Source organism: Micromys minutus (assembly GCF_963924665.1).
Source record: "Micromys minutus genome assembly, chromosome: 21".
NCBI lineage: Eukaryota > Metazoa > Chordata > Mammalia > Rodentia > Muridae > Micromys > Micromys minutus.
The window spans coordinates 24,316,573-24,388,661 of NC_137956.1; the positions used below are offsets into that span (position 1 = coordinate 24,316,573).

The 72,089-nt window shown below is 38.9% G+C and overlaps 2 protein-coding genes across 2 annotated transcripts in view; both read left to right on the forward strand.

The window, feature by feature from the left end:
• Nucleotides 1-6,536: 6,536 nt before the first annotated feature.
• LOC308434366 (phospholipid scramblase family member 5-like) lies at nt 6,537-23,067 on the forward strand (the record flags this gene model as incomplete). Its single annotated transcript, XM_080934660.1, has 7 exons — nt 6,537-6,549; nt 12,672-12,856; nt 17,047-17,089; nt 17,972-18,192; nt 19,119-19,280; nt 21,137-21,298; nt 23,029-23,067. The coding sequence occupies 7 exons, from the start codon at nt 6,537-6,539 to the stop codon at nt 23,065-23,067; spliced, it is 825 nt and encodes a 274-aa protein (XP_080790786.1).
• A 43,759-nt stretch (nt 23,068-66,826) lies between these two features.
• The window catches only part of LOC308434561 (phospholipid scramblase 1), a 17,968-nt gene continuing 12,705 nt past the window's right edge, over nt 66,827-72,089 (forward strand). The window contains exons 1-2 of the mRNA XM_080934870.1: nt 66,827-66,886; nt 72,054-72,079. Of these exons, the coding sequence (XP_080790996.1) occupies nt 72,067-72,079 (13 nt within the window). The 5' untranslated portion in view covers nt 66,827-66,886; nt 72,054-72,066. The remainder of the gene's footprint in view (nt 66,887-72,053; nt 72,080-72,089) is intronic.

A 72,089-nucleotide genomic window follows, 5' to 3' on the forward strand; every position in this document is an offset into this window, starting at 1 on the left:
TCCCAGACTTGCTGAGATACCATAGTTCCACAGCCTACACTCATCTGCCCAGGGATGGCGCTGCTCACAGAAGGCTGAGCCCTCATCCATCAATTATCCATTAAGGATGTCCCCCCACAGACATGCCCATAGGACACTTTGATGATGGGAATTCTTTAACTGAGATTCCTCTTCCCAGGGATGTCTAGGTTTGGGTCAACTTAGCAAAAACTACCCAGCACTGTGGTTTACAGGGATTCAGCTTTTCTTAGGTATTGCTTAACAAAGCATGCTTTCAAGGGTGCTTTTCTCAACCACTTAACACATAAACAGTACAAGAAGTTTAACAAAATCCATATACCATTAGTTAGTGTAAATTAACTCTAATGTGTTTTGCCCATATTTAATGTATATTTATTACAATAATTACCTTATTTTCATGGGAGCTTTGCTCCTGGGGAATTGAAGCTGTTTTAATGCTAGAAAGGAGAAGGAAGTGGGCTGCACGAAACCACTGGTCTAGCTAGCTGCCTCAGAACTGCAGCTTCCCTGGCTCTACGCGGTACAGCTTCAGTCAGTGAAGACAATTCTATGCAGAGATGCTGGGCTGAAGGCTGCAGTGACCGAAGGGCTCATTGCAGTATTTTGGTGAAATGTATGAAGATGCAGGAGGACCTTGAGGGGGAAACGCAGCCACAGTGACCAAGGTAAAAGGTAAATATAACTCAAATAATGACCAAAAGAAAAACTTTTAATAGGGCAAAGGAGTTCTGTTGGGTTAAGATGAGGTCTCTGAAGATTGTAAATATCTTGCTAATCTCTCTGTTGGTTTGATTCGTAGCTCCAGGACTACCATCCCCACTCTTACTCTTCCTGGAAAATTCATATTAAGCCAGAAGGTCTCAAAATGTTCTTTTTCCTCCGAGGCTCTCAGTAAAACAGCATCAGAGATTCACATTTTTGTTGTTCATAACAGATAGTGGCAGAGGGAGGCCATGCAGACAGATTGATGTCTAAACACCATTCCACTGGAGTCTCTCTGAGGTAAATGTGTGAGAGAGACTAAAACAACGGGAAGAACAATAGGCCAGGTAAATGTTTGCTTTTTCTGTGGGCTTTGCAATCTACTGCCTGGAGATGATTTATCCACATGGACAGATGGAGCGACTGAGCACCCAGCTTCCAATCCAGTCTTTTCCACTTCCAGGTCAATGAGGGCTCTAGATAAATGTGCTGAGGTATCAAGTCAGGTATGTTCTGCTAGCTGTCTAGGGCTCTTTTCCTTTCTTTCCAGTCCTCTAAATTATTATCATTTTTTTTCTGCTAGAAAGAAAGCAGATTGAAACATTTCTTACTGCCAGCAGACAAGCATGATACGATTTACTATGCTCATTTCTCACAAATGAATATTGCAGTAGCCATAACTCTCCTGTAGGAAAGTAACAGAAACAGGAAAAATTTAACATGCACTTGTGAGACAATTTATTGTCCGTATCGTCTGAAGACCCATCGTTGATTCTAATTAAATTGTTTTTTTTTTTCCCAAAAGAGAATGTGTCCTGTCATATTACTTTCAGAAGGAAGAAATTGACATTTAATTTTCAAAAATGAGCAGATTGTTGAGTTCTGTTGCGATACTGCATTGAAGTGCACGTTCCCCAGGGTGGAGCCATGTCATGGGATGTGGGTGTGCTCCAGGATGCTCTGAACACTGAAAAGTGAATGAATGCTTTCAGATGCATACATTCAGGAAACACCACCTCCAAAGAGCAGGTTTGAGTAGATAGTAAATAAGCATACTTAGGTGTCGTGTTATTCACAACTGTCTGAGCGAATGGGAGTATTAACGATACGAACACATCAGTTCACATTAAAAAGGTTTTTTTTTTTCATATTTCTCACATAACTATATATCTCACAGCTCTGGCAAACAGCAACATACCTGACTGGTTCCAGAATGTGTTTGTTGACATGGGAAGACCTTTAAGACTGAACTTACCAGTGGAAATGCATGCTTCAGGTCCTGCTGATGAAATGCTTACATGGCTTCATATTCTAGAAAATCATGCTGTGTGCAAAATTAAAACGAGATTTTCTATTGATAACTTGTAAGTTCTTCTACATAGAGACTCTTGTGTCTCCTCATTACTCTTAAAATAAGAAAGTCATAAAATTAGTCATTAATTATTATTGCATGACAATGTGGTCAGAGACGATCAAAGAAGAGATGCATATGAAAATGCTTACACTTCTTAGCTGCTGTAGCTAAAATTTTTGGGTGCTATGTGCTCATAGGTTTACATTTATAAACCTGCTAGTGAATTCCCCCACTACACTGACCAGGTATGTATTGAAAAGAATATGTGGAAAAAGCCACTCTTAAAGTGCTTATTTAAAAGATCTGGATTTTAATACTCCATACGAGAAATTCCATTTCTGCATATGATAACACATAATAATGACACATGCATAGAACCACTGTTTGCATAATAGAGACATTACTACTTATGAAAATGGCAACAGCCAAAATATAATTCGTTCAAAAACTACAGAGAAAATAATATTTCTAAAATGAAGAAAAATAAGTGACTCTTTCCTGATAGAAATTTAAATCATGTGTATGTGAGTTTATAAGTATATGTATAGAGGTATACATACATACATATATATATACATATATATATATACCTATAGGTATCTTTTTATCTGTATATGCATAGTCTTTAAGAGCACATGCATTTCACATTAAAACCAAAGACAGAAAATCAACCTGGTGGTGAATTAACAAAAGCCATCTCTTCCAGGCCTTATTTCTGTTCCAAGCCTGTAGTCTTTTATAAGTCTATTTTTCATTTTTTCCCTATAATATGATTTGGAGAACATTAGGGCATTTTCTTCTTGTTGTTTTATTTGGTAACGCCTATTTATTTTTCCTTGTTATTATGTACATTTAAATGAATTACCTCCCCTGCTGTAAAAAGAGACATTTTTGATGAGTCTCTCTACCATGAAAATGGATTCCAAGTATCTCACCATTAAATAACAAGCAATGTTTCATGCGAGGGTTTATTATTGAATAAACAGAATTGTGGCTGTTTTTGTTTTTTTTTTTTCTACATGGTGGGTTCTTCATTCTTCCACCCTCCTCTACTATTTTTCTTCCACCCTCTCAACTGTGTAACACAAGATAAGAGATAAAGAAAGATGGAGCCACAGCCATGGTGACACGCTTACTCCAACATGACCACACCTTCTAATGCTTGCCACTCCTGGGCCAAGAATATACAAAGCATCACTATTACCTTCTGAAAATCTCACTCCTGACAGACCACATGGCAAAGCATAGTCAGTTGCTACAGACAATGTGAAGCAGACAGGTATCCTACAGCAGGGATTAAGATGAAAACATATTCTTATAATATTTCTGTGCCTTTTGAGGAAACCAAAATTCCAACATTGTCACTACACAGACTGACAAAGCATCTATGATATATCCTATGAAAAGGTCATGGGCAGAAAATAATAGTGCAGGAGACATTTTTTTTCTGTTCTCCTTCAGCTGGAAGAGAGGACATGGGAACAGACAGTAAGAACAGGTAAAGGCCAAGGGTCATGAGTAGGGAACAATTTCACACAAGAAGAGTTGCAAACCAAAGGCTCAGGGGAGAAACTATAATGGATGCTCAGGGTCTGGGCTATTGTTTCCCAGTCTTAGATTCTTATTAAAACAAGTATCCTCACAGATTTTCAGAAGTAGCAAAAAAAATTGAGAGTAATTGACCTGACAAGATGGCTTAGTAGATAAAGGTGCTTGCCACCACCCCCACAATGTGTCCTGTGACTTTCATTTGTGCCCTAATATTTACACATGTGTGCTTCACACACACACACACACACACACACACACACACACACACACACACACACTAAATAAACAAGTCAGTAAAAAGAATATCTCTAAAGTTTGACAGAAGACCACATGAGTGAAGGTATTAAAGGGGCCCCATTACTGTTTGGAACTTTTTGATATGGAGTTTGAGGAGAGGGATATTTGGTTGCTAAGGAATGGGATATTTGGTTGCTAAGCAATATGGTTGGTATGGATCTCTATACTGGCTTAGGTTATATAAGCTTTAGCCCAGTGCAAATGGCCATTTTCACAATACATCTGATTTTGATCATAGTTACATGCAGTATACAAATGTATAATGTGGTAAATAAGAGAATTATCTTCAAATAACACCTGAGGACACACAGTTTTGCCTCATGGTGTCTTCTTAAAAAAATAACAACAACAAAAAAACAAAACAAAAAAACAAAACAAACAAAAAAAAAAAAAACAGTTCAGACAGGACTGGCCCTTCTAGGAAGTACTGGAAGTAATCTTTGAAGAGAAATTCCAAGTTTGATCATCAACAAGAGAAGCAGAAAGTTACTCTCTTGTTTGTAATGTGGTGTGTGTGCATGTGAGAGGCTTGTTAGTAATGGGTGTGCAGAAATGCAGATTGTGTGCATAATGGGCTCAAATGAGAGTCTGGAACGCCTGAGTGCATCATTATTATTGACGGCTATGAGTGTGGTCCAACTTGAGTGGAGGTTAAGGTTGCTAAGATATTCTTTACATTTGCTGTCCTTGAAGAAGCCAGTCAAGAGTTAACAGGGAAGGAGCAAGACCCGTACCCTTTGCTTTCTAGGATTTGTTTTTAAGGTTCCTTTCTTTTCTTAATTTCTTTCTTTTAAGTTCACTCTTTGATTTTCCAATTTGGCAGATTTTTATTGTTATTGCTTGTTTTGTTTTTATTGCTATTTTGGTTAGACCAACCTACCTTGTATTATCTCTACTTTGGATATCAAAATTGAGGATAAGAGAAACGGAATCAAAATTGAGGATCAGAAAAATGCATCACCCATAGCAAGAGAAGCCATTGCCCCTGGTGGAGGGTGTGGCCGTCTTGTGCAATATTGTGGCCCTAAGTTCTACTATAAACAGTACTATTAGGGCTGGTAGCATTGAAGACGAAGTTGGACAGCAGCTCCTACAGCTGCTGGCAAAGTGACAGACTAGCTGCAAAACACAAACCAATAGTTATCAATTATTAGGACACTTGGAAGCATTAGCAAAAAGAAGGGGGATTTGAGACAGGTCAATGAGAAGTATCTGAAAAGAAAAAAAAAAAAAAACATTGGCACTGTGGCTGGCCACGTAGACAAAGAATGTACAAAAGATAAAAGGGCAATAACATCCTTCCAAAGTAACCTAACCACGGTAGAGCAAGGTTGCAGAGCATCTTATAGAGTTCAGCTCCCAGTCACATCACCATATGCAATTACAGGGATGGTGTGCCCTCTACAGAGCAAATATATCTATTCATGGTTCTTTGTATGTTTATTTCCAGCTGGTACTCTACAGAGTCAAAATTACAACCCACTCATAATCACGATCTAAAACACTCCATTGGACAGTGTAGCTTAACTTCTTTAGGTTAATTTCTTTTTCCTGCGAATGCCCATAAAGTTTATGAAATTTAACTTAAAAATGAAAATGTAAATGTGGTTTTTCTGTGGATTGATAATTTAAATACCTTAGCTGTGTTCGGGCCTAAACTTATGAAGCAAAATAAAACAACAACAAGATTCCTGTCAAATATGAAAATCCATACTTTAAATAAGTACCATGTTGAACTTTAGAATTTTTTTTTTCTTTTTTGTCCCCTTCCTTCGTGAGGCAAGTTCACTATTTTTAGAGTAAACAATGCTGGAATACGTCCTGTATTACAGGCTCAGAGCAGATGGGTTGGGTGATCGAAGCCCATGTTCTCATAGGAAGCTGTGCCCCCAACCAAAGGCCGACACTTTAAGGCCAAAATTCCATTTTCAGTACATGATGAGTTAAATATCTACAGGCTTTAATTAGCTTTGTGAAGCTACCGAGTCTTTGTGCTTTCCAATTTCCGGGTTGAACCACATTCAAGTCACACATGAAAATAAAGAATTATTTGTGTGTATAAATGGTTGGGAATGCACCCTCTTTTGTTTTTTGTTTGTTTGCTTGCTTACTTGCTTGTTTTGTGGAGTATAGGTTAGACAGAAATCACAAGATAACATGAGGAAGATCGTTTCAAACATTTGAACATATAAAAAATTGAATTTACCACTATGGCACTCTCTTTAGTGATAGGTTGATTCACACAGCCTCTGAGAACTTAATAATCCCTATCAAATTCCAGAACATATCACACATCGAAGTGGCAATAGGACAACATAAATGCTGTGCTTACCTTGCTCTGTGTTGTTTTGAAGGAGCTCTCTCAGCCACCAAGATATGTGACTCTTTCCAAGTAGGTGTTTAACTTTCACGACGGCTTTATCTCCCCCTGTTGTCCAAACAGATAAAAATCAAACACTCTAGAACCAGCGAGGCACTGTGTTTCTGCTGTCTGTAAGCTGACATGAGGCGGGCGGCGAGCATCCGGAGTTTTTCTTCACTGTGGTCTCTTCGTGTTGAAACAGGAAAAGCCTGTTCACCTGGCTGCCTTTGAAGAAGTGCTCAGACTGCCATGGCCACTAAAGGTAAGGGCAAGCAGCAATGAAATCGGCCCTCGTTTATACTATATAGAACTGCATGATGAACGGGGTCCAAGCAGTGAGGATGGTTCTTTAAAAGTGCTAAGTGTTGCTCTTGAACACTGAAATTTAAATTATTTCATGCCAAGGTTTACTTTGCCCTGACTTAAAACACACACACACACACACACACACACACACACACACACACGCACACACACACACACACACACACACGCACACACGCACACACGCACACATATACATGTTAGTCCAAAAGGGGAAAAAAAGGTAAAGGTTCAGGAGATAAACGTGTTCATTGCAGTGAATTTAAACTTATGAGAAATGCTGATGAAGCAGAATTAGAGTGAGGACATTTAGTTTAAACATAGCAATAAGATTAAATTCTGCATGAACACTTAAAAATGTTATTTAAGCATTTTAATTGTCCACTTGTCGTACAAAGCCACGTGGCACACAGCCCAGTGAGGAGAAGAACATCTTAGAGCAGCCTCCACTTGATACACTAGAACCAAATGTCTTGCTTACAGACTTAAAATATTCCAAAAACTGCTTCAGTAATGAATTCAATATTAAAAATCAATCAAAATGGTCACAATACACAATTTAAGTAGGCAGATGAACTAGGGGTTTTTTGGGGAGAGTAAAACCTTACTCAGAACCCTAAAAGTATTGAAATATCTGTTTTAATTAAGCAGTTTTCAAAAGACATTTTTTTAAAAGCAGTTTTAAGAGATGTAGTTTTGTCTGGGATAATAAGTTACGATCGCAGTCAAATATTTCCAAAAACTGAAATTACAACCTGTTTTACTCAGTTATCAAAAAAAAAAAAATCATTAATCTCTGCACTATAAGAAAACGTTTCAGAATAAAGAAGCTTGACTGACGAACAGAGGGAAGGCTTTAAAACTAGTCACACACAAAAAGATGGCGCTACAAATGGATATTGCCCTAAGTGATTAGAAGAGATGAGTTAATCCAAGTGAGGTATACACACTCCTCCTTGTTCCGTACGACACATCTCTGACACCTAGTAAACAAATTAAGCAAGCTTTGTGTTTTGCATGCCTATTTAATGTAAGCAAGTCTAGAATATATCAGAGAGAGAAAAATACTGGATATTAATGTATGTGTGCATATGGTCTCTGTCTGAAGACAAATGCACCCAAGCCTTGTCAAACACGTCTCGAACACTGGCTCTGTCCAAACGCCTCTCGGTTTAGAAATTGAGAACTGCTGCAGTGTGGCCTGTGAGGGGAAGAGTTGCAGTGTCTGTAAAATATTTATGGTTAGTTATACATTTTTAAAAGAGTAGATAGAAATTCAAAGCCACATAGCAATTCAAAGGCGTTTCTTATTCATCTGGTGGTCTGGGTCTTTGAAGAAAATGTGACTGGAAAGCTTTATTATGATTAATCTGCTAAAAAGAAGTGATGTACTGTAATGAAAAGAAAAAAAAAGTCATACTAAACCCAGAGATAAACTTCAGGATAAAAACAAACAGCCATGTGACCAGCTAAAAAAATTAAGCCCATGACTTGTATAGGACATTTATCACAAACTCAAAATGATAAGAAGGTATCATTTAAACAGGAGATTTTGTTTGGGCAATTGTCTTGTTCTTGTTTTTTACTTAAAATATATCTGAGGATATGTTTTTCAAAAATATTTGGTGATGTGACCATGACCTAATGATATCTGGCCTATGAAACTGAATTATCCGGTAGCATCACCTCAGAGACTACAGGGTAAATGGCATTTTAGAGACAAGTCCAAGACAGTCTGACCTGGAGGACGGCAGATTCAAAGCTATGTGTATCATCTGGAACCTCTTCACTTGGTAAAGATACGTATATTGAAAGGCATTCGATGGGCCCGCTGTCAGGTCGGAAGCCTTGTAGCTCGGGTCAGGGATACACAGCCCACTTCCAGACAGCGAGTCATGCGCTGTGCTGTGTTAAAGCAGCATCGTTTCCAAGACAAACATGGAGTTATTTACTGATCTTTTATAAGAGAGTCAGTAAGAGATACTGTATTTCAGTAACTTTGGTTATTAATTTACCATACATAATTGTAGGATTTTGCATGTTCACAAGAAATACCAAACATGGATCCCATGATTTTGTTTTTGTTTCTGTTTTTCTTTTAATGAGAATACGCTTATGTAACCACCACCAAGACCAAGACAGAGAATGCTGTCAGTAGCTGGCAATGCTCCTTTTCTGGCTAATTATAGTGTATCTGTCTTTATCCCCACATGACCTTTTCTGGGGTATTGTGTTTGTGAACTCGACTTTTTCTAGATCAGGATTTTATCACTAGTTTGTTTCTGGTTTTGTTTTCTGCAGAATGATGACAGTTGCTATTGGCACTGATGCTGGACAAGGTGTTTGTTCCAAAACCTTTTTTTCCAGCTGTTGCTATTGTGACCATTAGCTCCCTTATAACTTTAAAAAAAAAAAAAAACAACTTCATGAAATTCTTAGGCAAATGACTGGAACTAGAAGCTATCATGCTGAGTGAGGTAACCCAGTAACAAAAGAACACACATGGTATGCACTCACCGATAAGCGTAAACTAGCCCCCAAAGCTTGGATAACCCAAGAAAAAAATCCGCAGACCTTATGAAACTCAAAATGAAGGAAAGCCAGAATGTGGATGCCTCAGTCCATCTTAGAAGAGAGAACAAAACACTCTTGGGAGGAAATACATAGACAAATAGAGGAGCAGGGATTGAAGAAAAGATCATCCAGAGACTGCCTCACCTGGGGATCCATCCTACATGCAACCAGCAAACCCAAGCACTGTTGTTGATGCCAAGAAGTGCTTACTGGCAGGAGCCTGATATGGATGCCTCATCAAAGACTCTGCCAGAACCATACTGACACAGAGGAGGATGCTAGCAGCTAACCACCAGACTGAACACAGGGACCCCAATGAAGTAGCTAGAGAAAAGACTGAAGGAGCTGAAAGGGTTTGTAACCCCATGGGAAGAACATTATCAGCTAACCAAACACCCAGAACTCCAGGGACTAAAATACCAACCAATGAGTACACATGGAGAGACCCATGGTTCCAGTTGCATATGCAGCAGAAGATAACATTGTCTGGCATCAATGGGAGGAGAGGCCTTTGGTCCAGTAAAGACTTATCTTTCCAGTATAGGGGAACACCAAGGTGCTAAGGTAGGAGAGGGAGGTTGGGAGAGGGAGAACCTTCATGGAAGCAATGGGAGAGGGAGAATGGCAGTGGGGGGAATAACATTTGAAATGTAAATACAGAAAATATCCATTAAAAATGTTGTTTATTGACAGTTCAGTTCTTGCCACCTCTCCTGGATCATCCTCTCACATTTTCCTATCCTATTTCTCCTTCCCCTTGCCTCTGAAAGTGTGTTTCCTCCCACCATCAGGCCTCCCTCTTCACTGGGGCCTGATCTTTTTCCCACTGAATCTAGACCAGGAAACCCTCTGTTATACATGTGCTGGGGGCCTTAAACCAGCCAGTGCGCTCCCTGATTGGTGACTCGGTCTCTGGGAGCTCCCTGGAGTCCTGGTTAGTTGAAACTGCTGGTTTTCCTATGGGTTCTCTCTCCCTTTCAGCTTCTTCAGTCCTTTCCCTAATTCAACCATAGGGTTCCCTGACTTCAGTCCAATGGTTGGGTGTGGGTATCTGCATCTGTCTCAGTCAGCTGCTGATAGGGCCTCTAAGAGAACATCTATCCTAGGCTCCTGTCTGTAAGCAAATCATAGCATCAATGATAGTGTCAGGCCTTGGTTCCCCCTGCTCGCGCCCCCCCACCCCTACCACCATGAGATCAATACACATCCTACAACCTCCCAGCCTCTCAGAAGGTCTGCAGTAACCAGGGACACAGGCGAGACTCCTGCCCAAATACCCAAAATCCCCCTCTACTTTTAGAATAGTTTCCTGTAATCTTTCTAGTCTTGGGGTCCCCCCTTGGAATTCCCTCCCCGGGAGTCTTTTCTCTAAGAATAAGATGTGTTATCTTCTTCCTCTGTGTCTGTCCCAGAGATCAGGGAAGTTCTGGACGGATCCTCGTGGGAAGCCCACTGCTGCAGTCTTATAACTCACAAGCTCTATTACAGTGGAACCAAAGGACCAGTTTCTTCATTTGTTTAATCCTCAAGCAAGACTCTACTGATGCCACAGATAAAGGCGAACTTAGCAACCCGACATCAATATTAATATAAACCCAGTCCGTTCCTGCAACCTTAGGGGTAAATAAATAAATGAGTCATCTGGCAAGTGCCCCTCATTAACACTTCCTGTATGCACAAACTTAACAAGCTTGTCATTACTAGAATCAATTTATTCCTTTGTCCAAAGGGCCATTCATCTGGTGTCTCTGTTCCTTCATCCCTGTACAGACTATGCTTGTGTTTTCTTAATGACAGGAATTTATTATCTCCAAAAGAATCCCAGTACATTTTAAAACTGTATTTGTGATTTAAAGATGCACAAAAATACCTCAGACACAGAAAATTTCATAAGTCTGGTATCATTGCAGAAATAAGACTATTATGATTTATTACTGTGTATTTATATAGCACCCCAATTTTACTATCTGTTCAACAGAAACACTTAATGAAATCTGATACAGCTGTTATAAATTTATCCTTTGTATCCAGAACTAATTCCTTTACCTCATTCTTGTACATGTCACCTAATGTTCTTTTTCTATCAGTGATGAACCACATAGAACACAGTTCCTAAGATCCTGTTGCCTAATAAAATTTCAGAGTCTGTTTAGTTTTTAGACACATTCCATGACCTTCCCACAGCAGTGAAATCTAATGTTTGATATGTTCTCAAAATTTTTCTACTGTTAAGCAATGTGATATTTAACTGTGCTTACTTTCATAACGAACCCTGTTATATTTGAAAAAAGGAAAGAAAAACTTGGTCATTCACTTTGTTGTGAACCAATGGCTAAGTTAAAACACCACAATGTTGACAAATCACTTACGTTTATAAAACTTTGACACTCTGTGAAGATGAGAACTGAAAACACTGGTAGTCTATGGGGAAAAGTATAGTCTCTAATGAGGGAGATAACACAATGATATTCATGAGGACCGAATAAGGAAACAGTAGTAGAATGCCATCCTTTATATTTTTAGATATAGATTCTGCTACTTAGGGCTTATGCATAATATCACCTATGATGAATGCACAATAAATAGGAAACTACAGGTTTCAATGTGAAATGACTGAAATTGAAGCATATCTACGGGCAGGAATATTAATATACATTGATATTTCTAAACTAATAACCTTCACATAGTTCTGTAGCTATGCTAAAACACTCGTAGAGAATTTGTGAGCTTCCTCAAACTTTATCAGCTTAGTGGTGAGTTTTCCAAGGACACCCTCATACCTTTAGGACTATTAGCTTTTCCTTATCAAAATGCAGCTTTGCAAACCTCCCACCCTAGTCTCTGAATCAATAACTGGAGAGAGGCCAGGGCCCATTTGCTAGGTCCTTCAGGCAGTTCTGATGAAAGCTGGAGTGTGGGATTCAGAGTTAGACAAAAAAAAAAAAAAAAAAAAAAAAAATTGATGTGCCTTTATAAAATAAAAGACAGCCCCATAATATCCAAAGAAAAGGAACTGTGGCTTAATAGTTTAAGGAAGTCAAAATGGAAAGGAAAGTCTAAGGCTAGGTTTTGATGAGTAGAGGCTAGCAAAGCTCTGCTGCTATTTATTTTACTTTTGTGAGTTATGATTCTTCATAATCTTTTAAAGAAATGCTACTTGTACAATGTATCTACAGTCAATTATTTAAGCCAAGTTATTCAACTTTGTTTCCTAAAGTCACAGCATTTTCCTATGTTCCTTCTTCCCTGACTGAGAGCCTTGAATAGTGAAAATAGAGGGAATTGCACCAAAACAAGAGAAATGTCAATCAAGGGACAAACTGACATCTAAATCAAAATGAGGAGAGAGAGAGAGAGAGAGAGAGAGAGAGAGAGAGAGAGAGAGAGAGAGAGAGAGAGAGAGAGAGAGAGAGAGAGAGAGAGAGAAACATAAAAGCAAAAGCAACTTAAACTTTAAACGCACATCAAGGTATTTTTCTCCTGCAGGTTCCCAGAACCAAAAGCCTAAAAGTCTGCCTGGTTTTCTTCCTCGAGCTACAAACACAGATCAAAACTCCCAAGAGGCTTCATCCAATCCCAGGAAACAAGCAAGGCAGCAGCCAGATGTCTCTCAGCCAAGCAGTTTCCTGCCAACCGCCACTCTCCCTCCTGGTCTAGAGTATTTAAGCCAGGTTTGCCTGCTTTCCGTTTCTACGAGAGTGCTCTCTTTGAAAGCAAATCAAAATCAGTTTCTTGTTTTTCAACCAACAGCTTAGTGGAGTACAGAATGCATGACAAATCATAAAACTATAAAATACTGATTTTAATTGATTTTGATTATTTACAAAGAATTTTATTCCACTTTATTGCCACCTATCCTTGTTTACTTGACTGAGTGACAAGAATAGACAGTCTTGACTTTGCCATGTAACACGTTTATCAGCCTTCTGTTCATGGCTCAAGGTGTGGAGACAGATATTCTCAAGGAATTATCCGACAAACCACACACAACTATTAAATTGAACATATTTATTGAGCACCTGCTATATTCAAAATACATAGAATGCATACTATCTATCCCGTCATTCAAACCTTCTGTAAGTTAATGATCGAACAAAAAACAATGCTGATTTTCAATATTCGAAGCAGTGTACAAAAGCCAGGAAAACACACATCTCTAAAGGAGAAGGCAGTTGTGGAGGGTTCCGCAAAGAGTTGAGACCTTTCAACAATCTCAAAGGTAGTGTGAAAGTCGAAGGGAAAGTGAGTGACTGTCTTCTGATGCTCGTGAATCTCCAGGCTAACTTGCTTTAATGATCAATAGTTGGTACAGTTGCTGTTGTAGCCTTAGCAGAATGGACAGTGCTTCAAGCCTTGTAATATCTCTGTCACATGGTAAATAAGTAGTCACTGCCACTCATATATGGGTATGCCGTTGTTTTTAGCAGCTTATCCTACATAAGACTGAAATGACTCTTACACTAATATTGAAATGCCAGCACATATGTACCACACTTGCCTGTTTGGCATTCCTTCAAACGTAAAGTCTATCTCTTTTATCAAAATCAAATCTCTGTGTTAATTCCCTTAAGATACAAGAGATTTCTGCTATGCCTGATAGGGTTTAAGCTGCATGCAGCATATGTTGCTGGGAAAATGTTTATAATTGCAGATGCCTTCTCCAGAAACCCACTGGCAGACAAATGTTCTATAGAGACTGGAGAGCACGGGAAGCTAGAAAGAGGAGCCGGAGAAGCTAACCTACCATCTTCCATCTGCAAAAAGGATCAGCTGTAATAGCTGACTAGAGTTGATTAACTGCTGCAAGCTGTTTGGGACTGTTGTCAGACAAGGTTTTGCCAAATATAAAAGTGATATACCAGCGCCAGAGGGCTGGGGTTTGATGATCACATATGGCCACCACATATTCTTCATCCACCCATGAATGATGACACAATGTGGCCAGATGCTTGACATGAATATGTGTCCTAACGTTGGATAAATAGACTTAAGACCCCCTGTGCTTCTGTTTTAAATGCAGTACATTTTTTTTTAAAAAAACACACTCTTGTTAATATTTTTCAGAAAACAAAACATGCCATGGATTGTGTCAATATTTTACTTCTAATCGGTATAACTTACTCATTTTGTACTAAAAAAATATGGACTGACTTCAAGCCTATACATATAAGATGAGGGAGAATTTTCAAAATCAGATACCATCTGTTAGATGACTTTTTATTGGAAATATAATTTTCTTCAAAAAATATAGTCTAGTTATGGTTTTCCCAGCCTCTACTCCTCCAAGTTCCATTCCATTCCCCCCTTCTGTATCCACCCCTTTTATATCCTTCATTGGAAAACTAACAGCATTCTAAGGGATTATAACATAATATGATGTTATATGATATGAAAAATACATAGGAATTTAAAATAACAAACAAAAGCAAAAGAGCCTAAGAGAAACCACAAGAACCAGACCTACTCATCTGCACAGTTGGAAATCCCATAAAAAACATTAAACTGGAAGCCATATCATATACACAAAGTGTGTGTGTGTGTGTGTGTGTGTGTGTGTGTGTGTGTGTGTGTTTAAAAGGGGAAATCTCTGATATGACATGTTAGAAAAGGAACCTCCAAAGATGCCACTGAGTTCATTTTCTGTTGGACATCTGGCCACACAGCCTACCCTTAAGTGTAGTATGTTTCTTCGGTGAGACTCCCTTGGAGGAAACTAGATTTTCATTTGCAAGTGGTTAGCAATTGGAGAATGCTTCTAGGTTAGGTTAGGGATGGGGACATGTGTGTAAGTTTTCTTTGAGCTCTAGGGCGGCACCTGTGTCGGCCTAGGCAGGTCCCGTGCACACAGTCTCTGAGTTCATATGTGCGTCAACCTGTTTATTTGGAAGCCTTGTTTCTTGGTGTTGTCTATCTCCTCAGGTTTTTACACTCTTTCTGCTTCCTCCTGCATTGAGATCCATGAGTCATGGGCAGAGGGATGTGATGGTGATACCCCATATCCCATTTAGGGCTGAGTATTTTAAGGTTTCTTACTCTCTGTGTATCTGACTGTGGGTCTCTTCTGTATTAGTTCCCACTTGCTGCAGGAGAAAACATCTCTGATAATGGCTGATTAGAGAACTGATCTGAACAAAACAGAATCACAATATGAGTCACTTTACTACTATGAATTTTTTAACTTAAGAGTAGTAGTATTTGGTTTTACCTTAGGTCCCTGGGGTATATAGTCTCAGGTTCTTGCTCACCCAAGCTGTGACCAAGTTAGTTCTTACCTTAAACTCAGACACTGTAACCCTGATCTAAGGGTTCCACTGCTAGTTTGATTCTTCCTAGAGCTAATAACCACATTCTTTCTGAAGTTTCTTCTTTGGTCACATCGGTAACGTTTTCTGCGAGAAAACAGAACTCCTGCCATACAGTCAAATTTTACTCCACTTAAAGATGCTTTGTTGTTATTGTCCATGTGATTTTAGAGCATCTCATGTCATAAAAAACTTCTATAGGAAAAATTTGCCTTTTAAAGAGAGGCCACATTGTATTCTTTCTTAAGTAATAAGACAATAAGAGGAAATATTCTACCTTGCCTCAGGATATACACAGAAAATGAAAGAAAAATAACAACCTCAAATTTCCTGGAGTTGTGAACTGACAATCAACACCGTACTTGCCTTGTCTTAAAGATTCCTGCCAAGTTTACATATATGATTAGTGAATACAGTAAAAACAACTTCAAGATGAGATTTAAAGTGAGTCATTAGAAATGCAGTGATCAGCAATTCAGTAAAGGCTCCCATTTTGGCTTTTGTGGGGCCAGGAGTGGGGAGGATTAAACTATAAATACAAACAAACGAGGTTTCTCTAAAACAAATATTTTGTACTTCATTTACAAAGGTAATAGATGGGCTGGTAAGATGGCTTGTGGGTAATGGTCATCCACTGTAAGCTTAGCAACATGAGCCCCCTCCCCCTCCCCAGAGTCCACATGAGGTAGAACAGAAACAACCCCTAAAATGTGTCCTCTACCTATGATGTGGCCACTGTGGTATCCACAACTTACACTGTGTGCACAAACACACACAATAATAGCCAATAAGTTCCTGAACAGCAAAGTGAGTTGCATACTTTATTTTTAATTACCTAGGCCACAGGCTGTAGCTGATATTTAATCAAAAGACCACTTTCTCTGCTTCAGTTGACTTTCTGTTGGTGTCTGAAAGTTTTCTGTTTTCCCTGGTCTGAGGAAAGTAAGAATCAGAACTATTTAAAAACATCATCTTTTATCTTAACAAGGAATAAATAACAGGTATTTGTTCCTTGAAAGCACAGTGCCACCTGAAATACAGGGACTGGAAGAAGCTGGAGGTCTAAAACTCATCCTATGGCTCGTTTCCTCAGAGGAGATGTGAGGACACTTTAAAATGTCTACAATGTTGTCCACACATTATTTTAAAATCTCCTCCAGTTTGTAGTCTCATCGCCTTTCTCATTATCACACAGCATAAACACTGTCACTCTTCTTACTCTTGGCACTGTAAGAGTTCTGTAAATTATCAGTTGAGCAATAACATTTGGTGAAGACAGCTCACAGATCCTATAAACAAGACATAGAAGAATTATAGGGTTATGATTTGAGTAATGAATTCTTTCTTACCTAATTTGTACTTACGTTGAAACATGGTACGTCTATTTTCATTGATCTAGAAAAAAGGGTAAGTTGATTTTGTTCTCAGATTTTGCTTTGGTTTCTGTGGCAATGTCTTTGTCCTACACGTAGTGAGTGTTCGAAATGTTTTAATAAAAATGCCAGGCTTCATGTCGCATCGTGAAATGGTTTTCACTCCCTTTGTGTCCTCCTTTGCAGCTGGACCTGATAATCATCCATCAGCAGGTGGAACTTCTTGGGAGTAAGTACATCAGATTCTGCATTTATTAAAACATCTGAAAAGGCTTTAGTGTTCAGAAGTTTCCTTACATCTCAAATATTATAAACAATGTATAGGACTAGATCAAGTGATTGCTTGACCTATTTTTAAACCAAAACTAAATTTATTAATTTTAAAGAAAGTTTAAGTGTGAAAATAAGTCTTTGATAATGGTGACATTTAAACTCTAATAAATTTAATCTTAAAGTGGCAATCAATAATTGATATCCCATGGATATTAATCACTAAAATGTCCTTACACTCCAATAAGGAAAATCACAGTTGAGGGCATATTAAAATTTTGACACAAATGTTATTGTTTTATTGTTACCCAATTGACTCAACAACATATGCACACAATTTATCAATAGAAAAGAATATGTAAGGGTGATTGATTTAATTTCAAACTGCTTGAGTGCCCTCTGTTTATAAGATCCTATATTACCTCAGTATATAACAGAATTAAACTGGTTGTCCATTACTACCACCGTGGATGTGAAGAGAATTGTAGATACAGTAACAAATGCTACTGTAAATTGTCTCAATAATTTGCAGAAAATAATAGGGTTATTATCTGAGTGATGAGTCTATCCGTATACAACTTGCTCTTTGGTTGAAAGGCGGTGGAACATGCTTGTTCATAGTCCTGGAATAAAATTAGTTAAGTCGCTAGATTTGTTCTCAGACTTCGCTTTGGTTCCTGAGGCTATGCCGTCAGCATTTAGAACATGGAAACAGATGGGTCTGAAGCTGAGACTATCAGCTCGGTAACTCCACCATGAGCGTATGTTCTATTACTACTTGATTTTTGACAAGTGGTGGTGCCAATCAAAGCATGTCTTCATAAGATGTGTTTCGCGATAGTGATCCTCGGCACTGAGACCTCCAACAAATATGAGATCAAAAACAGCCTGGGACAAAGAATTTACTTTGCGGTGGAAGAAAGCATCTGTTTTAATCGTAATGTGTGTTCCACGCTGCGAGCCTGCACCCTGAGGATCACAGACAACTCGGGTCGAGAGGTGATTACAGTGAACAGGCCCCTAAGGTGTAACAGCTGCTGGTGCCCTTGCTACCTACAAGAGGTTGGTCACTGGCCCTCAGATTTCCTTTCTTTTTAAGATTATTCCTTTAAGTGGCACTCATCTGGAACTACAAGACAGTAAACCTTACAGTTGTTTGAATTTATATCTTCCTTTTTAGGATAAGGAAAACATGAAGATTTGGTGAGGCACTTTTTCCATTTGTAACCTGAAACTATCATAGCTACTGGGGAATTAAATGGTAAAAGCAGCTTGTGCACCCTATAAATGAGACTTAGCCTCCTGGCTTGTGTATGACCCAAATAATTGTAACATCTACAGTTCTCACCACTACACAAATACAGTCATCTTAAACAGTAGCAGTAGCAGAAGAGGCCGTGACACAACCTTGTCCACTGTGTACTCCTCCCTCGGTATTATTATGCTCAGAATTATACCGAACGTCTGCACATTTAATAAAACCATGTATGCAACAGAGTGACATTACTCAATTATTTTATTTTAAAACAAAATTGTTAGTAGAATTGTAAGAATAATTCTCATTGATGTAGACATCTACTCAATTTGATCTGAGGTCTCTGTGAGCTAGAAAATATGTGATTTCATTCTCCATTATGCAGAACACACACACACACACACACACACACACAGAAACTATCAATGAAATGAATTTTATCATTTCCACGATAAAATGCAAAATCTAAAAGGAAAACATCACTTTGCACCTTTATAAAAAAATTCAGAAAAAAAAAACCAATATACTTTGCATCCTAGAAATGGAGATAGATAGATAGAGAGATAGATAGATAGATAGATAGATAGATAGATAGATAGATAGATAGAGATAGGTTTTTATAATACAACAGTTATTTAATAACAAATATTGAATAGATGTATGTTGATATTCTTCTGTGATTAATAAATTATAACTGTAGAAAATCTGATTTTATTACTATTTTCTCTTAAAGCTAGAAATCCAAGCCCCTCCAGGAACTATAGTTGGTTATGTTGCACAGAAGTGGGACCCTTTTCAGCCCAAATTCACAATCCAAAATGCAAACAAAGAAGATATTTTGAAAATCGTTGGTCCTTGTGCAACCTGTGGCTGTTTTGGTGATGTGGACTTTGAGGTATGAATGATGAAGAATGTTTTGCTTAGGTCCTGAGTTCTTGCAATGTAATTCAATTTGTAATTTATGAAGATCACAATATACCCCTTAAATATATTTTAAGAATTAGATATTAATATAATACTCTAATAAATCATGTTTTCATGCTTATAATAACAGCCATTACACCAGAGATTCTAAGTCCATAGTGCTTAGCAAAACTAATGCTATGAAAATGTATAGTTCTTAGCAACTTTGTTTGTCTTAGATCGCTGCATATATTACTAAGAGAAGCATTAGTGAATTAAAATGAGAGTTATAAAATTAAAATTCTTGTCATATTTGCTAAATACAGTGATAAACTGCTATATCTCCTTACATAAAACAGTAAATTTTTTATTATTTTTGACTTAAGCCTTTAAGCATCAGGCATATGTTTGTGTGTGTGTGTGTGTGTTCTGCAGAATGGAGAATGAATATCATTGTTTTATATAACTTACATATTATGTTTGTTAAAAATCGTGGTAGCTCTATGTTTGATGAAGTTGATTCATAGGGAATTAACTTCATAATTACACTGTCCATATGGGACAGTGTAAATATGATGTTATCTTTGCCCTTTCTGTTGGCCTGCTGGGATGGACATTTGACTCCACTCAGGTCTCATTTTAGAAGCATACTCCACTAGAGTGCCACTATATAAAGCTACGTCTGTAAGACTCACTACGTTTGTTTCATAAAATAACGCACTCATAAGTTTAGGGAACTGAATGTTAACATGAGCAATTTCAACATTTAGCCTGCAAGAGCATATGCTCTTGCTACAGATTATCCTGAATGTACATCAAAGGCAGGGAGAATTTACATGTAAAGCGTCTGTTTTCACTATTCAAACACACCCCACCTATGTCTGTTTTCAAGACTTCTGAAGGAGTCTCCAGACAACGAGAATACAGACTCTGTTAAGTGACTTGTCCCAGGCTCAGTATTCCGGAAGGATATCACACAGCTTCTCAGTACTATGACTGAGTAGATTTTAACATTAGGGTTTTGTATTCATGCTCTAGCTATGTCCAAGGAAACCTTCCCGATTTTCTGTTTTCTATCACCATATAGAAGGTGAATCTCCATATCAAATAATTGTCAGAACTATAAACACGATAAAGAAATAAATTGTTGATAAGTCAGATTGATGTAGATCTCCCATTAAATTGGCAAGGTAGACTTCAACATCAGACTTACCTCAGTCTCCTGTTTCTACACTAGCTCAAAGTGATTTACAATACTCAGGATTGCTTAGAAGGTCTGAGTATAACATAAAAATGTACTTTGACAATGTATTATTTTTAAAAGTTTTAATAATTACATAATTGATACATTTTTAAAGCTTATTAATTATACCCAAAAGTAATTCGTTCAAATAATTTTTAAAATATCTTTGTGCTTGTGAGCACATGTACACATACAGTATGTGTGTTCTCAATACATATTTTACAATGGCAATTCTGGTTCAAAATCTGAATATAGGTAAAAACAGATGGTGCTTGGTGCTTTAGCTACAGAACTAAGAGATGCAGGTGCTGCCATCTTGTGGCTGTAGGGCCTTAATTATTCACTCCATCTGCATAGAAAATGAAAATAAAAACAGGTTATAATGGTCCAGAAACTGTGATAGCCTGAAGTTTTTGACTACTGTGGAGTTAACTATCCACACACAGGAGCAAACAACGTAAAGCTGCCACTTGGCAATGGTGAATAATACAGTAGTCACCATGAGAAATACTTACCAAGAAATGTCCACCATCTTTTTATCTGCATATATCATGCTTATTGTTATTATTATTAATTATTATTATTATTATATTATTATTACAAAGGTAAAAACCGTTGATGAAAAGGTTACAGTTGGGAAGATCTCCAAGTACTGGTCGGGATTTGTCAATGACGTGTTCACAAATGCTGACAACTTTGGGATCCATGTTCCTGCAGATCTCGACGTGACACTCAAAGCAGCAATGATTGGTGCTTGCTTTCTCTTTGTAAGTTTGATCTAAGCTGCATGGATGAGTTTTGCCCTTACAAGCCAGACTGTATAAAGCAGATCCTGCCCCACACAGTCTTGACCTGCAGAGGCTCCTTTATGCACAGAGGCATTTTAAAATATGATCATCTGCCTTTGGAAATGAGAATTTAGTTGTTTATATTTTACTCATGCTAGGAATACAGGAGTCAAGTGACATCTTTGCCAAAAGGCTTTAGTAATTCCTAACTAAGTCTTCCCCCATCATGAACGTTTTTGAACTCCACAGAACCCTGTGGGGTGTTTGTTTGTTTGTTTGTGTTGTTTTCTCAAGCAAACCAACACCTTTTCTCCTCCTTCTGTTATTCAGGATTTCAGACCTCAAACCTAATAATTACTTTAATTTATGCTGCTGTTGAATAAAGTCATCCGCATTCATTGTGTCTACTTAGAATAAAAGTTAGCTAAAAGTTATCCGATTGTTTTATTTTTGATAAGACACAGAGTTAAGCATAAACACTAAGTATTTATGATAGTTCCCATTCTCGTTCATTCATAATTTATCACTTCCTGCTTACCTTTTCCATTTTTGTTCATCCCACATTTCAGCATTAACCTTTCAATGGACAGACATTCACACATATGCATACATCCACACATACACACACATTCACAGAGGACAAGCACAATCGCACACACAAACATACACACACACACACACACACACACACACACACACACTCATGCACATACAGAGGCGGATACTTACACACACACATAGAAAAACACATTCTCACACAAACACACTCACACACCCTGTCTCGTGGGTGTTCATTAGATCTTTCTGATCACGTTGTCCACTTATTTCTCATACTGAGATTTTCATCTGTCATCTTCTCTACTAAACCCACTTTGCCAACAAGCTGCCGCCAAAACGGTACTTGCAAACAACAGCTATTTTTTTTTTTTTTTTTTTTTTGGATATTAAACTTTTGTGATTTTTTTTTGTTTATTTTCAGAAACCTTTTTAAGTATCTGTGTTCTGACAAATGTGTTTCCCATCCTTGCCTCACAGTCTTTTAGAGATTAATGTGATATAGCATGTTGATTAGGTCCCACTCAATATGTAGTATACTGTACAACCTCTGCAGGGCATGCCAGCCGGTATGTTCTTACCTAGGCACACCAAGCCAGTGCCTGAAGATGACATTTAATGGATCCTCTGTGCTCCATAAACTCACATGAAGACTGATATAGATCCCCAGTTATATGAATGAGTAACATTTAAACTCTAGCAACTATGAGACTCATATACTTAACTAACAGTAGAAACTACTCCCACCAATTTTATTAAACGATAACCTTATGATACCTTTGCAATTTTTCCCAATAGATAGTTTGAGACAGCTTCTCAAACGTATCTCTAAGGTAAATTACAAACATTTTGAAGGTGATGCCTGTTATATTTTTTTCCTCTGCCTTCTAATGTTTACAGTTGACCATCCCAAAATTTTGATGGGTGTTTTTAGGATTACTTGGATTTAAGTTGATTACATGCTTAAAACTCAACATGTAAGAATCATGAGCCTTAAAACATTATAGTTTTTAATTCTTCCAATAAATCATGCATTACTGAAACACCGTTGGGAACATCATAGCTTCATATCATGAAAGCTGGCATGTCGAGTTCTTGATCATAATTGTTGCCCCTTTTATAAACTGATTCATATTCACTCTATTTATTTGTAGGATTTTATGTTCTTTGAACACTCGCTTGCTGGATTATAACAAGTATGATGACGAGAAACAATAAAATATGCAAAACGCATTTGAGTGAGTAAGAGGCAAGTTGAAGCGATCTTCTTCCTTTGAAGATGTCTGTTTGACAGTATCTAATTCTTTTTCATTTTCTCCTAGATGTCCCTTGGGCTCTGAGTTTCATGTCTGAACGGTCTGAGGATTTGATTTTTTTTATAACTAAATGTTAATTATTATATTTATTAAAACACAGTTTAATGAGACAATTACCTGGTTGTGAATGTGTGAGGGCTAAATACGCAATTACTAGCACGAGTCCAAGGTTGCTGAGAGATTTCCATTCTCTTTTTATTCTTTTGAAGTCACGGCAATGGTAAGCATGAAAGATGAGGGCTAAGGCTTGTAGCATCACTGATGGGGACTCGGTGTTTAGAGAACACTTTGAAGTGTTGCCGGTACTACGGGTGGTTACTAATCAAAAGGCTTGAATTTCTTAAATATCTTTTCAAGAGTAGCTCCTTTTGACTTTCTTAATTTTATTTCTTTTTTTCCCTAATCTCATGTATTCTTAACGAATCAAAGAATAAGTGTTATAACACACTTTTCATATTCTCTGAGAGAGAATCTCACATTTCAGAGACTATTTTGAATTTTCTTATTGCAGTACATATATTTTACATATATTGAAAGAGTTGGAGACCGAGCGAATAATATGTGTAAAGATCTGAAGGAAGATGGATGGCTTCCATTTGTTCAAGTAGCCGAGGCACAATCATATTCCATAAGGCAATTAACTAAAGCACTGAGCAGATTCATGCCAGACACTGAAATGGCCCTATGGATAGACTGTAAATTAGTGAGAGTAGTCCTCTCTACCAGGATGTTTTCTAGCTACTATGAACTCTCTGCCAGTTAAGGGATCTGAGATTTCAAATGACAAACGGACAACTCTCAAACTAAAAACAAACAAAAGCAAGAGTCAGACCTGGGTCCTTGCAACAGGGCAGAAAAGTAAGAACACGCAGTAAATGTAACCAGTTCAGAATTGACACCATTCTGGGGAGCATTCCTGAGCCCCACACCCCATTTTTCCATATGCCTCCAAAGCCCTACAATCAAGCTCCTCCTCCTGAACATTTGGGAACAAGGCTGAGCTGTGGGGGACATTCTCATCCAAACCAACACGTGAGTTCAAGGCCACACTGAGCTACAAAATCACGTCCCATCTCAACCTCATCTCCTCTCCAAAAGAAATTTCTTATTTGGACTGAAGCTCGTGTGCAGTATATGATCCTCAGTAATTTTATTAAAGATATCTTACATTGTCTTAATATCATACTTCTGTAAAAACCAGCCTTTGTTAGATGAAATATGTTTAATGATAGTTCTCATTGTCCCCCCACAGAAATGATGTGTTATCAGTCAGAAGTCTCCGAGAAGGGCTAGAGTTCTGTATTTCCAGACCCAGGAAGGAAAGTAATTGAGTATAAATAAACAGAGCTATTCATTTGAACATAGAGGAAAAGAAGTCAAGCAAGAGATAAGAACATTTAGAAAATAGACTTCTTGCCAATTGAGAAAGAAACCACAAAGTCTGTGAGTCAAACATGTTGGTCAGGTCTGATAAACACAGGAAGACTGTGACTGGAGTGTGTGGACATCAAGTGGGGGGATCAATGCCAATAGGTTTTAACAGAGTACTCTTTGTAACCCACAAAACAAAAACCCTTGAAACAAAAATCTAAAACCTTCCTATGACCCACGAGTATTTCTCTATGAAGGAGAGGTTTCAACTGGTGCAGTGATATGTGCCTGTGATCTTAGTACGTGGGAAACAGGAGAACCTGAAGTTTGGAGCACATGTAGTATAGAAAACTCAAGATGAGCCATGTCAATCACCAAAATACTTGCCATAATAGACACCGGGATGCAATCTCACATTTTGGAGGTAAGGGTATAGTGAGTGCAGTACTCCCCTAGCACATGCAAGATTCTGGGTATCATCACTACCACTAAAGACTGAAAATAAAATTAATAGACTATTTGCTAGACAGTCTATAAAGCCAGGTGACAGCTGGGACTACATATTAACAGCTCACTAATATTCTGACTCACTTGAGCCTCGGTACACGTATAAATTCTTATATTTGTAATTTTTGCTACCCAAATAACAAACTTTGAATGTTTTCCTATTTTGACAGAAATACTATTTTTATGTGCTTTTTGTGCACTGGTATTTCTCCTATGTGTATATTGTGCATGGCTTGAGTGCCTGGCTCCCATGAAGGTCAGAAGAGAGCTCCCTGGAATTGGAGCTATATACTTTTGTGAGTTACCATGTGAGTGCTTGGACTTGAATTCATTCAGGTCCTGGAGAAGGGCTGTTCACCTCTGAGACATCTCTGCAATCTGTTGACATTTCTATCTCAAAGGCTGTCATTGTTTTTCTGTTAAAATTAGGGGGTTTCAAATTATTATCGACAATATTTTGACTTTTCAAGTTATACATTTTATTCCTTTCCATAAAATTTAACCATTTGTTTTATTTTGTGGGTGAGTCTTTCTTTTGTTTTATTTGTTTGTTTCTTTGTTTGTTTTTATATATCCATGGGGCAGGGGGAGGCCAACTTTGTGATGTTTCTTATGAGCTATCTCCTCTCTCTCTCTCTCTCTCTCTCTCTCTCTCTCTCTCTCTCTCTCTCTCTCTCTCTCTCTCTCTCTCTCTCCTTTCCCTTTTTTTTCTTTCTTTTCTTTCTTTCTTTTCTTTCTTTCTTTCGACGCAGGATTTCTCACTGGCCTGGAGCTCACAAATTAGACTAAGCTTGTGGTCCAGTACTCTCTAAGTGCCCAATTCTTTGTATGTCCTTAGCAATGGTATTGCAATTGCCTTTGCTATGCATAGTTATTTTCGTGTTTTATTTGTTGGCTTGTTTATATGGCATGCTAGGTATTAGACTTGGGTCTTCATGTTTGCCCAGCAGCCTAGGATTTTATTTTTATCTTTTTTTATTACGTCTTAGATTTTTATAAGATTTGTATTTTGACAATTTTGTACATGGGCACAATATATTAATTTCTCCCCAGGACTGTCCTTACTTGCCTTCCCATTAATCTCATCTCCTTTCCACAAGTTCCTTTGCCATAACCATGTGTTACTAGTATTGAGGCATGGCGTGTTTCTAACTGGGACCAACTGTACAACTGTCTGGAGCTGTGTATTAGAGCCTGTTTAGGTTACCAGTATTTATACAGCTAACACAGTTACTCCCAATTACCCAGAGTCTCTCAGTGGACACTAATTCGGTAGAGTGAGCAGAGACCCTGCAGCTCTCCCTCCTTCATGAATGACTGTTGTCGGCTCCACTTTTGTGCAGACAGAATATAGAGAAGCACGGATTGAATTCAGTATTGAATGGCTGTACCTGGCACTTTCTAGTTCTTCTTTAGAACTCTCTTCCAGCTCTTACATTCCTTTCATAGCTTCCTCAAGAATGTTTCTGGAGCCTTAGCAGAGACGATATACATGTCTCATCTGTGCTCAGCGTTCAACCTTCATTCATTCTCAGCTCCTTCATCAGTCATAGTGTATTGGCATTCACCGTCTTTCACTGCAAAGGGGCCTTTCTGATTCAATCTGAGTGTAACATTAATCGGTGTCTGTAAGCATTTATAATTAAAAGGTGTTTGACACGGTTTCCATTTATCTGAACATTAGTAGGTTATTCTCTGGGTATGGAAATATTTTACTGGAATTTATGATACAAAATACCGACTTCTCCAATGGATCCCAATCAGAGAGCATAGCAGCTTTGTCACTATTGCACATTAGGCCCAAGTTGACTGGCAGACAGGTGCTGTAGTTTGTAGAGTTTACAACTACCGGCCCTCTTTCTCCCCCAGCAATCTTCATGGTACCTTCTAGACCTAGGAAGCATTACTAACATGGGAAATCATCCATCTCAGTTCCACCTTAGTTTCTCTCTGTCTTTATTTCTTTGATAACTCATTCATATTTCCATGGTATCTTGCTTAATGTCCACAAGCTTGTTTCTTTTTAAAGATTATTTTGCTATTGATTTTAAGATGTATTCCATTGTGACTAGAGAGATTCAAGGAATTATTTCAATTTTTCTCCATTTCTAGAGATTTACTTTGTGTCCAAATATATGATCTATTTTAGAAGAATATGTACTCTGTAGTGTTTGTGTAAAATATTCTATTGGTATTTATGGTGTACAGTTGATCCCTGATATCACCTTTATTATGATATTTTTCTTTTTAAATATGGTCTGAATGACCTGTTAACTAGTAAAAGTGTGCTGATGTTACCTAATGTTGCTATATTGAGGCTAATATGTAGTTTAATTCATTGTAGCATTACTTTTGTGAAACTGGTTGCCTTTGGGTTTGGTGCATGTGTTTAAAAGCACAATGTCCTTTTGGTGGATTGTTTATTTGATCAGGATTAAATGATGGTTTTCTCTATCTCTATTAATTAGTTTGAGATTTAGCTCTATTTTCTAAGATTTTAGTATTGTAGTCAAAGCCTGTTTGTTTCCTGGTTCCACTCGTTTGGAATACCTTTTCTCATCCTTTTGTGCCAACATAGTGCCTATCCTTGAGGGTAAAATATGCTTTGTGTGGACAATATAAAGGATGGATCATGCCTCTAACTCCAACAGGCTAACCTACTCCTTGTGATTGAAGAAATGAGGCCATTATTGTCTAAAGCTATTTTAAAAGTTCTGTGTTGATTGCTGTCACCACACTACTCCTGCAGTGTTATTTTTCTTAGTCCTCATGTGAGCACCATTCGATGTAGCATCATTTGTTATCTTTCTATAACCTCTTGCCTACGGTTATTCTTCCTGTTCAATCTGCACAATCTCTCTCGGTGTTCTCTGCAGGGATACTTAAATGGACATCACGTTTTTAGCTGGTTTTTAATTATGGTAAGTTTTCTTTTTTTCTCAATAATGACAGATAGTTTTGCCAAGTATCACAGTATAGATTGTTTTATGTGGTCTTAAGACTTTAAGAGCATTGCTGTATAAGGTGACCCTAACCAAGAAAGTGAAAGATCTGTATGGCAAGAACTTAAAGTTTCTGAAGAAAGAAATTGAAGAAGACCTTATAAGATGGAAAGACCTCCCATGCTCATGGATTGCAAGGATCAACATTGTAAAAATAGCCATCTTGCCTAAAGCAATCTACAAATTCAATGCAATTTCCATCAAAATTCCAACTCAATTCTTCATAGAGTTAGAAAGAGCAATTTGAAAATTCATTAGTTATAATAAAAAAAAAACCCAGGATAGCAAAATCCCTGACCTCAAGCTATATTACAGATTGTGATACAAATTGAATGGTATTGATATATAGACAGGCAGGTAGATCAATGGAATAAAATCGAAGATCCAGAAAGGAACTCACACACCTCTGGTTACTTGATCTTTGACAAAGGCGCTAAAATCATTCAATGGAAAAAGTACAGCCTTTTCAACAAATGGCATTGGTACAACTGGCAGTCAGCAAGCAGAGGAATGCAAATCAATCCATTTTGATCTCCTTGTACAAAGCTCAAGTTCAAGTGAATCAAAGACCTCCACATAAAACCAGGTACACTGAAACTAATAGAACAGAAAGTGGGGAAGAGCTTAGAACACATAGACACAGAGAAAATTTTCCTGAACAGAACACTAATGGCTTATGCTCTAAGATCAAGAATCATCTAATGTGACCTCATGAAATTACAAAGCTTCTGTAAGGCTAAGGACACTGTCAATAGGACAAAATGGCAACCAACAGATTGAGAAAAAATCTTTACCAATCTTACATCTGATAGAGGGCTAGTATCCAATATACACAAAGAACTCAAGAAGTTAGGAAACCAAACAACCCTATTAAAAATGTGGTACAGAGCTAAACAAGAATTCTCAATTGAGGAATTTCAAGTGGCCAAGGAGCACCTTAGTCATCAGGGAAATGCAAATCAAAATGGCTAAGATCAAAATCTCAGATGAGAGCAGATTCTGGCAAGGATGTGGAGAAAGAGGAACACTTCTCCACTGTTGATGGGATTGAAAGCTGGTATAACCACTCTGGAAGTCAGTCTGGTGGTTCTTCAGAAATTTGGACATAGTCTTACCTGAGGACCTAGCTATACCACTTCTGGGCATATACCCAAAAGATGCTCCAGCATCTAACTAACAAGGATACATGCACAACCATGCAACCTTATCCATAATAGCCAGAGGCTAGAAAGAACCCATATGTCCTTTAACAGAGGAATAGATACAGAACTTGTGGTACATATACATAATGGAGTACTACTCAGCTATCAAAAACAATGACTTCATGAAACTCCTAGGCAAATGGATGAAACTGGAAGGTAGCGTCTTGAGTGAGGTAACCCAGTCACAAAAGAACACTCATGGTATGTACTCACTTATAAGTGGATAGTAGCCCAAAAACCCGGAATACCCAAGAAACCATCCACAGAACTTATGAAGCTCTAATAGAAGGAAAGCCAAAAAATAGATGTCTCAGTCTTTCTTAGAATAAAGAACAAAACATTCATGGCAGGAAATAAAGGGACAAATAGAGGAGCAGGAATTAGAGAAAAGATCATCCAGACACTGCCTCACCTGAGGATACACACCATATGTACCCAATAAACCCAAGGCCTATTGCTAATGCCAAGTAGTGCTTACTGGCAAGAACCTGATATGGATGCTTCCTCAGAGGCTCTGTCGGGGCAATACTAATACAGAGGAGGATACTTGCAGCTAACCATAGGACTGAACATGAGGACCCCAATGAAGGAGGTAAAGAAAGGACTGAAGGAGCTGAAAGAGTCTGCAACCCCATGGGAAGAGCAAAATTATCAACTAACCAAACTCACCACAGTTCCCAGGGACTAAAACATCAACCAATGAGTTTACATGAAAAGATTTATAGCCCCAGGTGCATATGCATCAGAGGATAGCATTTTCTGACATCAATGGGAGGAGAGGCTTTTGGTCCAGTAAAGGCTCATGTTCCCAGTGTAGAGGAATGCCAAGGTGCTGAAATGGGAGAGGGTGGTTAGAGAGGGAGCACTTTCATGGAGACAATGGGAAGGGAAGGGAATGAGATTTTGGGAAAGGGATAACATCTGAAATGTTATGCAGAGAAATGTAAATACAGAGAAAATTCAATAAAAAATTTTCAGAAAAATATTTTAATTTTTTAATTAAAAAAAGTTTCCATTAGTGTAAAACAGCTGTTATCATGATAGCTTTAGCTTTGTACATGACTTGTTACACCTCTTATAGCTTTCAGTACTCTTTATTTGGTCTGTGTATTTAATGTTTTCATTATGATATGATGCAGGACTTTCTTCCTGGGCCTATTTGATGTTCTGTGTGCTTCTTATACTTATAAGGACATCTATTTCCCTAGATATGGAGAAATTTCTTCCCTTAATGTTTTGAAGATATTTGTATGCGTTAACTAGGATTTTCCTCTCAATTTCTAATCCTGTAATTCATATTATCCTAAAGATCCTGCATACTACTTTAGTGAATGTTTTGAAAACTACCCCCTTTTAATTTCAGGATCACATCTGTCTGTCTAACCTTCCACTTGTGACATTCTGTCTTCTACAAAACATGTTCTGTCGGTGAGACGTTCCACTGATATATTTTATAGACTTATTTAATTTTCATTTCAGTTTAGGTTTTCTTCTGTATTTCTGTGTATTTAACATATTCTCCGCATCCTAAATTGTCTTTATTGTATATACAACCATTTGGTTATGTTTTCTTAGACTTAATAAGACTTTATTCTGTCCCCTTTAAATTCACTCAGGTGCTTACCCATGCCCTCCTTGAACTTGAATTCCTTGAAACATGTTTATAATTTTTAAAATTTGCATCTTGAGAATCATCTACATTGTTGAAAAATATTTCTATAGAATTGATCATCTTTGTGGGCATATATTGACTTGTTGGGTGTTTTGTTGTTGTTGTTTTATAATGGAACCTAGGAAACTAAAGTTAAGTTGTTGGTTGTTTCTTTTGACATGAGTTTACTGCCCACATATGTTGAGTGGTAGTTTTGTTTCATTGTTTGTTTGTTTAATTTTTTCCCTGACTTGGCTGGTTTTAGAAAAGGTGGAGGGTGCTTGAAATTCAGTCTTTTCATCATTCAATGTTCTTTGTAAGCAGAGAGATGATGATTCCAGTTCAGGAGAAAATAGTCTCAGGAGTCTTACTTGCTTCATGTACACTTGCTTGGGCAAGACTCTGGGAGAATAAATGTAGGGTCTTGTGTGATATGATTGGTGGACACATGAGGGTTCCTAGGCCAAGGTCCCATGAAAAGTAGTAGGAAGGGTCTGAGGTATCTGACCATTATTGGCCTTGCATGTAGCTTCTTGGTCTGTCTTAGAACTAGAAGGATGGGGCAGGGTGCGTCTAAGAATGTCTTTCTGCCTAGAGCCACCTTTTTGCTAGTGGTTACCCTTCAGGGCAGGTGTATAGGGAGACCCAAAGGGTTTTTTTTAATCTGTGTAGGCTGTTTCAGCAAGGTCCAAAAATAAAGCCAAGGCATTTTACAATTTGTTTTAAGAAACTATGGCTTATCATAGAAGAAAAAAAATTATGCTCTTAAATAAAAATCATCTAAATCATTACATAAATTTGTATAATTCTTATTATATGACATTTACTTTTGCCACTGAAATCAAATCAAGACTCTACTCAATCATGTGTAAAATGATGTGTGGAATTACACTTCAACACAAGAGCTCGGCACAGTGACATGATGTGAGAAACAAAGTGAGGGGAACGAAATCACGGGGAATCACAGGTTCTCCTAATCCATAATCAAGGCAACACAGTTTTAACCACTGTTTAAAGCACATACACCCTCTTAATGTGCATGCAAAAAAGGTGATATCTAGATATTTCAGATACGAATTCAAATGAAATTGATTGAAATCTTGTTAAAGAAAAGGATGAAAACAAAATGGGTTTTGTTTACTGAGCCACTGCTTTCTGGCTGACCATTATTGTTGGTGCCATAAAAATATCAAATTTACTTTCTGGATAACAAATTTAGTTTCCATTTACAAATATTTGCTTTAAAAATGTCATCCACGGCAGAAGTATAGGTTATTTAAAATGTTAAGATGTGGTGTTTTGCCGAAAGAAAACTGAAGTAGATTGAAACTGTTTCATAAAGGTATAAAAGCTAGCCTTAATGAACATTATAGAACACAAGACTAGACTTTTTTAAATGTATTTCCTATCTAATTTTGGTGTGAGCTACAAAATCACCAGTATAAGCTTACAGGGTTGAGTGAAAAAATCAATCTAAGGCAACTTGACACACCTGTGTACTGTTAAATAAGAATATGCTTGGATAAAAATTAGAGGAAAGAGGGGTTTTTAAACACATAGAATGAGAGCCAAGAAGTGTAAATGAAGACAGGAAAGACTGTCTTCATTTCCTTGAGATTTGAACATGACCCGCCATTCTTATCTGGAAAGGCAGTGTGTGCAATGAACTTTGAGTCTTCCTTCCTCTGCTGATAGGATTCTGGTAGTGTCACATTATTGGTGGCTTTGAAGGGACTGTTCCTTGAAAAAGTGGGAGCAACTGATGCAAAAAACTGAAGGAGTCCCATTTGTTAAAAACTCTAGAAAATATTACTATTTATATTTAGCGAATAGTAGTAAGTTTAAAGCATAATTACTGACATCAGTACATTATGAATGCTATGTCTGTTTATTATCTCATTGCCTTTTAAAATTAATTTAGCATTGACTAACTATTAGTTTTATAGTTAATATATAACTAAATTATATATAGTTACATATAATATGTAATATAGCATTAGCTAATAATCAACAAATATAATCTGAGTATTTTATTACCAATAACTCATTCATAAGTGCCTTGTGTATTTTTGGCTATATCTTTAAATACCTTGAATGTTAGCAATACAAAATACAGAAGAGTATAAAGAATTAGACAGTTCTGACTTTTAAAATTGTGCCGCTTACTTAAAATCCACTGACGTAGAGAGGTAAAGGTAATATGTGTTTTTAATAATTTTTCCATGCTGCAGATGGCAGCAATACTTCACATTATCATGGATACACTGTAGCTAGGCAAGAAGGATCTGGGAAAAAGTACATTTTGATTAGCAAATTCACTTTGTGCTTCCTGTAATCTGTGAAAGCATGCAAGTTTTGTTAGTCGGAGGGTGAACTTTGATGTCCATTCTCTTATCAACATAGAAGCAGACTATTTTTCTAACTGTATGATGCACACCACAAAATTTTGTCATTTCTGCTTTGAGAGAGCAGAAGTAATGCAATTTAAATCAATTTTGTAAGCACATATATTCCTTATGATTTCCTTGAAAAGTGGCGAGCGTTTGTCTAATAGTTGAGAGCAACCAGGAAGATCCGGCTTAGAAACTGGGTACTGACGGCTTACTCTGTGATGCTGAACTAGAGAGGTTGAGGCAGGAACATTGTCAAAAGTTCAAGGCCCATCTCTTGTGCATAGTGAGTAGACCAAGGCAGCCAAAACACCACAGCAAGACTCAGTTAAAAAATAAATAAAAAAAAAGCATAAAACTAAGAGTAGATCCCCAAAAGTTGACTTTTGTTTGTCAAGACTTAAACAACCTCAACCAAAAATCCAAAGTTACTGAAAATTTTTCAGGAAGTGTATTCAGAATGGCCACTGCTACAGCATTGTGCTACCTTTCAGAGAAACTTAATGAATGATGGGCAACTCCTGCATCAGGTCAGACCTCTTCCCTCTTGTGATTTAATCATCAAACCAGCACTAGTAGGTCTGATAGTGAATGGGTGCTAAAGTAAGCTTCTATGATCATAAACTAGTATGAGCACAAAACCTTGCCATATAAACCATCTGGGTGTGGAGTCAGAAGGGAAAAGGGAAATAAAAGAAAATCAAGCCTGAACTAATGATTTTCAACCCCATAAGTATTTCATCACAGGAATCGATGCTTTCTTAAATAACAGTGTCGAGGCCTCACTGCAGACCAGTTAAATCGTGATTTGTACACCTGTTTTCTTAATCACTATACTTTTATAGGAAAAGTCTGCCTAAATTTTGTCTAATAAGCAATAGCAGCTACCTACATAGTATCTGAGGAAATGGAAATTTTGTTTGGCTCCAAACTGTGTTTATCATTCTAAAGCTTCATTGGATAGGTTATCTAGTGGACTCATGACACTCTGGGATCTGTATGCTGATCCATAGCTTGTTGGGTTTTGTTTGTTTGTTTGTTTTTTTACTTGCATTTCAGATGGATCAGGTTACAAGTTAACAGTACTAGCAGTGATGTCATCTCAGGTCTTAGACTCCTTCCTGCAATTCAAGGCACTTCCATAGATACTAATGTCCTGAGCTGGGTCTCCCAGGAACTTGAGAGAGTTTCAGTTATCTGTGACACTAAAGATGAGCAGAAATAGCCCTCCCTAATGCATTGAAAACTTAGACATTGACAATCATTAACAAGAAATTAAGCAACGTTATTCTGGTTTATGTCAGGTTGTAAATAGATAAAACACATGGGTAGTGGTGACTCACACATGTTTATAACAACCTTTAGGAAGAACAGGTTGATCCTCTAAGTCCAAAGATATCCTGGTCTATACAGTGAGTTCCAGGACAACCAGAGGTACACAGAAAAAAAACTCTCTGGAAAGAAAAAAAGAAGCTATACATAAATATATGTATATATGTTCAGAATCATGATTAACTTACAAACCATAAAAAAAAATCACATAGAAAAAGAGAGGAAGAGGTGAAAACAGAAAGAAAAGAGAATAGAAAAGTAGGAGGGGGAGTCTAAATTCTTTATCTGCTATTGTAGAAGTAAATCACTTAAAACAGGTATTCATTTTCTTCAGCTATACATATCACAGAATGAGAGGCAGGCACAGGTCTGCTCCAAAGTATTTATAACTGTGTAATTTATACTTGAACAAGCATGTGCTAGATCTACCAAAAGTAATGTGAAATCAAGATCCCAGATCTAATTTCAGCGAAAAACTCTCTGGAAAGAAAGAAAGAAGCTATACATAAATATATAGGATAAAAAGAGTCTACAACACAGAAGACACCAAAGCAAGCTGAAATGTTCAGAATCATGATTTACTTACAAACTGTAAAAATAAAATGGTTTATATAGATTTTTTTTCAGAAAAAATCCCCGGGGAAATATTTTTGAACATGAATTGGCAAAATGTAGCCAAAGAGTCAAGCTTCCTATTCTACACAGAGAGAGTCTTATCTACCAAACTCAGAGGAAGAAATGGAAGCATGATCAGAGACAGGAAGGCATTCTTGAGGATTCTTGGCATAAGCCTCAACACACAAGGGATCTAATAGGCCTCAGAATCTCTCAGAATACTCTTGGGAGAGCTCTGGGAATTTAGGCACTTGGTTTCAGAACACAAACTTAACAATTGTTTCCTGGCCTTTTTGGCTAAGAATAAATGCTCTGTACTTTTGTTGGTTAATGGGTTTTCAGACTGCATCTTGTCAAAATTAATTAACAAAGCTAGCAGTGGTTTTTGTATACATGACACAGAGAGAGATGAATAGAGTGAATAATATGGAAAGGTCAAATTTCCTGCTTACAATATCAGAAGCACAGCTACGCATCCATCTGTAAGCCACATACAATGTGTGTGGTGTGATTAAAAGTTTGACAGCTGAAATACCTCTACATTCTTGGGCTTAGTCTGCTCTAGAAATAATTGCTTCTTTAGCTTTGCTCAATCTAGCAGAAAACTAAACATGCATTATAGACAAATGACATCAATAGTTTTCTATTCTTTTTCTTCTCTCTTACAACTTTATTTTTAAAAAAGAGGAATACATAGACAGATTTTTAAGGCATTTTGGCATAACACTATATGAATATTTTTTGTCAGTACTTAATTCTTTTAGAGGTTTGATAGCAAGCATTGAAATCCCACTAGTTACCATAAGCATAAAGTACATGTAGGACAGAACATAACATAGAAACAGTTTTCTTGGTGAGTATAGATTAAGCATAATGATCTGTGAATACCAAAAATTGCCACAAGGCTATATTCTTAGCTCTTGGGTTATTAGGGATTTAAGGTCCAGGTGTACCACACTCTGATAGGGTGCTATACATTTTTTCCCTAAAAACTGAGGCTTTCTTTTTTTCTTTCTTTCTTTCTTTCTTTCTTTCTTTCTTTTTTTTTTTTTTTTTGGCCTTTGTTTTTCTTAAGCTTTATATGGCCTGTGAGTTGTTTCTGGGGTGTTCAGAGCTTTCTGGAGTTAGTATCCAATTACCAATGACTGCATATTATGTCTATTCTTTTGTGACTGGGTTACCTCACTCAGGATGATATTCTCTAGATGCATTTATTTTCTTAGGAATTTCATAAAGTCACTATTTCTGATAGCTGAATATAAATGTACAACATTTTTGTATCCATTCATCTACTGAAGGACATCTGGGTTCTTTCCAGCTTCTGGCTATTACAAATAGGGCTGCTATGAACATTGTGGTATATGTGTCTTTATTGTATGTTTGAGCAAATATGACTAAACTAAGTACTATTATATCTATGTACACACATACATACATATATACACATGTACAGACACACACACATATACACTTATATTGCTTTTGTTGTGGCTAGTCTTTGTTGTCAACCTAGTTATATGTGGGATTAATTAAAACCCAAGCATCTGGGCACACTGGTGAGAGAATTTTTTTCCTTTGAATTATTTGAAGTATAAAACCTACCCTAACCAGGAGGTAATGTCACACACCTTCATTCCCAGCACTTGGGAAACAGAGACAGGTGGATCTCTGTGAGCACTCAAGGCTAGCCTGGTCTACAGAGCAAAGTCCAGGACAGTCAGCAGGACTACACACACACAGACACACACACACACACACACACACACACACACACACACAAGTCCTGTCTTGGGGTGGGGGATATTGGGGTTCAGGAATCACCATTCAAACCAACCAAACAAACACTGATTTCAATTAAGCAAGAAGAGTTTATTGAATGCACACCACAATACTGTACGTCCAGGACTGGAAAAAGGGCTGGGGAGCCTAGTTGCGGTCCTAGTCTGCTCTCAGAGTAGAACTTTTATAGGAAAAACCAGGTTCAAAAATTCAAAGGACAAGGAGAGGAGCAGTTGGCTTACTAGGCAAAGCATTGTCTGTTGACTTTTAAGCTGATTGGTCCTGAGTAAGCTGAGGGGTGGTGAATGGGTGGTGAACAGGGGAATTTCAGAACATTGAGATAAAAGAGCATGAACATTATAATCATAACTTTTTGCCTTATTAGCAGCATTTTTTCAGTGTCAGCCACAAAAACAAAACAAAACAAAATCAAAAACAATAAAACAGTGAGCTCATATGTAGGTAACAAGAAGGGCAGCCCAATGGTCAGTTCTGACTCAAGCTGTTTTAGACATAACAGTTTATATTGACATTTGATTTGATGGGTCCTATGTAAAGCTTTATGGAATTTTTTAAGATTAGTAAACCTCATACTGAGCATCCAGAACATACAGGACAAATTAGGGCATGTGGTCGGCATGTCCTTGAGCCAAGTCACTTCTCTGTGTCAATGAGTTACAGGCATGTTGGCATGTTACAGATACAGTATTAAATAGCTGGCAGGCATGGAACAAAATGGCTAAAGCTATTCTGGGGGTAGGGGGTGCATACCATAACAGGAGTGGGGTGAGAAAGGTCTACTACCCTCAATATGGATTATTAGAGACCAGAAGATCTACCCTAAATCTGAGCCATGCGCTCTGGTGGCACTCAACATAGATGACAGCCCACACTAAATAAAATGAAAGGAGTGATTTCATTTCTGTGGGTTTGTCCTACTTCTGTAGAGAAAGTTTAAGTCAGCAACATGGCTGCTCTGGCAAAGGATCACATCCAAAAATAACATCCGACTGGAATACAAACATGCCCTTAGTACGCACCTTTGATCTCTCCGATTGAAAAACAGACATGATTTTAGAACACACTTTTAATCCCAAACAATGACATCTAATTGAGGGACACGTGATGAATCACAGAAAGATCTGACAGAATGATAAGATACTCCCAATTCTCATGAGAACAGACAGGAAAGAGAGGCTTCTTAAAGAGCCAAGAGGGATGGAGGACAGTTCAGTTCCAAGAAGTCAGTTTAGAGTTGTTCACCTCAGTTGAGTTTAGGTTAGCTCAGCTAGTTCAGAGAGTTCAGTTCTGCTCAACTCCGTTCAGAGCAGTTGAGTTCATGGAGTCCAGAGGCAGTCTTTCTTTCTAAGCAGAGCAATTCAGTCGGAAGCCTAGAGAAGCTGATTTGAATCAGCTTGAAGAAGAGCTTGATCCAGAAAAGTTGAGTTGAACCAGCCAGCCAGAGTTCAAAAAGTGCTGGCAAGGTCTTTATTCAGCAGTAAGTCTCGGATGCTGAAACACTGTGGGCCCAAGTTAACAAACAGAGGCTGGAAGCTGAAGCCTTCAAGGGTTCAGGCTTGCAGAAGATTAGATTGTATGATTAGAAACTTTCAGGCCTATGACTATAGATGGTTAGAAATGCTCTGGGCTCACCCCACGTCATGCATTGTAAAGCTTGGGTATATCTGGATATCAGCGACTTATAATACCTATGACTTTTATTGTTTCACCGGCTGAACAATTACAAGATCCTTGGCCTACCCATCAGTAGACAGCTGTTGTTGCACTATTTGGTCCACAGCTTATAAACCACTATACTAAATCCTTTTCTGCATATACATAGATCAATATAGAGATACATATATGTATATTATATATATGTATGCATAAATATTTGCTTATGTATATATAAGCAAGTGCATATATGTATGTATATGTGTATGTTTATGTGTAGAGATACATATATGTATATATGGAGAGAGAGAGCAGAGATTCAAGATGATTTACAGCTATATTTTTATTTCTCAGTTTGTTGTTACAAATGAGAAAGCAAATATAAAATGGGAAATGAAATAGAATAAAACCTTCAAAACAATATTCTGCTATACAATGAAAAATATGGAAAAATTTTCATATTGGTTACTGGAGACTAGGAGACTGTAAACATGAAAGAAAATGAGAAACTCATAAAAATAAATTTAGTACACAATAATCTTATGATTGATAATTTAGGATCAAAATTCAAAGAAAATTTAAATATTTTGTTTTGAATTTTGAGTTTGGGCTTAATTTCTAAGAAATGGCCTAATAAATAATAAAATGAGCAAAGTCTATATATTATTCTTTCAATTATTTTTCTGAGATATACTTTAAATTTGTGTGTGTTCATCTGTTTTTCTGTCTGTCTGTGGGTATGTGCATATAAATACAAGTACTTGAGACAGCCAGAGATATAAGTCCCCTAGTTCTGAGGTAACAAGCTGTTGAGAGCCACCCAGAGTGCTCACAAAAGCAGTCATACTCTTAATGCTGAGATGTTTCTCCAGCATTATTTTTCTAATTTTATTTTAATTTAATGTAAAACCAATTAGAGATTCTAATTCTCTCTCCATCTCCTCCGACTCCCACCAACATCTACAATCTTTCTCTTTCAAATTGTAGTCTTGTGTGTGTGTGTGTGTGTGTGTGTGTGTGTGTGTGTGTGTAAATATATACACATGCATACATGTTGGGGTCCAGGAATCACCTCACAAACCACATCAACAATGATTTCAGTCAGATTGGAATAGTTTATTGAGCATACATACATTGAGGACTCACCAACCAGGGCCATGGTCCAGATTTAAAAACTGAACCATGATCCCAAGTTAAGGTCCTACAGGGATTTTTAAGCCTGAGATTTACAAACACCTGGGCCAAGTTATTTCACCAATCAAGATTTAAGAATAGGGAGGGGAATTTTTTTAGGAAAATGACTTTGTTGTACACTTATCCTGCTCTCATTTGTTGGGGCATTCAACTATGACATTCAACTTAGAATGTTGCCTTATCTAACATTCATGATTTAGCTTGTTTACCATGATGGGACTTGTCTAGCATTTATGTTTTAACTTGCCAACCAGGATGTCAGTTGCCCACACATATGTTTCATATTGCCAAGTAGGATGTCAATTCCCACGAAGGTTTTGAGAACTTAAACTTTACTTGACCTCATCAATATGGATGTGTTATTCCAAATAATTTTTATATTGGTTCAGCTGTCTCTCTTATGTTGGGGTCCATCCCAGGGCAGCTTATAAAGGCATATACCATAAAAGCTGTAGACAAGTGCTGGAAGTGCTGTTAGGTTGTTGATTCAGGTCCAAGCTTATTGTGGGTAACTATACAAAGCAGTTCTACTGATTTCTACTGAGATTGGTTTCCAAGAGCACAAATCATAACAAAATATGTAATCAACTCAGCATTAGAAAATTTCCTAGTAACAGCAAAAACATATGAGAAAATGTCATAATAATGGCATGCTAGCCAGGTAACAGTTACCCAGGTCTTAACGTTTTACCTAGGCCTTAATATTTTACCTAGGCCTTAACATACATGTATGTGGGCATGTATGTATGTACATATATATACGTACATACACACACATCTGTAAAATTTTATGAGTCCTTTTGGTGAAAGATAGATAGATGATAGATAGATAGATAGATAGATAGATAGATAGATAGATAGATAGATAGATAGATATGGCATAACATATGTATATATACATATGAATGTATATATTTAATTTTAGGCAAATATAAAATAATGGTTCCTTCTGTCTTTCACAAACATACTAAGTATTATTTATTTCTCCCTTCTCCCTTTCCATTCTTCCAATTCTTAAACAGAGGTAAATACTGGTAATAAAGATAATAATGAAAATGAAAGAAGAGACTGAGCAAAGGCATGTAGATTAAATATCCATTACATGATCCCTTGCTAATGTGTTTGTTTAGCGAATGTGCCAAAAGCAAGAAACAGAAACCAGATTTATATGTTAGGAAAAGAAATGTCAGAGGCTGTGCTTCTCCCAGTTTACTTTATGAAACTATAAAACTTTTAAGGATGTAAACCATATGAATGACCTAAGAGGTATCATAAAATTTGACAAAAATATTAATGTTATTCTTTTCTAAAACAACTGAAAATATGGTATCATTTATATGTATTAAAATGTTAACATAATGTATAAGGAAAAGATGGTATGTATACATGGTAGAATTTTATTTAGATCAGAGAGAAAGAAAGAAAGAAAGAAAGAAAGAAAGAAAGAAAGAAAGAAAGAAAGAAAGAAAGAAAGAAAGAAAAGAAAAGAAAGGATGGAGGGAGGAAAGGAAGGAAGGAAGGAAGGAAGGAAGGAAGGACGGGAAAAAGAGCAAAATACTATTGTTTGCTGAGAACTCAATGCAACTAAAAACATTTTAAGTATGTGTTTTATTCGTAGCCGGGATGTATGTGCTTGTCTATGTGTGTACCACATGTGTGGAGGTGCCCACAGAAGCCAGAAGAGGGCATCATTGGATTCCTTGGAGCTGCAGGCACAGGAGTTGTGGTAGGCAGGACTATGTGTATTCTGAGAAAGGAATTTAAGTTATTAGAAAAACAAGAAAAATTCTCAAGGTATGGGTCCTTTCTCCAGCTCTGTTATGGAGAATTGAAATAAAATGAGTAAAAGATAGAATAATAAATTTTACATTTTCCTCTTATTTGTGGGTCATATAATTCTTTTTTTTAAAGATTTATTTATTTTATTTATATGAGTACACTGTAGCTGTTTATTTAGAAACACCAGTAGAGGGCATCAAATCCAATTACAGATGGTTGTGAGCCAGCATGTGGTCGCTGGAAATTGAACTCAGGACTTCTGGCAGTGTGTGCTCTTAACCCCTGAGCCATGTCTCCAGCCCCATATAATTCTTTATACACAAAACACACACACACACACACACACAAACATTTGACCTGAATGCAAAAATGAGACTAAAAGAAATAGACTAGTGGGAAAATCAAAGGAGGAAAGCATGCCAGGAAAGCATATGGTCTAGGTATGCTTAAAAGAAATGTCTACAAATAATCCAGCAGTAAAAATGATGAACATATGCCAAAAAGACAATAATCCTCTTGGATAGCTGGCTCCTGTCTCAGCTCTCACCTGTCTTGAAGCACTTGGCTAATGCAATTTCCCCAGGAGTTAGAATCTGCTTTCAGTGTAAGCTGAGCTTCCCAAAAGAGAGGAAATGAAATGGAGGCACCAGGAGATAAGATGAAGTGCTATGACTGAGGATGGCATGCCAGGGCCACCGCAGGACCTCCAGGGACACAGGCACAGGGCCACTCTTCTGCCTGCCAGGCCACAGACATGCAAAAGGAGCAACAGTCTGGACTACTAATTCATAAAGCATCTGTCTCATCGACCAATAGAAGGACAGCATAGAAGGTCTCATGTGTTTTTGATGGTACCACAGAGCTGGGGGAATCATGTCTTAGTGAACCATGGTGGTTTCAAAGAAGCAAAGGCCCCCATGGAAGGTTGGAAAAGAAAAGGGAAGGAAATAGCATGATATTTTGAAACAATATCCTGACCACAAAGGTTAGGAAATGCAGAATAAAGCCAAGGTTGAACAGACAGTGGACCGCTGATGTCCCCATCTAGGATTTTATGTAAGGCTGAGGCAACTTCACTGCAGGCCAGTGGTTCCAGCACCATTGGGACAGCTGCCATGAGACAGAACTCTTTTTTTTTTTTTTTTCCAAAACTTCAATTCTTTTGTACCTGTTCATTTTTGACTGCATCTGACCCTGACAGTATTCCCATTTCTTTCAGATTTTTTTTAATGAAGCAAAAAGCAAAAACAAACAAAAAAGATTTAAAAGAATGTTAGAAGAGTATCAGTGAATTGGACACCAAGACTTGGGAGCATCCCATGCTCCTGCATCGTAAATTAAATCCCATTGACACGTCCCGACAAAAAGTTTTCTGGAACCCACATGAAGACCAAGCTGCACATCTGCTACAAATGTGTAAGGGGTCTAGGTCCAGCCCCTGTGCAGTCTTGGGTTGGTGGTTCCAGTCTCTTTGAGCCCCATGGGCCCAGGTTACTGGACTCTGTAGGTCTTCCTGTGATGTCCTTGTGGAAGTCTGAATTCTCAACACAGCTTCCTCCCTTATGCTGTTAAGTAATGGCAAAGCAATATTTCTTGGTTGGGTAGGTGGAATTTTGAGGCAAAGTCTTACTATGTATCTGAGGCCTTGATCTGTCCTAGTCAACCTCCCAAGTGCACTGAGCAACATTTCTTAACAGTACTCCAAATGACTTTCCAGGCTCTCCCTTTCCCCTGCCCATCATCCCAAGGGCTTTGATGCTGCCTCTTGCTTTACCTTACTAGATGCAATATTATTCATGAACACCTGGTTTTCCTACAGAGTCCTTATGGCTTGTGGCTTAAAGCCATGAGGAGTCCAGAGCTGAGAGATATAGCTCAGAAGAGGAGTTCTTGCTGGGATATGCAAGGTCCTGATTTTAACCCAAAACACTACCAGAAAAGAACACTTAAGAATTTGCTATGGACCAATCCTACCACCAGGACAGCAAATTGCATCCCTCCCCCCAAAAAAAGATGGTAGTAACTAAATCTTAAATTTTGCCTGGCAGACAGTGATTACAACACAATGTCAATTCTAGAGAAATTTATGTAAATGTAAAAAATGTGCATGTTGGCACCCATGAAATGTTGTATATGTTTTGAATTACAGCGATTGTTTATGGCATGTTATGTAACTTTTTTGTTCTTCCCACTTCAACTAGCTGTTTTGTTTACTTCACTAATAGTCATTGTTATCTATAAAATAATAAATAAAATGATAAGAGAGGGAAAAAAATGTTCTCTGGAACTCCATGGATGAAAAGTGAAAGTGCACATAAAAATAGGCAATAGGTCTGCTGCCCTATCAAATACTCCTTGAAAGGAGATGAGCACTAGATAACCCTGGCAGGTGAGAGAAGATAAAAATTCTTTTCCAATGGGATTTTGAATCTGCACATACATCAGGTCAACTGTTAGATTTATAAGCTTCCTCTGCGACCCTTTGAGGCAAATATTTTCTTAATACAATGCTGAACCTCACAGACATCTTGTTATCCATGTCTCTTTTCTTTTCTTTTCTTTCCTTTTATTAAAGGATTTATTTATTTATTTATTTCATGTATGTGGGTACACTATCGCTGACTTCAGACACACCAGAAAAAGGCATTGGATGCCCATTAGATGGTTGTGAGCCACCATGTGGTTGCTGGGAATTAAACTCAGGACCTCTGGAAGAGCAGCCAGTGTTCTTAACCACTGAGCCATCTCTCCAGCCCATCCACACCCCTTTTCTTCCACTTGCAGAGTTTCTAGACAGTCCCTGTAGCATCAGTAACATAGCACTAGCCATCCCAGCTCCAGGAGAGATGTTTAGACAAATCACGAAATTGAGGAGAGCCTTCTGCAGCTACAGTCAGAGCCAGTTACCCAATGGCCCAGCAAGAATGAACTGACTAACAAACCAGACTATTCCAGCAGCTATCATTTTTCTCATTCCTCTTGACTGCCATGGCTCAAATGGCTTATGGTTTAGACCCATCAACCCAATAAGCCTTGATTTCATACCAATGAATTTGTCTGGACCTTCAGAATTTAGTGTAATCTATCTGGTAACACTCTCAACAAACGAGGGTTATCTAAATCATGTAATCACCCTTCACAGAGTAGTTGAAAGCGGGGACACTTCACATACATTCCAGTGACACACCTTTGTCCTTCAGAACCAGACAATTCTGGCTCTACAACTTACTGACAGAGCCATCCTCATTCTCAGAAACACACTGCATTCTGGAAATTTTACTTCCCATTCTTGGCATCCCTGCTGACCTTGTGGTCTACCACTCCATTCAGTAACTCAGTTTCGATCACCACCACTCAGGAAATGTGACATCAAGAACTACCTGGCCCAAGGCCACTGAAAATTCTCCCTCATCTGCCGCATCTTCCTTGTAGGTCTGGCTGCTGTCACAGCGACCCCTGGTAAATCTGGAGTATCACAAGCTGAGGTAGAGAACCTTACATGGTTCTCTTTCTGTACTTTCCTCACAAAACTAAGACTTAAGGGACGGGGCAGTCTTGAGACATATTTTAATCTTGTTTCCTGTTCCTGAGGGCCAAATCCTTGCAAACCAAATTCATGCAGAAAAGGTCTATAACATTTTTTTTTCAGATATTCTCTTGTAACTATTATGATAGCATTTTATCCTACATTTTCAGAAAAGCAGTGCTACAAATTCTAGTTTGCTCTGACTTACAAGCACCGTTTCACATTGCCACAGAGTCTTCTGACATGTCTCCTCATTCTCTGTATTCATTTTGGCATTAAAATTAGGAAATTAATTTCTATCAATTCAGAACTTTTGGCATGTAACATTTTTTATTACATTACTGAGCTTGGTTGTTAACTTCAGAAACATTTTGAGGCTCTTACACTCTAACAACAGATATTTTCAAAGACTAAAGTTGTTGAGTCTTAAACACACATTATAGAAATGGTTAACTGTTATTGTCACCGGGGCATCTCCCAGTAAGACTACAGTGCCCGCTGGGTTGGTGAAAAGCAGAGATAAACCACTCTGGAGATGGTTAGGAAACCGTGTCTGCCTTATTTCATGTGAGCAGCCACTTACAAAGTGGAAGCCTGTCAGTTGTGACTGGTTAGCACACCACCTCAGATTGGACAGTGAGCTCTCCTACCGTCAGGGTCTGTACATGGAGGAAGCACAAGTAAGAAGCCACAAAGCATACAAACAGGTCAGCTCCAGGTTATTCATGCCACCTCCGAACTCAGTGTTCTGACTTCTGGGAATGCTCAGGACCATGGTGTGCCACGTTTCTAATTTAGAAGCTCAGTATGCCAGTAGGCCAACAGCCAGTCATGTCTCCATCCTTCAGTTAACAGACTTTGGAATATTCAGTGACTAGACTAGAAAAACATTTGCTTGAGGTAAGTATTTTCTGAGCCTTTTGAAATATATAATAGTTTCTATGCCCAGATTAATTTTTAAATGTGAGCTGAAATGCACCTAGCCAAGTCTTAAAACAGAAGTATGTCTACATAAACACATTGTGCTGTACTTTGAAATAATTTTTTTCATAAGTAAACATTTGATCTGTCAGATCCAAGAACATTCATACCCATTACAAACAATGATATGATACAAATCAAATATACAAAACATGTTATCGCTTTATAATATAATTAAAATAAAATCTTATAAAGTAAATACCAAGAATAAAGTATCTCTGATAAAAAGATGTAGGGAATAATTGTAAAATGGTATACATGACAAATTCTGAAAAATAAAGTCTGCTGTGTTGGGGAGTAAAACCCATTTCACTTTCAAAGTGATATGAATTTCATAATTTTATATTTTTGTTCCAATAAAATAGGACTCAGTGTGTGCATGTATTAATTCACAAACCTGTAGTGATATGTTACATAAAACTTCTGTGTCTGGCTTTAAGTGAAATGTGTAGTAAAGCCTTTGAGTGAGAGCTTGTAATTAGATAAACCGTGGTCCTAAGATACTCCTGTCAAACTTGGAGTTCTTACTTTTGATTATGGTTAGCCACAGTCAAAAGGAACTGAGTTTTGTGTAGGTTGTCTATCTTCTCCGACACCAAGGGCAAGAAAACTTTGGCAGATGGAAACTTCCCCGGTCACAATTAATTTTATGTAATGATTGAATATGAGTAACTGGAGTGAGCTAGGTGGGGCCAGGACAAATATAAACCTCTTTCAAAGACACATCAGTTACTGTTTTATGTCTGGTTGCAGCCTTCAGAGAAAGCCAACATGTAAATCTCTGTTGACTGGAGTACTTCAATCACCCAAACAGCAAATGGGGGTGAATCCTGAAGCTGAAAAAGTATCTAAAATCACCACCCAGTTGCTGGGGCAGTGGCTCATTCAGAAGAGTGCTGTTCTGAAAGTCTGTAGACCTAGGTTCAGATCATTGGCATCCTCATAAAAAGCCAGGTGGCAGAGCGCACACCTGTCATCCCGGTGTTAGGAAGGCAGGCAAGAGGATTGCTCAAGCTGGCCCGCCACTTTAGCCAAGTTATTGAGCTCAAAGTTCAGTGAGAGACTCTGTCTTACAAAATAAGGAAGAGAACAATTTAGGACCAGACCACACACACAATACACATTCACTATGTATTATTCAGATAATCATTTTGATTCTTCATACATTTTTATGTAATGGCAAGATGCAGACTCACTCAGCCTCTCCACTCGTACCTGTCCTAGCCTGAGCTGATTCTGTGCCGGCTCCAATGCAGAACTGGGTTTTGTTTAGTGTTTTCAATCTGTCCCCATCCAACACAGAACACTTTGTCTTACATATAGTTAATTTCAGTCAGAAATTGCTATTTTCTGGTGTTTGGTTTTTGGTTTCTTGGGTTTTTTTTTTTTTTTTTTTTTTTTTTTTTTTTTTTTCGGTTAGTTGGTTGGTTGTTTTTTTTTTTTATGTGTTTTTTTTTTTTTTTTTTTGTTTATTTTGGTTTTGTTTGGTTGTGGGGTTTTTTTGTAAAACAAATAAAAATTAAGTAAATATTTAGTGAAGTTGTCTAAAAAATAACATCTATCACTTTAATAGGTGTTTCAATCTTTGTAAAAAGAAAAAAAAACAGGCCTTTCAAAAAAAACTTTTACTTGTTTTTTCTCAAGTAAAAGTTAAAAGTAAAAGGTAAAAAGTAAAGTTTAAAAACAAACAAACAACAAAAACAAGCAGAAGATCAAAACAAAACTTTGACTTCAGTAAAAGTTCCAGGGATCTTTTGGGAAGCTAAGATTTGCTGAGAGGATGGAGGAAAACATTTGTCTATGACTATGAGCTGTCTGTGTGTGCCAGTGGCCCTGTGTCCTGTCAATGAAAAATATTACAGTTACAAACTAAACTCTGGTCTTGCGGTAAAGCTGAGGGTATCTGGGAAAGAGTGATAAAACCAGAGTTTCTGTTCTCTGAAGACAGAGGAACAGAGATTAGCACGTCTGGAAGGCCTTTGGGGTTTTGTTTGTTGTTTGTGTGTTTCTTTGTTTTTGAACCACAAGTGTGTGAATTAGGGGAAATGGAAGTGGGGGAAGGGAAGAACAGGAGGAGTGGGAAAAAAAGGAAGGAGGAGGAGAAATTGCAGTTGAGATGTAGAAGAATTTGAAGAAAAATCAGTAACAGTTTACGTCACCAGAAAAGCAAATGTGAGCTTTGTTCTGAGTTATTTGGATGTCTCAGCGCAGTGACCTATAAATCTGGCGGAAACAGTGGTCGAAAACTCCTCTTAGGACTCTCCTGAGGATTCGGCAAGCCACCAGCATAGTTCTGTGCTCAGAGTATGTCGTGGAACATAATGAGACCTGTGACCATGGCAGCTTCTACGTTCTTTCCTCTTCGGAAGTGGGCAAGCAGTGACAGAAAAACAGAGGCGGCGTTTCTGCTGTAAGAAAAGTCTCTTGCCTCTTAAGGATGAAATCCTTTAACGCTCAATCGGCCTTCGATGTGATGCTTGCAAGGGAAGAAGTCAAGCTGGATGTCCTTCCTGATGATAAGCAAGGATGCTTACTCTCAGGATGTGGGAGCTTGGCAGGATGCTAGCAGCTCCTGTGGAACATTGCGTCACTCTTGGTGGGGAGGAACAGTGCTTATCTGCTTCCTGTGGGGAAAGGTTAGAGTTACACACCTATCGCAATGTCATTAACTCGGGGCCTATGTGTGCCCGATGGAATTTATGATCCTTGCTCGTCAGCACTAAACCTACCATTCTTTGTAAATAAAAATGGACACTGAAAGGTGTGTGCTAAAGATGATGGTTAAAAGGTCACGGAGACCTGGGGGCTGGGGCTGGGTTATGGGGAGCTAAGGGCTGGGGTCTGGGCTGTGGGAGCTGAGCTATAAAAGCTGGGAGCTGAGGGCTGGGAGCTGGGGGCTAGGGGATGGGAGCTGGAAACTGGGGGCTGGGCTATAGAAGCTGGGGGCTGGGATATGGAGCTGGGATCTGGGGAGCTGAGGACTGGGAGCAGGCCACAGGAAGACTCAGGTTCTCTCAAGCACAGCTTATTTCATAAAGTTGTCTAAAACTTACCTGGGTAGTAGAGATTAGGCATAGGCAGGGAATAACTAGGATACACAGTGAAAGCGTTAACATCCCTGATCTGCCTGAAATGCTCTAAACATCTGCAGCGGAAAGGCAGCATCTACAGTGACTGAACCATAGTATTGCCTAGGAAAATCTACCGAGAGTGGTTTATGGAAACTTTGTGCTTAATTCTGTGTTGTATACACTTTTCTTAGTAAGATGGAAAATGTTTGGCTAGAGAGATGGCTCATTGGTTAAGAGTACTGGTTGCTAGTCCAGAGGACCTAGGTTCAATTCCTAGCACTATGGCAGATCACAGCTGTCTATGACTCCAGTACTAGGGCATCTGACACACTCATAAAAATACACACAGTCAAAACATCAATGCACAGGAAATAAAAATTTGAGAAAGAAGGAAAAACTGGAGAATTTGCTGAATGGCACTGATATGCCAGCATTTGACAAGGTCATTGTCACTGATTGTGTTAAGATCCTCAACCTCACTATGTTACCTAAGTTTAATGTTCTGGAGTGATCAGTTCAGTGCATGGAATTAAGTGGAATATCTATGATAACCGAACCATAAAAACATGTACAGAAGGTAGGTTTCAGGTTTGGGGATGGAGGCTAATGGGAAGGAAGGGGCGTAGAACAATGCAATGCTGAGCCCTTCTTGGATTACCCCTGAGAACAAATACAGTGATGAGATGGAAAAGAAAAAATAGGAACTTATAAAAAGCATGAGAGAATGTAGTTGACTTCCTGAAAATTAAATTATTCTGATTTTCTTCCTTCTCTCTTTTTGATTTATCAACTCAAGGTAAGCCTCTTGTGTTGGAAATAGTTACACTCTAAGGAAAATGTGAGCATAAACTCTGGAGGTAGAATGTAAAGACAGAGAGTGCACATAGACAGCTGGGTGATGGTGCTTGACTTTAATCCCAGCACTTGGGAGGCAGACGCAGGCGGGTCTCTGAGTCTGTGTCCAACTTGGTCTACATAGTGAGTTCCAGGACAGCTGGGGCTGCCACACAGAAAGTCCCTGTCTTGAAAACCCAAAGTGAGGAGGGAAGGAGAACCCGAGAGGAGGGGAGGAGAGGGGAAAGGAGGGAAGGGGAGAAGGAAGAATGCAGATAAATAGTTTCTGAAAACTCCAAGCTCAGTTCCATCCAGTAAATTAGACATGGTTGTCCTAGACTATAATTACAGTTTGGGGGATTTTAAATAAACCCAGCTTATATAAACTACAGAAATTGTTGCTCTTGTCCCTGAAATACTGGTACCACCTAACAGGTGAACAAGAGTTTCTGGGCTGACTGCCTCTGTCCACTAACCTAGGTGTAGTCCCGGAAGCATCTGGCCTCCCTACAATCTTATCTATGCCTAGCATGTTTTCAGCCTAAGCTGAATAAGCTCACCGTTTCCAGTTCTTTCTGAACTGGAGTTAGCTGATTCAACTGGGCTGTTCTGGCTCAAACTCCTCTCCCAGCTGACTTGTTCAATCTAGCTATTCTCTTGGCCTCTGAATTGCTCTACTTGGCCTCAAACTAACTTAAGCAATCTTTTCTATTCTTCTGGCTCCTTATCATCCTCTTGTTCCTTCTGTCTTTATCTGTGTTTAGCTTGTCTCTTCGATCTATCTCCATAAAACTCTCTGGTAGAACTGCCTCCTCCCTCTCTGCGCTGCTCCACGCTCCCTCTCAATGCTACTACACAGCTCTCCACATCCACTACTGTATTCCCGCACTGCACCCTCTTCTCCCTACATTGTCTTTCTATCAACCTTCCCTTTCCTCTTTCTTCTCATGAGACTTGGGCATATTCTATTCTGTCAAATCTCACTCTGATTTGTCTTTTTTTTTTTTCTGTCACACAATTAGATGTCACTTTCAAGCTAACTTTACCTTGATTGTTTGGGATTAAAGGTGAGTACCAAGGGTGTGTCTGTTTTCTAGCAATAGGGATTAAAGGTGTGTGCTAAGAGCTGAGACACACTCTAACTAGAAGCAGATTGAAATATCTTATAACAATTTGATAGCAGCATAGTGGGGTATGGCTGTCACAGACCTGGCAATGCATTTTGGGAGGATTATGGATGGACTTTGGAACTTTGATTATAAAAGACATTGAGTGTTATGAACTTTGTGGCATGTTTTGTGGGCGTCTGGAAGATTACAACATAGAAAGCAACGCAGTGAATGGAGGCCTGGCTTGGGAAATTTCAGAGGGAAGTTTAAAGATACTAGTAGGGCTGTTTTCTATTTTAAGATTCTGTGGTACTGGTTAGCTGGGGTTAAAAATCAGTTGTGATTAACAAGATACCAGAAGTCCTAAATCAAAACCTTTATGTCACTGGAACAATTGATATCGATTAGCTGGAGCTAAAAAATTAGCGAAGATTAAGAAGAGAACCACATCACTGAGGTGACATGTTCTGGGAAGTGTTTCCTGAGAATACAGAGAAGCTGTGTTCCAAAGGCAGCCTCACCTTGGCATGAGGTGGTATTTCATGTTGGCAGCTGGACTCAGTAAAGCATGAGTCATTTTACACAAAGCCAGTGGTACTGACTTTGAAAGCATGAAGAAGTCGCAGAGAGAAACTGATGTTTGACATTGGGAGAGGAGAGGGGGTTGGTGAGCGTAGTACAGCTTCGGTGGCAGTTGAAGGCCCAGGACTAAAGGCATCATGCAGAGAGGTTGAGACTTCACACCAGCAAAAGAATGTATGAGAGGCTATTGGTGAAAATGCAGCACGGTTGCAGTAAGAACACCAGCAGTTTTGAAGATGCCAGTACCTTGGAATGACCACCAAGAACAGCATCAGCAGCAAATACAGCCAGTGAGAGCCTAGAAGATTAAGCTGTCTGTGCTACGGAGGGCGGATCTGGAGAAGTAACCCAAGTCCTTCTGAAGAGCCCAGAAGATAGTGTATGGATCCTAGACCTCGGACGTTGAATTATTTACGGTCTTGGAGTTCAGTATTGTTTGGTTTAGATTGTGACTGTGCCCTGGTTCTTCCCAAAAGAACAAAGTATTTGAATTAATTTTGATATTTTTTACAGGAGCCCACAGCTGAAAGACCTTGAACTTCTAGAAGAGATTTGGGATTTTGAACTTTGAACAGAGATTGAAGATTTTAAAGAGACTGAAATTTTAATGTGTTTTAACTTATAAAGACTGGGGGACTTTTAAGGTTATTTATGTTTTTAATATGAAATATTGGAGATGACTATAAAAGGAAGCATTGAGGGTGGATATTGAGGTCTTTGTGTTCTGTGTTCACAAGGGGTCACCTGTACTGCCTGGGTTTGAATGGCAACTCGATACCAGTGACATCAGAGAAGCCTCATTTGAGGAAATGCTACCATGAGATCCAGTTGTAGGGCATTTTCTTAATTAGTGATCAATGGGTGATGACCCAACCCACTAGTATCATCTCTGAGCTGATGGTCCTGGGTTCTATAAGAAAGGAGGCTGAGCCAACCATAGGAAGCAAGCTAGTAAGCAGTACCCCTCCGTGGCCTCAGCATCAGCTCCTCTAGCTTCCAGCCCTGCTTGAGTTCCTGTCCTCCCTTTCTCCCATGATGGAAGAAAAACACCCTTTCTTCCCCAACTTGCTTTTGGGTTAGGGTATTTTTGCCATAGCAACAGAAACCCCGACTAAGACTCCGAGAAGTTTATTTATGAAAATAGTGTGTCTCAGTCAAATTCATGCCCACTCTCCTCCCTTAAACTTTCTCCATACTCCTTTACCACGTTCTCCTCCCAACTCCACATACACGGCTTTTCTTTTCCCCAGCTACTGAACACACTGTGTTGTCAGTATATGCTCAGGTGTAAACCATCCTGTGGACCATGAAGAGATGATCAAGGATTGCGTCCCTTAAGAACACCAACTCTTCCTTCTCCAATAGTCATCAACTACCTCTAGCTCCTCAGCTAGAGGTGTAGCTATGTGATCCCTCCCTGGTCTATGGTGGAATGCTGCCTGACTTGATCTTGTCCAGGTCTTGTGTATACAAGCAAAGTCACTGTGGATTCATGTGCTCTACGCTTCTGATGTACCTCGAAAAGAGTTTCACTGATGTTCTCCATTTCTGGCCCTTACAATCTTTCTGCCCAGTCTTCTTTGATGATCTCTGAGGCTTCAGAAATATAGGCATGATGCAGATGTCCTGTTTAGGTTGTACAATCCAGTTTGTTTCTTCCCTTGGCCTAGATATGAATCTTTCTGTTGAGTGTCATTGTCCTGGTTTGCATATGCCTGGCTCAGGGAGTGGCAGGATTAGATGTGGCCCTGTTGGAGAAGGTGTGTCACTGTATTCTGCTAACAGCCTTCAGTTGAAGATGTAGAACTCGGAGCTGTGCCTGTACCATGCCTGCCTGGATGTTACCATGCTCCCACCTTGATGATAATAGACTGAACCTCTGAACCTGTAATACAGCCCCAATTAAACAGTGTCCTTTATGAGAGATGCCTTGGTCATGGTATCTGTTCACAGCAGTAAAATCCTAACTAAGACAGTCATCTACTCTGAAACAACGCTTTTCTGATGAGGGTTGAGATGTGCCCTAATCTATAGGTGTAAAGACAAGTATTTAGGGAGTAATTTTATCTATGTCCATTTAGCAAGGTAATGGCAGTAGGTTCTCTTTTGGGTCAAGCACAGTCATGGGTTCTTAGCTCACTTCACAGTATCAAGCACGAGTTCTGTTTTGTAGAACAGGCTTTATATTTAATCAGAAAGTGTCTGCTTATTCCTGTAACATTCCGGCCAATACTAAACCAATGGGCATATATTGCCAGGATGGTGACTGTAGCTCACAAGAACCACAGCTGCATGAGGCGTTTGATGATCCTTATCAAGAAAAATAAATAGTCTTTTATTCCTGAGATAACAACAAACATTTTGAAAGTTCAGTGACAAAAGATCCCACTTAAAAGTCACTACCGATATTCTAAAATAAAAAAAATAAAATATTTTTAAATGTATAAAAGGTATGCCTTAAAAATATAAAAATATGAGAAAGGTTATTTAAAAATGTGTGGCTACATGTAGACTGTATGGGGTATTTTGAACTTTGTATTCTAATTATAATATTTATCTTAATGAATATATAGGAAAGATATAACTTAAAACAAAAGTGAGGGTATTAAGAAGGCTGAGGGATGTAAGGCGCATAGTGCCCTTGAAGAAGACTCAAGTTCAATTTCTAGAGTCCTTATGAGGCAGCTCACAACTACCATGGAATCTGATAACCTCTTTTGGCTTCCACAGGCTACCCCACTCATGAGCACATATCCCTGACAGACTTCTACACATATATGTATCTAAAAGTAAAAGGTGAGTACTGTAAGGAGTGAGCACTATAAAGCTAAATAATTAAAATACAGAAGTAGGAAGCTTACAGCTTACACTTGTGTTACTATCTTAAGCCAATGAAAAACAATTACTAAGTAGCATTACAATAGTTAGACCCCTAATTGAACACAGAAAGAAACAGTTAGAACCTTCCTGTGTGTACAAATAAAATATTGTACAAAATGAAAAAAACAGACAGTGATAACACATAGTTAGAAAAAACAGAGAAGAAGATATATATTCTTGGGTTTATGGAAACTATTACAAAAGAAAACAGAAAAGATATATGTGTGTTAATGGAAGCTACCAATGAAAAGCTTGGGAAACAATGGCCATAGAACAACAGCCTAAAAATGTAGGCCAAATTTTACATTTGTAGGATGATAATGCTTTATAATAAAATTAGAAGATGTCAAAGAAATTTATTATTGCTGTGTTTTTTAATGTTTTTCAGAAATCATGAGGTGCTTCAGTGTGATCAAAATAAATGAATAGTGGCCACTGTGTGAATAAATGGACCTTGAATGCCAACAGTTGTTACCGTCATAATGATTGAGAATTTTCCCTTAGCTAACAGATGACTTCTGCTGTTACATAGATGCCTGCAGATGCACAGCTGGGAGGGAGAGACATAGGTTTCTATAACAACCCTGGCCCAACCTCGACTCCCACAGCCAACCCAATATAAAGCAAGAGACTAGACAGGAAGCCACCAAAGAGAACTCTTAAAATGTAACACAGATGCTCAAAAGTAGGTCTCCACAATGGTTGGGTTCTGGCATAGGTGTAGGAGGGGAAGAATCAGTTCTTTTTTAAGGGGCAGGCCACTGAGAGTTTGACCACACTCCAGTGAGTATATAAATGACACCAAGAAAATTAACTAACTCCCTCTCTCTCTCTCTCTCTCTCTCTCTCTCTCTCTCTCTCTCTCTCTCTCTCTCTCTCTCTCTTTCTCAATCTGTTTTAGTTTTTTTTTTTTTAACCTTCTTTTAAAGATTGGGTCACAAGGCAGAGGGACAGACATGGAAGGGGTGAGAAGTAAGTGTGACTCAGATGTATGATGCGAGACTTCCAGAGGATTAATGAACAGTTTTATGTAGGGAAAGAAAAGAATTTTGCTTTCTCAGGTAGAACTAAGGGGGTTAGAGAGACGGCTCAGCAGTTAAGAAAACTGATTGTTCTTCCAGTAAAAACTGGGCAGCTTTGAACATTTAAAACTCAACTGTGTTTCAGCAATTTCATACCTTTAAGTATAGTTTCAAAACTCTGATATTAAAAAAAAAAAAACAGACAAAAATTTTTCTGCAGATTTTGAAAGTTAGAGTTGAAAATGGGAATGTGCAAGTGTGTGTGTGTGTGTGTGTGTGTGTGTGTGTGTGTGTGTGAAATCAATATAAAGCAATATATTTAAAAAGCTGTGGTCCCTGCCACTAGCCTGGGACCTGCTCTAGAGCCTCTGACTGCCTTGAATTACCAGCACAGGACATTCACAGAACCTTTAACAATCTTTATCCACTCATGCATAGCACAGTTCTTTGATACAACAGAAAAGCCATAATGAGTGTTTGGTCAGTGAAAGCCTATTTAACTTCCTCAGAACACATAAGCCAACATTCTCTTTATCTTAACCTCAATAAAAAGTAAGTGAAAATCTCTCTCACACACATTAATCTGAATGACTCACTAGTGAACATTATGGTTAAAATTGCCTTGTGATTCTGAACACCAGGAACTAAATGCTGGGAGGAAAAGTGAATATGGCAAGAATAAATGATCTGCGTGCACAAAATTCTCAAAAATAAATAAAAGTATCTCATTTTAAAAGTCAAAAATAGTAAATTAGACAGAGAGGAAGAAAGAAAGAAAGGAAAAGAGACAAAGAAAGAAAGAAAGGCAGAAAGAAGGGAAGAAAAAGCGAAGGAAGGAAAGAAAGAGCGGGGGGTCTTGGGCTACATTGAGTCTCAGTCACCCACAGCCCACCTCTGTGCCTGGCCGAATATCCTATAACTCTCAAAATCTTGAACTGTATTCTTAGGTGACCTCTAGCTTTTCCTGATACAAAATCTAAGAAGTTTCAACTGAAACTACTAGAACCTTCCCCACTTTTCCGTAAGCCCCTAACCTGTAGCTTCTATCCAGGTATTCAGTGAACACTGACTCTTTACTCTCTCAGGTCTGTAACTAATAAAATCTCTTGTAAGGAAGGGGTGAAGATATAAAAATAAAAATGTCCACATGGCTTTAAACTGTTTAATTCTCAAACAGATTTTTGGGTCTTTCTTTGTATACTTTTTTTACAATTAAGTTAGCTCTTAATGTGTTTGTTAAGAGTTCCCAGGCAGTCTTGATGAGAAATTCATAACCACATTCACAGTAGAACATGGTATTTGGGGAGTCTTAATCTATGTACTCAAATTCAGGAGAACTCTGTGTTTTGTCAACACAAGCATGTGGGGGCTCGAGTGGGTGGAGCACGTGGATGCTGCTGGGATTACAGCTACTCTCCATAACTGAATGCATTCATGTTAGCAGATTAGGAAGGAGAATATTATCATCTTAACAGCACTGGCCCTGAGAAGAGTCGACAAGCTTCACCTCCTTCATCTGTGTTCACATCATCAACTGTGCAAAACGAACATCCACACCCTAAAACTGAGATGAACTGGTAACCGAAAGCACATAAAATTATATTGCTTGGCAAGAACCTTTAGAACAAGCAATGTTTCATAAATGCTACCTAAGAAATCTAACAAACATGGAATGAGCTAACTTAATGTAGAAAGAAACAGACAATCAAAGACCCAAAATTCCATTGGGATATTATACATATTTTAAAGCAAGGCAAACACACTTTATTTCTATATCTTCATCTTGCCTTGTTTCCCAGCATTAACCTCTTGAGTCTCTCAGTCCACACAGGACTGTGGGAACATCAGAAAGTTCCCAATTATGATTATACCCTAGAAGTAACCCTTAGCATGTGGGCTCCCACTGTGATTGAGAAAGATATTCACATTTAACGCTTTAGGTGGGCCTGGGGAGATGGCTCAGTGGTTAAGAGCACTGACAGCTCTCCCAGAGGTTCTGAATTCAATTCCTAGCAACCACATGGTGGCTCACAACCATCTGTAATATGATCTGATGCCCTCTTCTGGTGTGTCTGAAGGCAGCAACAGTGTACTCATAGATTAAATAAATAAATAAATAAATAAATAAATAAATAAAATGCTTTAGGTGTTTACATTTAGCAGATTCTTTAGATCACGTTCACCTAACTTTTGATCCAAATTTAGAATGATCAAATTAAAACATGAAGTGGAAGATGTGATTGATCAGTGCTCAGAGCTGTCCCGAGGAGCAGCTGCTGAGGATCTGATGTAATCAATGTTCTGAAGGAGACAGAAACTTGGGTAACAGACACACGCTTAACAAAAGTGTTCAGATTAAACCCTTAAAACTAATACACTCGAGTTGACCTATCTCTCATAACGTTTTAGAAACTTTAGGAGCAAATACAAAACAGACCAACATTTATGGAATAAAGTAACACCAATTTATTATATTTTAAGCACTTTTTTACTAATAACAAAACAAAGGAACCAAAAAATACCATCTAGGCTATGGCTTTAGCTCAGTGGAGGCGAGCCTTCCAGACATTCACAGGTACTGCCAAAGATTGCCTGTGAGAGAGAAATGCTAGGCTCTGGAGATTTTCAACATCCAAATAATATCCTAGATATTCTCAAAGAAGATTCTACTCCAATACAAAAATGTCTAAATTTTGATGTTAGGATTAAAAACACAGATAGCTCACATATTACCCAATCCAAAATAGAATTGGAAAATATGAATATGAATCTTACACTTAAAGTAATCTTAAGTATACAATTTTAATAGAGAAAGAAATTATGGATTGGCTTATGTGGAAGCACTAAACTATGTTAATTTAATTTTTTATTGAGATGACTATAGTCTCTTCTATCAAGTGAGTAGCAGAGCTTCAGTGGGGCTTTTTTCTCAAAAAGAGAATTGAATTGAACCATTATTTAGGAGGCCATTTCTTATCTTTGCCAGCTATATTAAGGATATTAACATGACTATAGTCACCCAGGCATCCTCTTCTGCTCAGTAATTAATATTCCCGGAGAAAAAAGCAGATAATCTTCAGCATATTCTAGTTTTATGTAGACTCTTCTAATCTGAAGTCACACCAGAGCCTCCCTTCTAGATTTCTCTGTGGTTTGATTAATTCTGACTTCTGGTACTGCTTTTTACACCTGACAGACACAAGGCCCCTAACCTTCTTAATGATTACCCTTATGCCACATCAATTTCTTTGCTTGGACTTTCTAAGATGGAAGAATTTTTTCCTAGCTAAATTCTGGTGTGCTCAAGACCTGGACACTGGAGGAGACGAGGAGTCACTTACCTGGGCTGCTCAGTTCCCAGACATGTAAGTAGGAATGAGACAGTCTTTAGGCTATCTTAATTCAACCCATCTCAGTTTGCTGAACTGTTTAAAGAGGAAGAAGTGTACCCAGCTCCAGACTGAAAGAGCTTCCTTATCAAAGTGGGGCAAAAGTGAATTTTGGTCTGAACAGAATACACACACACACACACACACACACACACACACACAGTCACTATCCTGGTTAATTGTGGCTTCTGCCCCCTACTCCATGGGTTCTCAGGCTTTTGTTCTCCAACTAGTGCCTGTGATGTTTGCTCAGTGGATTCTTCGGTTGTAAATCTCTGAAGGAAACTAAGCCATCCTGGGGCTTCCTGACTACAGTGAGCAGAGTATGAAACATCTTAGTGTCCTGCAATCACAGGTGACAATCCCTTGCATTGGACCCTTTTTGAAGAAGGGCATACCTGTACCCTAGTGAGTAGGACTTTCTGAACAAGCCTGATACACATATATAACATCTCAATATTATATGCTGCAGCTCAAAGACCCTAAATTACCCATAGAACTTTAGTGAGGCATCTAAAGTTTGGGCTTGAGCGACGTGTCTAAGAGATTAGGAGCATGTGCTTCCCTTGCAGATGACCCAAGCTGGGCTCCCAGCATCCACACCAAACTTAAAAACATATGTCATTCCAGTTCCATGGGATCCATCTGCTGCAAGTCAACTCACCCTCTGTCTCTCTGTCTCCCTCTCTCTCACACAAACAAATCATACATAAAATTAATAAATATTTTTAAAATGTGTAGTTCTATGGACATATTGAAGTGCTCCTCCTTTGAGAAGGTTTGCAATATAATTCTGGTTAATAGCCTGAAAAATGTTTATCTTTGCTTTGAGGTTAACTTGATTAGCAGCCACAGTGTTTGCATTCTCTGAAGTCACTGTGTACAATTTACTTTTTCCTCTTGTATTCTAGGATGACTGAGCTACAGACTCCATCTCAGCATTCCAGAAACATCTCCACCTTTTCATATGTAGAATCTCTGGCAGCAGTTAAATCATAAATAGAATGTTGAGGAAATCTGCTTTAAAAAACAAACAAACACTTGTTCATTTTTAGAACTTCTGACCTTCCTCCAAAGCTAATAATAATTACATTTTATAGCCCGTTGGGCATTTTGCTTCTGTAAATAAGTAGGAAACTTCAGGCCTTACGTTCATTGCATTTGGTGTTACTAATTTGCATTTTGAGTGAATGCAAAGTAAAAAATTAAACAAGCTCAGCTCTGAGGTAATGTGTGATCAAATCACAATAGGTACAGAAAATGTAACCTCTCCCGCCCCTTCCTCCCCTACAGCAAACAAGCACGTGAAGCAAAGCACCACTACCACCAAGTCTGAAGAAGGAATCCTCTGCCTGAAGGAAAGGGCAAAAGAAAAAGAAGGGCTAAGCCCTTAGGTAGAAACCCTGCGGGGAGGCTCTACCCTCTTTGCACGTACTCTGTGACAGCTAGTCACATGGGCTTGGTTATAGCTCTAGAATTATATAATACGACTTCTGATATTTCCTCTTCCGCCTCTGCAGCTAGAGAAGGTAGAGAGCAAACTAAACTAGACATTATGGTCAATTCTGGGCCATGTGTGGGCTCTTTCATTGTTATTAGGTGTCGACTGAGTAGCTAGGTACCTTAGGAGTAAGACTGGGTCACCTCAGGTCAGCCACAATTCTTTTTGATCTTCTCAAATGGACAATGTCATAGTCCTCGGAGAGCCCTTGCTCTTTGAGAGTATCATAAAAACCAGCTTTTCTCCTTTCCACACCCCTCTTTGTTCACACCTTCCCTCTTACGGAAAGAAGGATCCAAGACCTTTCAATGTGACTGTGTCCCTAGTTCCAACACCGGACCTGACCTGTAACAGCTCAGAGAACAGATTAGTCTGCCAGTGTCTACATCAAATTCTGGGTCCTCAGGATACACTCACGATTAAAAAACAAGAACCTCTCCCCTTCTCTCTCCCTCCCTCTCCCTCTCTCTAATTAATTTATTTAATTTACAACCTGATGGAAGCTTCCCCTCTCCCCCTTCTCTCTCTCTTTCCAGTTCCTTTTGCTCCCCTTCCATTCCCCCATCCTCGAATTCTCCTCTTCTCTTCAGAAAAGAGAGAACTCCATTGGATATCAATCTGCCTTTGCATATCAAGATACAGTAGGACTAGGCACATCTTCTCCTATTGTGGTTAAATAAAGCAGCCCAGTTAGGGACCGGATCCAAAGGCAGGTAACAGAGTCAAACACAGCCCCTGTCCCTGCTGTTAGGAGGCCCACATGGAAACCAAGATGCCCAATTATTACATATGTGCCAGGGCCTGGGTTTGTCCCATATATGCTCTCTGGTTGGCAGTGCACTTTCTCCAGGTTAGTGTAGGTTTTCTTTTAGTGTCCTTGACTTCTTTGGCTCCTTCAATCCTTCCTCCTCCTCTTCCACAGGATTCCCTACGCTCTGCTGTGGTCCTCTACATCTGCTTACATCATCAGGTGCTGGGTGAAGCCTCTCCGATGACAGTTATGCTAGGCACTTGTTTGCAAGTTGCCACGGGGTTCTCTTCCTCCACCCCAAACCCGTGTGTGTGTGTGTGTGTGTGTGTGTGTGTGTGTGTGTGTGTGTGTATAGCCCTGGCTGTCCAGGAACTCATTCTGTTGAACAGGCTGGCATTACACTCAAAGATTCAACTGTTTTGGCCTCCCAAGTGCAGAAATTAAAGGCCTGTGCCACCAGTACTCTATCCAAACAGGACTCCGTGCCCCTCTATAACATCTAAAATGCTGATTAGTCTGTTAAATGGACTCAGTTTCTCCCCCAAGTGCTAGCTCCTCACTCAAAACCGGTGGCCTGGAGTATCTTAAGAGTAAAGTTGTGGGGATTCTGTAAACCCCACCCCTCAGTTACCTAGCAATAGCCAGGTATGCTCCACCCCAGTGACCTGACACTATACAAGGGGCTCTCTCTCTTGTCTCTCTAGGCCTCCTGGCTCTCTTGCAGCCATACCCTCCCTCTCTACCCCTCCTCTTCCCCTTTCCTCCCCCTCTACCTCCACGTGCTCATGGCCGGCCTCTACTCCTCTATTCCCTTCTCCCTTTCTCTGCCTCTACCACCCTCTTAACTTTCCCATGAGCTGAATAAACTCTATTCTGTACTATACCGTTGTGTGGCTGGTCCCTCAGGGGGAAGGGATTCCCAACATGGGCCCCTCAGAGGCATCTCCCTTGCCCTCAGGCCTCGGCCACACCTTCATGGGCCATATGCCCCCCACTCTCTTCATCCTTCCCCTAACATTGGTGCTGAAATCCGGAACATCATCTTTTCACAACATTGGTGCCCTGTGACTTTTCCTTTCAGTGACTTTTCCTTTCATTGGTGCCCGGTCATCTTTTCCTTTCAAAAGTTGTTTTCACTTTGACATCCTACAAGATTGCAAATTAGGCCAATCTAGCTCTTCCCCAAATCTCCTTTGTAATGCTTTCTGAATCTGAGTGTCCATTGTTCAACTTAGGAACCTCCTGTGACATTTCCTCTCAGGATCTATTTAGTTACTAAAAACTGCTTATTCCTCTTTATCAGGGCATATCTGTTTTACTTGGTGACTTTTCATTGTGACATTCTCAAACATACACATAATGTGCTCTGATTATAGTCACATTTGCCCACTCCTCTTTTTTCAAAATTACTAAGTACAGTCTCAGTTTCTCAGCATCACATCAAACTGTTTTGATCTTAAAATGTCAATAACATAATCTCCCTGTGCTTGTTTCTCTTGTCCTACAAACCACTCTTCACCTAACCCAGTCTTTACGAACAGGAATCAAAAAGTGTCTTTCCTGTACTTAACATGAGATAACACTTTCTTCTAATTCCACAATAAAATGGAATGTCTTCACTACAAGTCCTTGGACCCAATAACTCCATTTCAACCTCTCCAGGTTAGATTAGATAATGTTAGTAGCTGTAACATCTTTTCCCTATGCTTGGTTACCAAGGTGAGCTTTTTCTGATTGAGGAACAGATCCTAGCACTGAACAGAAGAGAATTTGAGAAGGTATTTGAGAAGGAGAGAGCATTCTTCTTTTCTCTAACAGGAGGTCTTACTACCTTCACTAAGGTACTGGAAGTCTTAGATTCCAGCCTTGGAAATAACAGCCTTATTTCTGTTTCTTAGATGATACTGGTAGTATTGCAATCATACTTGAAAACAAGGAAATATATTTCTAGGGCAAACAACCACAGCTCAGAAACAATTACTTTCACTAGAAAAAGGGACACAAGCTTTGGCTTTAAAACTTTTAGTCTCCTGTAATTGTCTCTTTGGAGGCCCTTTGCCTCAGTCAGCTAACCTAGGTCTAGGCCTGGAATTTTCTATCCTCTGTCTTATCTAAGTCTAGAATATTTTCAGCCTCTGAGACTTACTGCTGAATAAACTTACTATTTCTAGCTCTTTTAGAACTCTGGCTGGCTGCTTCAACTGAGCTGTTCTAGCTCAAACTCCTCTCCAAGCTGACTGATTCAATCTGGCTTCTCTCAGTTTCTGACTGAATTGCTCTGCTTGGCCTTATACTAACTCTGGCAATCTATTCTAATTTTCCAGCTTCTTATCATTTCTGGCTGCATCTGTCTTCACCTGTGTCTAGATGATTCTATCTTTAACCTGGTATCTGTAAATCTCTCCCAGTAATACTTCCCCCTTTTCCTTCTCTTCACTGCCCCTTAAGAGAAGGAAAATAGTATACAATTCAAAGGAAAGATTCCAATCCTGCAAAGAGAGGGTAGTGAAGATTCTTGTTCTATTTTGTCAAATCTTTTTCTGATTCATCACTTTGCCTGTTACTCAACTAGACATCACTTTCAAACTTGGGTGGTTCCTTCTATAAACCAATTTTACCATTATTATTCCAGATTAAATGGTGTGTACTAAGGTTTTTCTAGTAAACACAATCCAGGAGTTCACAGAGTGATCAAATTATTTTGCCACATTTGGTCTCTGTTGCAAACTGAGGAGTCTCTGTCATTTCCATGCATACCTTTCTGCTGAAACTATGCATGTTTGTATGCTTGAAGCACATGACTGCCTCTCTTTGCATTTAGTTCTGTCTTCCACTCATGACTGCTTCCCACTCCTTCTTCTAAAGCTTAGTTGAACCATCTAATATAAAAAGCTATCACCACAGTTCTTTCTTTATGCAAAACTTCTTTGTGTAATCAATACGATTTTGTAGTAATAGATGCCTGGATAATTGTGATGGTTTCTATATAATATTATTATTATTATTTTAAAATGTCAACTTACTATTTTGCAAAGAGACCTGAAAAGCTTAGGATTAAATATATGACTTATTTGGAGTTATTATTATTATTTTTATAAACACCAGAAAATAGTTCTTTTAAGTAAAAAGGCCTAAGATTTATAAATAGATATGCTTAAAGAGTTGGCTACTCATTTATTTAAGAGGAGCTTTTATTTTAATTTTAGTGGAAATTCCCTAATGATGGCATTCTTTTTTTTTTTTCCTCACTAGGAAATTTCATTCTTTCACTTTCTGGGAAGGCTCCATCCTGCATTTCCAAGCTTGCTCTAAAAGTTGTGTGTCTCTTTAACCTAATTCAGACTGCAGGAGGCAAACAGAAGGGATAGGTTTTATTAGCTCATTCTGTGGCTCTTCAGACCTCTCTGTGTGGCTAAGCCCTTTCTCTTCCTTTGTGTATGGGCACTATGTTAAAGCCTCTAACAACATGGAAAGAAGTACACTAAAGGTTACACAGCCTGAAGCTTAGTATACTGTTAGGAAGCAGCTCCCAACACACACTCATGCCAACACACACACACACACACACACACACACACACACACACACACATGCACACACACATATATACAGACACCACCTCACCACCACCCCCAAACAGGAATATGCCCATTCAGTTGTGACCCATTTAATAGTTTATGCTAATAAAGTTTGGAAGATGGGAAGACACAAACATTAACTAAAACAACGTGGCCCCCTCTTATTAATAGGGAATTAGTGTTGGCGACTCAACATTTAATTCATTTGCTAAGGCTAGTTTCTCTAAGTAGAAAACTTAGGTGGGCCTGGGGTAGAAAGAGATCAGGAGGGGAAACAAACCCAAAGTGAGACACTTCCTGGCAGCTGCTGCCCAGGACCCCCTTCTCACTGATTGCCACGTGGCCAGGAGCTACTGCTAACAGCAGGGAGCCCAGGAAACAACCGAAGTGAAAGCAGTAGGAAGACTCTTACTTAGACTGGCTGAAACTTAATGTTTTCAGCTCTTCAAGGTTTTACCTATAAATAAACTTCAACTGCCTAAGTTAAAACAAACAAAAAGAATCTCAAATAACTCTAACTATACTATAGTATACAATTCAAAGGAAAGATTCCATTTATGCAAAGAGAGGGTAGTGAAGATCCTTGTTTCGGTTGGAGAGGTGGCTCAGCAGTTAAGAGCACTGGCTGCTCTTCCAGAGGCTCTAGTAAGTTCAATTCCCAGCAACCTCGTGGTGGTTCACAACCATCTGGGATCCAGTCTCCTCTTCTGGTGTGCCTGACAGCTACAGTGTACTCATATAAATAAAAGGAATAAATCTTTTTTTTTTTTAAAGGAAATCAGGAAAAGAGTAATGATAAGTATCCTGAGTTTTTAACAGCAAGCCATTTGAAGTTACACATCACGTTGAGCTATGTCAAGTGCTATGCTCTTGGACTCTGTTTATATGTGAGGTTCACTTTTCCATGTATCGTTGCTTTCTACGGAAGAATAATATTGGATGCACACAGGTATTTATGTGTGTCCAGAAATACATACACATATACAAGTAGTGAGCCCCTCCCAAAATGCTCCCCAGATTTTTTAGTTGAATATACTTAGTAATGCACCAATCACAGCCAAAGAAGAGCAAGCTCACTAATTAAAATTCATCTGTCACTCTTTCAACATCTTTTCATAGCTCCCCTCCCCAAGACTACCAAATGATTCATAAAACGCAGGCAGGAAGAAGTACCTTCCGAGTCATAGGGAAATTTCTTAGAAATGCCCACACCAGGCATACTAAATGAGAAAATTTGAAGGCATGGCCTTCCAACGCACTTTTAGCTGGGCGATTCTTTGCGGGCTGTAATTTGAGAAGCACCGTTTTTTTACTATACAAAGCAGATGCTGATTTTTCTGGAGAGCAAGCAATAGTTCAGAGCAAATCTGACTTTTGTTCCCAGTTAAGGATGGATGGTACTTTTCCACAGACTGAAGCAAAAAGAAAGTAAAGACTGCTAATAGCAAGAGGCATCAGACGGTTTATAAAAAAGCCATAAGATTTTTTAAAAGAGGAGACAAATGCTGCTAGGGCATGAGTTCAACAAACCTGAAAGTGCAGACAGGGAGGATGAAACAGGTGTGGCAATTGATGTTACCACTTAGGAACGTGTGCAAAGCAGTAGTTTTGAGGAAGCCCAATTTTTCCACAGAACCCAAATAGGTTGAGGGGTTGAGATCAGCAATGTAAAGAAAATTTCTTGAAGAGGCCACTCCCTAGGTGATGAATAGCCTTTCTTTCCAAGGCCATCAAAACCCCACTTCCTTTTGCGTTGGCCGTGGGCGGGGCGGGCAAGGTGGACTGCCCTGCCTGGCCCCTGGGCTCAGCTGGAGGATTCTAGAGTGGTGGCTGAGCTCGCGACATTCAGAGTGAGTCCCTCTGCGGGGCTTTAGGGAAAACTGGGGTACAGCTGCACCACTAGAAAGAGATTGGGACTCACGACTGCTAGGAGCCAGCTGGCCACCTTGCGGACCTCGGAGCAGAAGGCGCCTCAGGTGAGTCCCCGCGGTCTGTGCTGTCCGGGGACCGAGCTCGCGGTCTGTGCGAGCACCGGAGTCGGGTGCGGTGATGGGGCGCGGGAGTGGGTGGGAGTGGCTGAGTGGGGGGCGAGCAGGAGCAAGGACTGGGACGGTTTGCTCCGGTGGCAGAGGTTATGGTCTGATGACTGGGAGAAATGGCAACGAGACTTGGACTCGTGACCCCGGAAGTGGGGAGGGAACTCAGCCAGAAGTCCTGCTGTCCCCGCCGCTGCTCGGAATCCACTCGCGTCACTTCTTCGCTAGTTCCCCAGTTTAGCGCACTGCTTCACAGACTAAAGCAGCCCCGAAGCAGTGCAAAAGCTGGGCTCACATATAGCTCTGTGGTAGCGCTCTTTTCAAACGCGCAGAGCTCAAGTTGGATTCCCATTTCTATTGGGGGGTGCAGAGACAGAGGGGAGGGAGAGAGGGAGGGAGGGAGGAGCAGGGGAGAGAGAGAGAGAGAGAGAGAGAGAGAGAGAGAGAGAGAGAGAGAGAGAGAGAGGGAGGGAGGGAGGGAGGGAGGGAGGGAGGGAGGGAGGGAGGGAGGGAGGGAGGGAGGGAGGGAGGAAGGGAGGGAGGAAGGAGCAGGGGAGAGAGAGAGGGAGGGAGGGAGGGAGGGAGAGAGGGAGGGAGGGAGGGAGGGAGGGAGGAAGGGAGGGAGGAAGGAGCAGGGGAGAGAGAGAGGGAGGGAGGGAGGGAGGGAGGGAGAGAGAGAGAGAGAGAGAGAGAGAGAGAGAGAGAGAGAGAGAGAGAGAGAGAGAGAGAGAGATCATTCAAAGAGCCTGCTAGCTCTTTAACCCTAATCTTTGGGATTGTGGCTAGAACCCAAACTATACATAGCATTCTAGAAAACAAAAGTAAGGAATAGAACGGGTTAAAGGTCAGAGGGTTAAGACCACTAGTGGCAGGTTCAGTCTTCTGTTACATACCATGGACTCTGACAGGGTTTCTTCATGTATGTTCATCTCTTCCCTGAGATGAACATTGTTAACAGTAAAAGACTTAGAAGATTTAAGCCACTTTTAAGAAATCCCATCCCTTGGGAGGAAGAGGCAGAAATATTTCTGAGTCCGAGGCTAGCCTTGTCTATACATCAAGTTCCAGGACAGCCAGGGCTACACAAGAGAAATTCTGTCTATAGAAAAACAAAACAAACAAAAAAGGAAAACCAACCAAGACAACTATTAAAGAGTCATCTCTTTTGCATCAGTTAATATAAGCTGGATAAAGAACCAGGTGGAAAGAACTAGCTTTTAGCATATGAAATACTTGACCTAGCCCTCGTACCTACACCTCTTCCCCCTGGTTCCTGTGCGGCTCCATTTCTGTAATCTTATTCCTGGAAGTTGGGTATGGCCACATCTCCTGTTCCAATACAAACAATTACACTTTCTTCCCAAACAATTACACTTTCTTCCGGCTTAGCAGCAGTTGGAGCTCAGTAGTGGTTACTAGTGAAGCTTAATAAAAAGCACCAGGCACTTGGGGGAGGGGGGAACGAGAGGGGGGAGGAGGAGTTTCCATCTTGAGTTTTCCTAACAACAGAGCTTTCTACCTGGATTCTTAAAACAACTGTGCCGCTTTGAGTAATGAACAAACATAAAGAAATAGACTGTTTGTAAACCAGATTAGAGTCCCTGCTTCTGGACAGAGCAACGAAACGATTGACCCCCAAGAATAAACTGGAGCCCCAAGCTTTGCTGTCTCACATAACAAAGTGCCCTTTTAAAATGCGTGCTAACAAATCTCATTTGTTAGAAGGTTGGAAGCCTTTTTTTCTTTTTTTTCACTGAACCGGAGATAATGATATGAGGATATGGAAATGGGCTGTCTTAATTTATCTACTTAGTGAACTAAGAAGGAGTAAACAACAACCTAATCTCAGTGAACTCCAGGGCTTCAATTTATAAGTAAGCAAAACAAACAAAGAACCAAAAATTGAAATAAAATCATTGAGCTTCCCAGAAGGCTAGTTTGAAATCACACAGGAACCCCAGTAAGAGTAACTGGGTTTTGAGATGTATTTTTGCTCCTTTAAATTTACTTATTATTTTTGTAGACTTCTCGACAACTCTGTTTCCAGCGGGTTCTAGTTGATATAATCTAGTTTCATTCAAAGTTTGCCCATGTTTCATTCAAGGTTTAAGCTTTTTTTCTTTCTTTTTTTTTTTTTTTTTTTTTTTTTGTGATCATGAAATAGTGATGTGGATTTTGAGAGGGAAGTGTTCTGTTTCAAAGGATATTGCATTTGTAAGCAATGCCCTTCTGGTACAAGTGCCCAGTCAGGGGTTCTGTTTCCGCACATGCTCACCAGTGCCTTGAAGTGCTGTAGAAATGCCTTGAACCATTTGAGGAAATATATTTGCATATCCATCTGCCTAGGTTGGAGAATCTATCACTGAACCCAGAATGTGAAAGATGAAATGTGTTTCCTTGTAACTATTTGCTAACCCTTTCCAAAAAGCACAAAGCCTTTCTAAAATATGTAACTAAAAAGTACCTAAGAATTGTTTGACTTGTGACCCAAACACAACCAAAAGAACCTGAAAAGTATTTGATTTGTTTCTCACCGGCATGATTTTGTTGGACCACTTTTCCTATCAAGGTTTTCTTTCTTCTTTACCCACCGTGAAATCTCATTCAGCTGTTCAGGTAAATTCTGGTTCAATTGCCCCAACCAACTTATTTTCTAGGTACAGGTAATGTTACAGCACTCCAACATGTTTTTAAAAGCAATAGAAATTTCAAGATTTCAAGAGACAGGTGTGCACTGAATCATGTCTGAGTCGTGAAGACATGATGATAACCCCTCATGGTGTCTCCCTGTCCCAGAATGTTTTACAATTAGGAGAAAACTCAGAAAAGAACTGAGCAGATGGCTCAGTGGATAAAGTACATGTTGTGCAAACATGAAGGTTGGAGGTGGGAATTACCAGAATCTATGGAGAAGCCCAGCAGTTGTGGCCACTGCCTGCAAACCCAGCATACAGAAAGCAAGACCCTAACCCCAGTAAGAGTCAAGCTCAGTAGATAGACTGGCTAGAGTTAGCCAGCATCGGGTTTAGTGAAAGTCCCAGCCTCAATAAAAAAAGAAAAAGAAAAAATGAAGTGAAATTGAGGAAGATGCCAAACATACATAGACAAATGCTTGCATGCTTCATACACACTAAAAAGTAAGCATTTCTTAATTAAAAGGGTTAAGAAAAAGAAAAACTAGAAATGAAATGGGAATTTGTGGTTGTCATAACAAAAAATCCCCCAAAATTACATAATTGTATTTATATATACTTTCATTAAAATGTAAAGGTGCCATATTTTTCTATAAATGTATCACATAATATAGTTACAAGTAAGAAAATAGTAATCAGGGTATTTCTTGAATTTTCTCATTTGTTCTGGGTAATTCCATATCATTGGTGTGGTTTATGTATATATTTATTAAAAACTTTCCCTTTGTCTGGGTACATCATAAATATCATTTTCTTTTTTCATAAAAACCTCCTGAAATTAAAAAAAAAAAAAACAAGAGCAGAAAAAATAATGAGTGAGATGCTTCCACTGGGAACATAATTCCAAGTTATTTTTAAAGGTGGGTGACATTTGCCCTGACAAGGCTCCACTAAGGCAGAGGATCATTCTACAGCTAAGGAGAGCAGTCTGGGTAGGCAGCCCTGTGATAAATGCCTTCATTCATTGCACATATGGGTCTCTATTTTAAGAGGCACATGCACAGGCTCAGTGGCAGCCTGTTTTGCTCTAGATCCTACACACAGCATTTGAAGGCATGGGATGTTGTAAACCCTGCATGGGAAGGAGATCCCACATCTTATTCTGCAGCCATTTTTCCTAACGCGTGCTTCTCCTCGAGGACATAATGAAAGCCTCATAATTATGGAATAGAGTAATAAGAAAACATAAATGAGAGAAAAATGAGCACAGTTTGGGGGTTTCCCTGCAAGCAGGAACTGCTCTTTAGCCCCAAGACAAACAAACCCAGTGTCTTCTCGGTGACATTATGCAAATAGAATTTTATTGTGCCATCACTTTCTTGAGATCCACCTGACTCGACTTAAGAATTCCCTTCTTTCCACATCCTAAGAAGAAATATTTGTAAATAAAGATTTCCATAGTGAAGTTGGCTAGATAGACTAGCAGGGACTGGCAAGCTCTAGGCTCAGTAGGAGACTGACCTCAATACATAAGGTAAAATATAATGGGGGCAGATACCAGGGTCAACTTGAGTTCTCTGATCTCTAGCTATTGTCTACATGTGCAAACATACAGTATCCACATCCAAACATATGTATACAATTTTCTTTTCACTGTGTGGGGTATGCTTGCATGTGTACATGTATGTTTACATGTAGGCATTATGTGTTTGCATGTATACCACTGTGAAAAGAAAAAATGTTTTAATTAAAGTATTTTCATAGCTTGAACTGTTGAGCTGGTTGATCTTGCACATCAGATGAGTTGGGGAGAGGGATCTGGGATCTGCTCTTATTTTATAATTGGAATTCAGTAACTATGAAAGGATTCTTTTTCCTGAGTTCTGGGCTTTGTTCACCAAATGCAAGAAATATCAAGTTGTTTGACTGGATGCAATATGAAAAATAACAGGAAACTCCAATCCCTTAAAGTTCTTGTTTAGGTAAGGCCATAGACCTCTGTAAACTAAGTGTATTAAACAGTGACATAAGAAATAAGGAACATGGAGGTGGAGAGATGGCTCAGTGCTTAAGAGTACTTGAGGACCTTGCAGAGGACCAAACTCTGGGTCCTAGCACCTATACAATATGTTGTCTTCCAGCCATTTGTAACTTCAGTTCCAGAGCATCTAGAGCCCTCTACTGGCCTCCTCATGCAGCAGGTCCATACTGCATGTACATATATACAAACACTTAAGTAAAGCCACTCAAACACATACAACAAAAATAACTGATTCTTAAAAATAGAAATGGTGCAGATAAAAACTTGAAGTCATTTAACCCAAACTTTGGCATAGGTAGATCAGCCTAGACTAGAAGAAATCAGCAGGATGAACTAGCCCTGTGCCTGAATAGTTTGTGAATACACTGGAACCGTCATATCTCGTCTATCAATTTGTAGACAATGAACTAACATCAGATATTCTTTTTTTCAGAACGGTTCAAATCATGGAAAAGCAGGGTAAGTAGTT